Here is a 54,409-nt window from a genome sequence, read left to right as displayed (position 1 = left end):
TCGTTTCACAATATGACATCTGTAACTGCCTATTCGACTAAACTTCGGAGCATTATTATTGATCGTTGTGCTGTTGCAAATAAATCTGTTTTTGTCACGTTTTGCAAAATTTCCAATTTTTTATGAAAAAAACCCTGAAAAAATGCGGTTTTTTTCATGTCATTCGAAATTTCTTGAAATTTTACATCTCTAAACCCAAAGCTCTACCGTGGGCAGCGCAGAAGACACGAGGCTGGCAGCATTTCATAATATCTCCGATGAGAGCGCGATAATCGGGTCGGATTCGAGCGCACAGTGCTGGCTGTCTTATATTTTTGAATATTTTGAAGAGTTGATTTTGCCGATTAAAAGTGCTACGTTAAGGTTACCACGTAGGAAGCGGCTGGTTCGGACCTTTTACATGGCGGTCGACAACAATCCAATTCACTCCTGAGCCTTGAAAACCGTAGTGCTATGTCAGGAGCCACGGAGCCGGCATCCCGTTTCCATCTTCGCTCATCAGGCGTATTGTAAACGCAGTGATCGCGATGTGTGCCGATAGAGCCGGCGCGTCGCGCGCCTAAATCGCGGGGCGCCTAAATCGTTTCCTGTCTTAGCAAACGGTGCGCGCGCAGAAGCTCGACCTGCGCGTTTCCGGCGGCATGCAGGCCTTTGCAGCAAGCGCCGGCATTCCTTAGGCTCAGAACACTTACATGTACCTTCGCATGTCAACTCTGTTAAGATGAAAATGAGAGAGAGCACGAGTTTGACATCTCCGTCCAAATATGGTTTTAAAAGTAGCCGAATGTAAAAAAAAATAAACAATGAGAGCGTGACGAGTCTCAGCCATTTCCAAACTGCTTCTTTCGTAACAGCCCTCTATCTTGGTTTCCGCTTCTAATTAACCATTTTGTTAAGGACCTCGTAGTCTCCTTCCCTAAACGGCCACGTGTCACAGCACGAGCGTAGGAAGACGCAATTTTAAGGCGTTCCTCGTGCCGCTCTGATTGCTTTATCCCGATGGCCGGCCATTATGCCTCATCGTTCTCCTTCACTGATTATGGTGATCATCCGACGTACTCAGCGGGCTTTGAACCTGAGTGGCATATAATAAAGCATTAAGTTATCTCGAGTAATTTTTAAAGTAGACGTAACAAAAAAATACTAGGCGGCAACACACTCAGTTAATTTCAATTTGGATGCAGGTTTCGCTATGTTATATACGATGATCCATTTCATCTGGGTCAACCTGAATGTTCGCTATGAAGCTAAGGCGGACGCCACTAGTGCCTGCAGTAATTAACGTTCAGGGATGTCGTACCAGAGCAGAGTGGCTCCTGTTTAAGGCTGTGTTCAGTCGTCGAAACACTCACTACAACGATGCGAATGTATTGGCCACCTAGAGATGCGCCTGCGCAGAGTTGCTTCACGACTCCAGGAAGAAGCCTGCATATAATGGTGTTGACTCAGAAGCCATTATCAGGAATTGGCACAGCTCTTAGCTAATGCCACTGAGACTTTCGGCCCAAGGCGCTTCAGTTCAAGAAGCCCAATTTTTTTTTGCATACGACATTGATTTGGTTTGAAACCACCCCTGTATTGGCAGCGAGCAAAGTCAGTATGAAATTTTTGGAGCATCATGTGGGTGTATCAGAAAAATCTGCTGAAAAGTTATTCTCGACATCGTTCTTTGCTTGCAGGCTATTCTCTACAATAATATTCAATTTACCTTGTAAGAACTCGGATGATTTATTTTATTTTTCATACCACAAAATACCACCAACAACATACATTTGCTGATAAACATTGAAGAACGAGAAAAGGACAGGACGAGCGGTACACCGCTCGTCCTGTCCTCTTTTCGTTTTTAAAGTTTATCCCCGCAGTATCTTTCATGGACACAGCATTACAAGCAAGTAGGTATGAGTGACCACTGACAAAAGAAGTAGTTATGTACAACATATTTATTTGTACGTATTCTCTGCGAGGTACCAGGCCAGATGGGCGGCTCCTTCAGTACATTTCATCGAGATGTTGCTTGATTTGAAGATTTCTGAAATAAAACAAAGAAAGGTAAGACGACAAACAAAACATTTCACCCTGCTATAAAAATTGTGGTAATATAGCAATAAATACAAAATTAACTCCAAAATTGCGTCACTAAGATTGATTCTAGGCTTAAAAGAATATTTTGTATATTTTTGCCAGCGCAGGACAGGAAGATTCGGAAACCTTTATATAAATAAGAGCATTTCCCTTAGGGCATAATAATCCTAAATAGCCACATGAAATTTGTTGCCTTAATGGACCTAGGAGCTGCATTTCGAAGTTCTGCTGAACTGCAACGATATTCTACTTGGCACCTCTGTTCAGAGCCATTTATAAGTGAAAACTCCGATACTTACACTTCTTCTTGCGGAGAAGAGCACCGTAGTGGAAGGGAGAGCCGAGGCCGTAACCGTAGTTCAGGCCGTAGCCGAGGAGACCATGGCCGAAACCATAGTGGCCAGCGCCATAGCCGAGGGTGTTAACGCCGTAGCCGTAGACTGGGGCGGCGTGGTAGGCAGCGACAGCTGGGGCAGCGTGGGCAACGGTGGCAACAGCTGGGGCGTGGTGGACGGCAGCGAAAGCTGGGGCAGCGGCGTAGGTGGCGACTGGAGCCGCGTGAGCGACGGTGGCAACAGCTGGGGCAGCAGCGTAGGTGGTGGCAACCCTGGTCACAGCTGGAGCAGCGGCAACAACTGGAGCAGCAGCGTAGCTGGCGACAGCTGGGGCAGCGTGGTAGGCGGCAACGCGAGTCACAGCTGGGGCGACGGCGTAGCTAGCGACGGCTGGGGCAGCGTGAGCAACAGTGGTGACGGCTGGAGCAGCGGCGTAGGTGGTGGCAACCTTAGTCACGGCTGGAGCAGCGGCGTAGGTGGCGACAGCTGGGGCAGCGTGGTAGGCGGCAACGCGACTCACAGCTGGGGCGACAGCGTAGCTAGCGACGGCTGGGGCAGCGTGGGCGATGGTGGCGACAGCTGGGGCAGCATGGGCAACGGTCGCGACGCCTGGGGCGTAGCCGGCGTAGCCAAGGCCGTAACCAAGGCCACCGTAGCCAAGACCATAACCGTAGCCTCCGTAGCCGAGACCGTAGCCTAGGCCAGTGTATCCGATGCCATGGCCAAGGCCGAAGCCGGTGTAACCAGCAAAAGCACTGGTGGCGAGAGCCAGGAGGACGCAGGCACGGATCTGAAAACAAAAATATCCTGATTGTAATGTGTAGCCTCTACCGGTATGCAATAAATTCTGAGAGCGCGGGAGTTTGCAGTCAGATTGTTGAAAATAAAGCGGCTTTCTTCGGTAATGTAGTTAGCCGAAGAACTAAAAGAATAGAAGTGTTCTATAGGAAGCACTTCTTTTGTCAGAACAGCGGAGGTGGTTGGCATGCGTATCAATACAACTCACTAGGAAATTAAGTAAAACTAAATCGGCGTCTTTGGTTTCATCGTGGTGACAAGTACGAAACATGAGTTAGGGTAATTTTGATCATTCTTCTCGGTGCGTCGCATTTTAAAACAAGTGCCTTAAATCGTGCCTCCTCCAGAAGAAGAAAAAAAACGGGTAATCTGAATCGATTCTCTGTCTCGCGTTTGAAGTTTTTGCTCGGCGCTGTTGCATCCAATCGGCGGATCGAGGAGGCGTCTTGTGCAAAGTGGGGCTGAATGTTGAGCGAGCGCCGTTAAAAGAAACGATGTGTGTGAAACGCTTGAGTAACGGGTTCTTTATATTAAGTGTATATGAGAGCTGTTCTGACGGTTAGAAAAGTTTACCTATTAATAAATGGTTGATGAGTGGTCGGACATCGGCTTAGAAGAAGAGCTAAATTTACCATAGACTCTAAGAAAGTATTCTGAAAGTCTGACGTGTGCTCGTTAAATCTGTGGCACATGTACACGAGAATCGTATGCGAGTGGTTATAGCGCCTTTGAGTTTTTCAAGATAAGAAGCTTGAAATGACAGTTACTAGCCTGATGTGCAGCTTTGTCGTGCCAAAACTATCTCTAATGTCAGGCCTCCTGAGCTCGTGACTAAGCAAAAACAGTCTCGTAAGTTCTGGGCAAAGCTACATTACACCCATGTCCCCTGTTCAGACAAGCTCAACATAGCAGCTTTAATTTTTAGAAGCAAACAGAGAGCTCCCACTCTCTTTTGCTGTTGTAAGGAATGGCAAGGCATTCGGAGAAGTTTTCAATCCATATATACAGAAGCGAGTGTCTTGACACATTGATGTCTGCTTGTTAAGTCTATAATTTGCGACCTTCTATTTAATATATTCTTATTCTAAAATAGCATAAAGAGTTAGATCTAGGATGTTACGATATCTAGTTACTTTCGGAGATCTGTGGATGAACACAGTGTGGAAAAGTCCTTTTCAAGCTTTTTGCCGAACCAGGTTGAGCACAATTTGCTCACCCGTGAAGGAGGTTGAAGGTATTGTTCATCAGTCTCAAAGAAAAGCATGTTAAAGCGAACATCTCTAGTATTTAACACTTTCTGTCACTCATCCGCTTGAGCTGCGTTTTCCTAAACGCTTATTGCAAAAGATTCTTCGCATTACTGTGCTAACCTAGAGGCGGTTGCGCTTCAAGATTCTGAACTCATCACAGAATGAAGTGCTCTGCTTCTGCACCGCTTAATTCACAAAAGTCACCACTTATGCCTGACGACACAAATAGTTACCGCTGTTCAGAAGGCAAACCTATTAGAGCGACGGAAAGTTGCGAAGTTTTCTGTTTAAAAACTTTCGAGCACTGGTGTGGCAATTGCAACTTGCACAGAAGGGACGGGCATGGTGAATATGTTGCTAACGCTTGTTACGCGTTTACTTTTGTCTTGGGCTGTTGTTTTGGCGACTAATATTGCGACGCTGGGCACTAGAACTGCCAGATTATCACGCAGAGAATGAAGAGAAACAGGGCGCTGATTTTCTTACTGCAGCTTAGCTTCAGTTTCGGTGCAAGCAAAATCTCCGAAAACAACTACCTCATTTCTAAGTGGTCCAATATCAATAATTTCCCAAATGATGCGCTCCAGCTAGTTCGAATTGTTTTCTTAGAAGTCTCTTTAGGAGCACGTCTGAAGACAAAAAAACATCGTCTTACCATGGTTGCTTTTCAAGGGATGATGAGCCAACTGCTGGTCGGTGCAGTGTTTCGACGCTTTTTATACTCCGTGGTGTCTACCCTTTCCCATAGACGGCGAAAAAATGTAGAGTTTCTCTGTGACGACCTTCAATGCTTTTTCTTGCGCCGACGTATGAAGATGGCACCACGATACCGGGTGTCAAAGATATGTTGTCTAAGAAGATTAAGTGAACAGCGCCCTCAAGCATGCAAGGTCGTGTAAGACGTAAGCTTGCAGTGTGGTTGCCGTTATGGCAGCGATGACACGTGGGTCCCTGCAGGATGAGATGAAGAAGATAATGAATTCTCTAGGGTGCTTCGCAAAGACAGCTTTTCCCATTTGTTTTTTCATTCTCAACAGAACGTGACCGCTGTGAAGAGGCAGTGCAAAGCAGTGACCGTTTAAGCTGCAGAGAAACACTGGCTGGTGTTTCACCTGCTTGGGAATGTCACCGGTGAGGCCGAGTAGGAAAATGGGGTGCCGTCGTGCCGTGCATTTAGAGTTTGTGTAGAAACGAAGAAGCTTGGCTGTGGCGCAGGCGAGTTCAGTACAATGTCGTGTTATCACTACACAATGGTGGGAACACTGAAACAACCCTTTTCCTGTTGGTTTTAAAACGGTGAAAATAAACACGTTTGTTACCAGTGATAAGAATCAGGAAACGAAGCACTATTTCGGGAGCGTGTTTCATGGAAAGATTAATAAAATGATTGTGAATGCCAACACGTAACAAAGGATGTAAAACTTCACAGATTTTCTCATGTGTAAGCAGCATTACCAAGGGAAAATAGCAATTTCATTATGTGAGCACTTCCGGGCACCATGTTCTGCAAGCATGAGGTGATGCGGGAGTTCACGTGAGGAAGAGGCATTGACTGAGAGAGAGAGACAAATTTCAAAGTAAACGTTTGCTACATTTATCAAAGTCTCTGCTCAAAAGAAATTTTACTTTGGTACAGCACACTGTGTGACGCTATTTTTCTGTGTAGTGAAGACAGTACTCTATGGCACGCGGATCTAAATCATCTTTCGTTTAGATGTCAAGAACATGTGACATTATAGGCTGGAGACAGCAAGTGCTGAAGGCAGATGTACTGTATCATAAACGCAAAAATGCGCTGAGTTTCTTTGAATATTCCACCTAATAGCGCTTTGGATGACCTCATTTGAAGTTGTAGCACATCGGGACGAGTAACGGTTAATGACAAACAAACAGCCCTGTTGATTACAACCGAGGAAAAGTGGGCACTTTGTTTACCTTTCAAAGGATACGAAGTATCCAGCACTTAGCGTTTCTAGTTAGATTGGAAGGATTAAATTAATAAATTTAGGGGAATAATCGCAGGTGTATAACCCAACCTCAACTACACAGATACCAATAAATTTCTTTTTGTGGCATAGATTTTAGAGAGGAACACCGAGAGGCTTGAAATTATTAGTTCACAACTATTCGCTCGCGCATAGACTTGCGCATGATGTTATTTTGGGCTCTCGTTATTTTGATTTTATTTTGGGCTCTCGGGCGCGCGCGCGCGCGTGTGTGTGCGCGTGCGCGTGTCAGAATCAAACAGAATCTGCAGCCGAATAGCATAACCAGTAAGCCACCGCGGTAGCTAAATAATTCTATTACTAATCCCCTTCGTAAACGTCTTATAGTTGACTAACTAGCTGATTTGTCCAATTTTTCAAGCTCCAAGGCGTCCCTTTTTCTTAATAATTGATATTCAGGTTCTGGTTGCACTGAAGGTCATGAAGAATTCCGTAAGCAGGGTAAACAATTTCGTAGCACAATTTTCAACCGGCCTTGACCGGATCTGCAGTTACCTTCTCCTTGCCATCCTCTGTCCTCTTTGCACTGCATGTAAGGCTTTCTCTACTTCCCGTTACGTTACTAGCTGGATGTCCCATTCCTTGTCAACTCTGGCTCCGTCAGTGGCGTCCTGATTATTCAGGCTACTCAAGAAATCTATCTAGAATTCCTCGGCTGCTTTAACCGTGTTATCTATATCAGCTACCATATTTCACTCTGTACACCCGATTTTCCTGTCTCCGTAAATTGCATTCCGCCTTAATAAGTGACATGGCATTCCGTACATCTGATTCGGTTATGAAGCCGAAAACTGTTTGGCGTAAACGTCGGCACCGATGTGAAACCTGCAGGACCAGCCGTGGTTGGTGGCTGTAGTGAGATTTCCCTCTCTCCACTTTCAACCTGTTAACAGTCCTCTCCCTCTCTACTTGTAAGGCAAATGAGAGAGACACAGGACAAAGAATGGCTCTCCTAAAATGAAAATGGTTGACTTAGTAAAAATGAGAAAAAGAGTGATTACAAATAAAAATATAACAAAAATAAGTTCAGAATAGAACCAGAAATGGAACAATATCATTAATGAAATACAATCACAATTGAAAAAATTGCTCTCACTTTAGCTCCGCATCAGTCCAATTGATCGTCCTTACTTTCTTTTATTATAGCTAGTTTCCTCCTCACCACTTTTAGGTTGCATTAATTGTTTAGAACGTGTTCGATTCTCTCTATAGTGTGCTCCATACGTCGGTTACCTACTATTATTGATTAGCTTTGACAGTTTTGTTAGTCCATATATATCTCCGCTAGAGGTTTCACACAGGGATTTTTTTTTTGGCTCTTTTCTGAGAATTCGCATTTTTAATCTCCAAATCGCCTAGCCATCACTTTTATTGAGCATTCCGTAATGATATCTGAAAGATTATCATTCATCGCTCCGGTTAGCCTGGCGAAGGCATCTTTATTTAATCAGGAGCATCGGTAGTCGCATTGAAGGTGCGGGAGCCTGCACTCACAACCCATTCTGCCTTGCCGCCCTCATTTTTAATGCGTGTTGCCGAGCTACATTGTTCATCGTCAACACAACACCCCACAAAACTGCTAGAGACCCTCCATAGTGAACTCCATACGTGGCTTCGTGCAATCATTGGACGACCACGAAATAAGCGAACCACAGAACTCCATCAGTGCGCTGGCCTGCCGCCCCTGAAGGGATTCATCGAGGCATGTAGTGGGGAAAACGACGTGCGAGGAGGGAACTCAGTGACAGCTTATAGATTGCTCTACATACAAAATACAGGTCCCCGATCTGAAGGAGAACATCGTAACACTCTAATGAACTATTAATCCCACGGCCGTAGAAGTCCTGGACGCTCGTACTGGTGAACCTCCCGAAATCGGTGATTCGCTTATGCAATACGCTAGACAGTCGCCACCAACAGAACTGGCGGCGTCCCGCAGCGACCGCAGATCTTGTGTGGATTGATCTTGTGTGGATTGGGAACTTTTTGAGTGCCATGAAAATGAAGAGACCCAACCGCTTTCGAAGGGGTAGCGTTAGCGCGGTCCTCTAAATATGGATGCCCGCGAAATTTAAACAAAATACTTCCTAACAGCGTGCACCGTGCTCACCAGAATGAGAGACAGTTGAAACTTTAATCAAATGAAGGAAAAAAAAACATTTGTCGTTCCGGATGGACCCCTCTTTACAAAAGACCAGCGCTGGCTGTTTTTCCCACGCACAGCGGGCCAGCAAAAGCTGGAGGTTGCACAAAGTGGGGACAGCCAGTGGTGGTCCAGGGACTCCATTCAGGAATGCACCGCAATTACAGCGCTCTCAACTGCGACTTGCTAAAGCGCTGCCAGCCTCACGCCTTCAGCGCTGTCCACGACACGGATAAGTCATTGCTGTTGGTTCCCAGATAAGCACCAGTGGTTGCTGGCGGGGCGCCGCAAAAGCTCACCGTGAGCAGCCTCTGGCGTTTATCACTCTAACAACAGCAACCCGAATAGAGATGTGAAGGCCTGAAAAAAACACTGCAATTTTGGAAAAAAAAACGTTTTTTTCGTTTCTTTCAGACGAGGTTTTAAAAATGGAAAAAAACATCGAAAATTTCACAATGAAATTTCAAGGTTTTATGATTGCTTGCTTTTAGTGTAGGTTTTTGTTTTTGCTTTTAAAACCATTACAGCGTGCATCGTTGAACGATTGGAGAAGTCGGCATCGCCGGTTCCAGGTAGTGCTTTTTAAAATGTTCATGCTGCGAGTACGCGGGTTGAAGGCCAGGTCACATATCAGAACCAGGCTTGACTTAAAAACACACTAATACTTGAACTCACAGCTGAAGTAGAACAAAATGGCTGCAAATTCTACAGCACTACACACATGGCACATACAGCCTATGTGCACATACGTGCACATAGGCTGCTGTGCACGTACGCGGTTTTAGCCAAATACAAGCCTAGCTTCTAGATTTCCATCGTTGCAGAGTAAAGGACATCCGCAGGAATTTGGTCCAGGACAAGGATCTTCAGCGAAGCACGTGGCCCCATCTACCTGGTGGCAAGGCCTTTGCACCAACCAGCCGCGAACTCTTGCCGACTGCTGCAGATACCACCATCATCCCCCAGCTGCGAACGAAACTGGTCACGTTTCGGAAACGTCCATATAAGGATTCGCAACAGGCTTTCAGTGGAACGCGTTCGAAAGCTTGTGTATGTGCAGTCGAACCTAGCTGTGGACACGGCTTCAATACATGCTGCTGCGCGTAGTGCCGCATCCAGCGACAGTGACTCTGAGTCCGATATGGAGTGACTTATATATCAGTTTTCATGTTCCCTTTCTCGATGCAATGAAACAAGAAGTTTGTTCCACAAAATGATATTTATATCTCAATATTCGCCGAAGTGCAAATAATTATTTATCTTCTCGGTGCAGTAGAACAAGAAGTTCGTTTCAATATATGACATCTGTAACTGCCTATTCGAATAAACTTCGGAGCATTATTATTGATCGTTGTGCTGTTGCAAATAAATCTGTTTTTGTCACGTTTTGCAAAATTTCCAATTTTTCATGAAAAAAAAACCTGAAAAAAGCGGTTTTTTTCATGCCATTCAAAATTTCTTGAAATTTTACATCTTAAACCCAAAGCTCTACCGTGGGCAGCGCAGAAGACACGAGGCTGGCAGCATTTCATAATATCTCCGATGAGAGCGCGATAATCGGGTCGGATTCGAGCGCACAGTGCTGGCTGTCTTATATTTTTGAATATTTTGAAGAGTTGATTTTGCCGATTAAAAGTGCTACGTTAAGGTTACCACGTAGGAAGCGGCTGGTTCGTACCTTTTTCATGGCGGTCGACAACAATCCAATTCACTCCTGAGCCTTGAAAACCGTAGTGCTATGTCAGGAGCCTACGGAGCCGGCATCCCGTTTCCATCTTCGCTCATCAGGCGTATTGTAAACGCAGTGATCGCGAGGTGTGCCGAAAGAGCCGGCGCGTCGCGCGCTTTGGGCACTATCCGAAGCTTTTCCTCGAATGGGGCCTTGGCATGGTCACGGAATACTGAAGGAAAATATTCCGTGGTTCTCACGAAGACGGTTAAAAATGGGCTCGCAATTAATATTAACTACTTTTAAAACACCCTTGCACCTCGGGCAGGCGCTGATTTTTTTTTTTTTTTGCCATTGTTAAGGAAAAAATCTAAAGCTGACGCGGGGCGCCTAAATCGTTTCCTGTCTTAGCAAACGGTTCGCGCGAAGAAGCTCGACCTGCGCGTTTCCGGCGGCATGCAGGCCTTTGCAGCAAGCGCCGGCATTCCTTAGGCTCAGAACACTTACATGTACCTTCCCATGTCAACTCTGTTAAGATGAAAATGAGAGAGAGCACGAGTTTGACATCTCCGTCTAAATATGGTTTTAAAAGAAGCCGAATGTAAAAAAAAAAATAAAAAATGAGAGCGTGACGAGTCTCAGCCATTTCCAAACTGTTTCTTTCGTAACAGCCCTCTGTCTTGGTTTCCGCTTCTAATTAACCATTTTGTTAAGGACCTCGTAGTAAACTTCCCTAAACGGCCACGTGTCACAGCACGAGCGTAGGAAGACGCAATTTTAAGGCGCTCCTCGTGCCGCTCTGATTGCTTGATGCTGATGGCCGGCCATTATGCCTCATCGTTCTCCTTCACTGATTATGGTGATCATCCGACGTACTCAGCGGGCTTTGAACCTAAGTGGCATATAATAAAGCATTAAGTTATCTCGAGTAATTTTTAAAGTAGACGTAACAAAAAAATACTAGGCGGCAACACACTCAGTTAATTTCAATTTGGATGCAGGTTTCGCTATGTTATATACGATGATCCATTTCATCTGGGTCAACCTGAATGTTCGCTATGAAGCTAAGGCGGACGCCACTAGTGCCTGCAGCAATTAACGTTCAGGGATGTCGTACCAGAGCAGAGTGGCTCCTGTTTAAGGCTGTGTTCAGTCGTCGAAACACTCACTACAACGATGCGAATGTATTGGCCACCTAGAGATGCACCTGCGCAGAGTTTCTTCACGACTCCAGGAAGAAGCCTGCATATAATAGTGTTGACTCAGAAGCCATTATCAGGAATTGGCACAGCTCTTAGCTAATGCCACTGAGACTTTCGGCCCAAGGCGCTTCAGTTCTAGAAGTCCAATTTTTTTTTGCATACGACATTGATTTGGTTTGAAACCACCCCTGTATTGGCAGCGAGAAAAGTCAGTATGAAATTTTTGGAGCATGATGTGGGTGTATCAGAAAAATCTGCTGAAATTTTATTCTCGACATCGTTCTTTGCTTGCAGGCTATTCTCTACAATAATATTCAATTTATCTTGTAAGAACTCGGATGATTTCTTTTATTTTTCATACCACAAAATACCACACACAACATACATTTGGTGATAAACATTGAAGAACGAGAAAAGGACAGGACGAGCGGTATACCGCTCGTCCTGTCCTCTTTTCGTTTTTAAAGTTTATCCCCGCTGTATCTTTCATGGACACAGCATTACAAGCAAGTAGGTATGAGTGACCACTGACAAAAGAAGTAGTTAAGTACAACATATTTATTTGTACGTATTCTCTGCGAGGTACCAGGCCAGATGGGCGGCTCCTTCAGTACATTTCATCGAGATGTAGCTTGATTTGAAGATTTCTGAAATAAAACAAAGAAAGGTAAGACGACAAACAAAACATTTCACCCTGCTATAAAAATTGTTTTAGTATTGCAATTAATACAAAAGTAACTCCAAAATTGCGTCACTAAGATAGATTCTAGGCTTAAAAGAATATTTTGTCTATTTTTGCCAGCGTAGCACAGGAAGATTCGGGAACCTTTATATAAATAAGAGCATTTCCCTTAGGGCATAATAATCCTAAATAGCCACATGAAATTTGTTGCGTTAATGGACCTAGGAGCTGCATTTCGAAGTTCTGCTGAACTGCAACGATATTCTACTTGGCACCTCTGTTCAGAGCCATTTATAAGTGAAAACACCGATACTTACACTTCTTCTTGCGGAGAAGAGCACCGTAGTGGAAGGGAGAGCCGAGGCCGTAACCGTAGTTCAGGCCGTAGCCGAGGAGACCATGGCCGAAACCATAGTGGCCAGCGCCATAGCCGAGGGTGTTAATGCCGTAGCCGTAGACTGGGGCGGCGTGGTAGGCAGCGACAGCTGGGGCAGCGTGGGCAACGGTGGCAACAGCTGGGGCGTGGTGGACGGCAGCGAAAGCTGGGGCAGCGGCGTAGGTGGCGACTGGAGCCGCGTGAGCGACGGTGGCAACAGCTGGAGCAGCAGCGTAGGTGGTGGCAACCCTGGTCACAGCTGGAGCAGCGGCAACAACTGGAGCAGCAGCGTAGCTGGCGACAGCTGGGGCAGCGTGGTAGGCGGCAACGCGAGTCACAGCTGGGGCGACGGCGTAGCTAGCGACGGCTGGGGCAGCGTGAGCAACAGTGGTGACGGCTGGAGCAGCGGCGTAGGTGGTGGCAACCTTAGTCACGGCTGGAGCAGCGGCGTAGGTGGCGACAGCTGGGGCAGCGTGGTAGGCGGCAACGCGACTCACAGCTGGGGCGACAGCGTAGCTAGCGACGGCTGGGGCAGCGTGGGCGACGGTGGCGACAGCTGGGGCAGCATGGACAACGGTCGCGACGCCTGGGGCGTAGCCGGCGTAGCCAAGGCCGTAACCAAGGCCACCGTAGCCAAGACCATAACCGTAGCCTCCGTAGCCGAGGCCGTAGCCTAGGCCAGTGTATCCGATGCCATGGCCAAGGCCGAAGCCGGTGTAACCAGCAAAAGCACTGGTGGCGAGAGCCAGGAGGACGCAGGCACGGATCTGAAAACAAAAATATCCTGATTGTAATATGTAGCCTCTACCGGTATGCAATAAATTCTGAGAGCGCGGGAGTTTGCAGTCAGATTGTTGAAAATAAAGCGGCTTTCTTCGATAATGTAGTTAGCCAAAGAACTAAAAGAATAGAAGTGTTCTCTAGGAAGCACTTCTTTTGTCAGAACAGCGGAGGTGGTTGGCATGCGTATCAATACAACTCACTAGGAAATTAAGTAAAACTAAATCGGCGTCTTTGGTTTCATCGTGGTGACAAGTACGAAACATGCGTAAGGGTAATTTTGATCATTCTTTTCGGTGCGTCGCATTTTAAAACAAGTGCCTTAAATCGTGCCTCCTCCAGAAGAAAAAAAAAACGGGTAATTTGAATCGATTCTCTGTCTCGCGTTTGAAGTTTTTGCTCGGCGCTGTTGCATCCAATCGGCGGATCGAGGAGGCGTCTTGTGCAAAGTGGGGCTGAATGTTGAGCGAGCGCCGTTAAAAGAACCGATGTGTGTGAAACGCTTGAGTAACGGGTTCTTTATATTAAGTGTATATGAGAGCTGTTCTGACGGTTAGAAAAGTTTACCTATTAACAAATGGTTGATGAGTAGTCGGACATCGGCTTAGAACAAGAGCTAAATTTACCATAGACTCTATAGAAAGTATTCTGAATGTCTGACGTGTGCTCGTTAAATCTGTGGCACATGTACACGAGAATCGTATGCGAGTGGTTATAGCGCCTTTGAGTATTTCAAGATAAGAAGCTTGAAATGACAGTTACTAGCCTGATGTGCAGCTTTGTCGTGCCAGTCTCAGCCATTTCCAAACTGCTTCTTTCGTAACAGCCCTCTATCTTGGTTTCCGCTTCTAATTAACCATTTTGTTAAGGACCTCGTAGTCTACTTCCCTAAACGGCCACGTGTCACAGCACGAGCGTAGGAAGACGCAATTTTAAGGCGTTCCTCGTGCCGCTCTGATTGCTTTATGCCGATGGCCGGCCATTATGCCTCATCGTTCTCCTTCACTGATTATGGTGATCATCGGACGTACTCAGCGGGCTTTGAACCTGAGTGGCATATAATAAAGCATTAAGTTATCTCGAGTAATTTTTAAAGTAGACGTAACAAAAAAATACTAGGTGGCAACACACTCAGTTAATTTCAATTTGGATGCAGGTTTCGCTATGTTATATACGATGATCCATTTCATCTGGGTCAACCTGAATGTTCGCTATGAAGCTAAGGCGGACGCCACTAGTGCCTGCAGTAATTAACGTCCAGGGATGTCGTACCAGAGCAGAGTGGCTCCTGTTTAAGGCTGTGTTCAGTCGTCGAAACACTCACTACAACGATGCGAATGTATTGGCCACCTAGAGATGCGCCTGCGCAGAGTTGCTTCACGACTCCAGGAAGAAGCCTGCATATAATGGTGTTGACTCAGAAGCCATTATCAGGAATTGGCACAGCTCTTAGCTAATGCCACTGAGACTTTCGGCCCAAGGCCCTTCAGTTCTAGAAGTCCAATTTTTTTTTGCTTACGACATTGATTTGGTTTGAAACCACCCCTGTATTGGCAGCGAGCAAAGTCAGTATGAAATTTTTGGAGCATGATGTGGGTGTATCAGAAAAATCTGCTGAAAAGTTATTCTCGACATCGTTCTTTGCTTGCAGGCTATTCTCTACAATAATATTCAATTTATCTTGTAAGAACTCGGATGATTTCTTTTATTTTTCGTACCACAAAATACCACCAACAACATACATTTGCTGATAAACATTGAAGAACGAGAAAAGGACAGGACGAGCGGTATACCGCTCGTCCTGTCCTCTTTTCGTTTTTAAAGTTTATCCCCGCTGTATCTTTCATGGACACAGCATTACAAGCAAGTAGGTATGAGTGACCACTGACAAAAGAAGTAGTTAAGTACAACATATTTATTTGTACGTATTCTCTGCGAGGTACCAGGCCAGATGGGCGGCTCCTTCAGTACATTTCATCGAGATGTAGCTTGATTTGAAGATTTCTGAAATAAAACAAAGAAAGGTAAGACGACCAACAAAACATTTCACCCTGATATAAAAATTGTGGTAATATTGCAATAAATACAAAATTAACTCCAAAATTGCGTCACTAAGATTGATTCTAGGCTTAAAAGAATATTTTGTATATTTTTGTCAGCGTAGCACAGGAAGATTCGGGAACCTTTATATAAATAAGAGCATTTCCCTTAGGGCATAATAATCCTAAATAGCCACATGAAATTTGTTGCCTTAATGGACCTAGGAGCTGCATTTCGAAGTTCTGCTGAACTGCAACGATATTCTACTTGGCACCTCTGTTCAGAGCCATTTATAAGTGAAAACACCGATACTTACACTTCTTCTTGCGGAGAAGAGCACCGTAGTGGAAGGGAGAGCCGAGGCCGTAACCGTAGTTCAGGCCGTAGCCGAGGAGACCATGGCCGAAACCATAGTGGCCAGCGCCATAGCCGAGGGTGTTAACGCCGTAGCCGTAGACTGGGGCGGCGTGGTAGGCAGCGACAGCTGGGGCAGCGTGGGCAACGGTGGCAACAGCTGGGGCGTGGTGGACGGCAGCGAAAGCTGGGGCAGCGGCGTAGGTGGCGACTGGAGCCGCGTGAGCGACGGTGGCAACAGCTGGAGCAGCAGCGTAGGTGGTGGCAACCCTGGTCACAGCTGGAGCAGCGGCAACAACTGGAGCAGCAGCGTAGCTGGCGACAGCTGGGGCAGCGTGGTAGGCGGCAACGCGAGTCACAGCTGGGGCGACGGCGTAGCTAGCGACGGCTGGGGCAGCGTGAGCAACAGTGGTGACTGCTGGAGCAGCGGCGTAGGTGGTGGCAACCTTAGTCACGGCTGGAGCAGCGGCGTAGGTGGCGACAGCTGGGGCAGCGTGGTAGGCGGCAAAGCGACTCACAGCTGGGGCGACAGCGTAGCTAGCGACGGCTGGGGCAGCGTGGGCGACGGTGGCGACAGCTGGGGCAGCATGGGCAACGGTCGCGACGCCTGGGGCGTAGCCGGCGTAGCCAAGGCCGTAACCAAGGCCACCGTAGCCAAGACCATAACCGTAGCCTCCGTAGCCGAGGCCGTAGCCTAGGCCAGTGTATCCGATGCCATGGCCAAGGCCGAAGCCGGTGTAACCAGCAAAAGCACTGGTGGCGAGAGCCAGGAGGACGCAGGCACGGATCTGAAAACAAAAATATCCTGATTGTAATGTGTAGCTTCTACCGGTGTGCAATAAATTCTGAGAGCGCGAGAGTTTGCAGTCAGATTGTTGAAAATAAAGCGGCTTTCTTCGGTAATGTAGTTAGCCGAAGAACTAAAAGAATAGAAGTGTTCTATAGGAAGCACTTCTTTTGTCAGAACAGCGGAGGTGGTTGGCATGCGTATCAATACAACTCACTAGGAAATTAAGTAAAACTAAATCGGCGTCTTTGGTTTCATCGTGGTGACAAGTACGAAACATGCGTAAGGGTAATTTTGATCATTCTTCTCGGTGCGTCGCATTTTAAAACAAGTGCCTTAAATCGTGCCTCCTCCAGAAGAAGAAAAAAAACGGGTAATCTGAATCGATTCTCTGTCTCGCGTTTGAAGTTTTTGCTCGGCGCTGTTGCATCCAATCGGCGGATCGAGGAGGCGTCTTGTGCAAAGTGGGGCTGAATGTTGAGCGAGCGCCGTTAAAAGAATCGATGTGTGTGAAACGCTTGAGTAACGGGTTCTTTATATTAAGTGTATATCAGAGCTGTTCTGACGGTTAGAAAAGTTTACCTATTAACAAATGGTTGATGAGTGGTCGGACATCGGCTTAGAACAAGAGCTAAATTTACCATAGACTCTATAGAAAGTATTCTCAAAGTCTGACGTGTGCTCGTTAAATCTGTGGCACATGTACACGAGAATCGTATGCGAGTGGTTATAGCGCCTTTGAGTATTTCAAGATAAGAAGGTTGAAATGACAGTTACTAGCCTGATGTGCAGCTTTGTCGTGCCAAAACTATCTATAATGTCAGGCCTCCTGAGCTCGTGACGAAGCAAAAACAGTCTCGTAAGTTCAGGGCAACGCTACATTACACCCATGTCCCCTGTTCAGACAAGCTCAACATAGCAGCTTTAAACTTTAGAAGCAAACAGAGAGCTCCCACTCTCTTTTGCTGTTGTAAGGAATGACAAGGCATTCGGAGAAGTTTTCAATCCATATATACAGAAGCGAGTGTCTTGACACATTGATGTCTGCTTGTTAAGTCTATAATTTGCGACCTTCTATTTAATATATTCTTATTCTAAAATAGCATAAAGAGTTAGATCTAGGATGTTACGATTTCTAATTACTTTCGGAGATCTGTGGATGAACACAGTGTGGAAAAGTTCTTTTCAAGCTTTTTGCCGAACCAGGTTGAGCACAATTTGCTCACCTGTGAAGGAGGTTGAAGGTATTGTTCATCAATCTCAAAGAAAAGCATGTTAAAGCAAACATCCCTAGTATTTAACACTTTCTGTCACTCATCCGCTTGAGCTGCGTTTTTCTAAACACTTATTGCAAAAGATACTTCGCATTACTGTGCTACCCTAGAGGCGGTTGCGCTTCAAGATTCTGAACTCATCACAGAATGAAGTGCTCTGCTTCTGCACCGCTTAATTCACAAAAGTCACCACTTATGCCTCACGACACAAATAGTTACCGCTGTTCAGAAGGCAAACCTATTAGAGCGACGGAAAGTTGCGAAGTTTTCTGTTTAAAAACTTTCGAGCACTGGTGTGGCAATTGCAACTTGCACAGAAGGGACGGGCATGGTGAATATGTTGCTAACGCTTGTTACGCGTTTACTTTTGTCTTGGGCTGTTGTTGTGGCGACTAATATTGCGACGCTGGGCACTAGAACTGCCAGATTATCACGCAGAGAATGAAGATAAACAGGGCGCTGATTTTCTTACTGCAGCTTAGCTTCAGTTTCGGTGCAAGCAAAATCTCCGAAAACAACTACCTCATTTCTAAGTGGTCCAATATCAATAATTTCCCAAATGATGCGCTCCAGCTAGTTCGAATTGTTTTCTTAGAAGTCTCTTTAGGAGCACGTCTGAAGACAAAAAACATCGTCTTACCATGGTTGCTTTTCAAGGGATGATGAGCCAACTGCTGGTCGGTGCAGTGTTTCGACGCTTTTTATACTCCGTGGTGTCTACCCTTTCCCATAGACGGCGAAAAAATGTAGAGTTTCTCTGTGACGACCTTCAATGCTTTTTCTTGCGCCGACGTATGAAGATGGCACCACGATACCAGGTGTCAAAGACATGTTGTCTAAGAAGATTAAGTGAACCGCGCCCTCAAGCATGCAAGGTCGTGTAAGACGTAAGCTTGCAGTGTGGTTGCCGTTATGGCAGCGATGACACGTGGGTCCCTGCAGGATGAGATGAAGAAGATAATGAATTCTCTAGGGTGCTTCGCAAAGACAGCTTTTCGCATTTGTTTTTTCATTCTCAACAGAACGTGACCGCTGTGAAGAGGCAGTGCAAAGCAGTGACCGTTTAAGCTGCAGAGAAACACTGGCTGGTGTTTCACCTGCTTGGGAATGTCACCGGTGAGGCCGAGTAGGAAAATGGGGTGCCGTCGTGCCGTGCATTTAGAGTTTGTGTAGAAACGAAGAATCTTGGCTGTGGCGCAGGCGAGTTCAGTACAATGTCGTGTTATCACTACACAATGGTGGGAACACTGAAACAACTCTTTTCCTGTTGGTTTTAAAATGGTGAAAATAAACACGTTTGTTACCAGTGATAAGAATCAGGAAACGAAGCACTATTTCGGGAGCGTGTTTCATGGAAAGATTAATAAAATGATTGTGAATGCCAACACGTAACATAGGAGGTAAAACTTCACAGATTTTCTCATGTGTAAGCAGCATTACCAAGGGAAAACAGTAATTTCATTATGTGAGCACTTCCGGGCACCATGTTCTGCAAGCATGAGGTGATGCGGGAGTTCACGTGAGAAAGAGGCTTTGACTGAGAGAGAGACAAATTTCAAAGTAAACATTCGCTACATTTATCAAAGTCTCTGCTCAAAAGAAATTTTTACTTTGGTACAGCACACTGTGTGACGCTATTTTTCTGTGTAGTGAAGACAGTACTCTACGGCACGCGGATCTAAAACATCTTTCGTTTAGATGTCAAGAACATGTGACATAGGCTGGAGACAGCAAGTGCTGAAGGCAGATGTACTATATCATAAACGCAAAAATGCACTGAGTTTCTTTGAATATTCCACCTAATAGCGCTTTGGAGGACCTCATTTGAAGTTGTAGCAAATCGGGACCAGTAACGGTTAATGACAAACAAACAGCCCTATTGATTACAACCGAGGAAAAGTGTGCAGTTTGTTTACCTTTCAAATGATACGAAGTATCCAGCACTTAGCGTTTCTAGTTAGATTGGAAGGATTAAATTAATAAATTTAGGGGAATAATCGCAGGTGTACCTCCCAACCTCAACTACACAGATACCAATAAATTTCTTTTTGTGGCATAGATTTTAGAGAGGAACACCGAGAGGCTTGAAATTATTAGTTCACAACTATTCGCTCGCGCATACACTTGCGCATGATGTTATTTTGGGCTCTCGTTCAAACAGGATTATGCAGGAAAAAAATTCGCGTGAAAGTGCTTTTTTTTCTTGAGTTAAATTTTCTTAGGCCAAATGATTTCGAATGTAATCAGCGGATTTATAGGTGAACCGGCTTTACCAAAGAGGAGAGTTTTCCCTGACACCACCTCTAAATTCAACCTTTAACCTCTGATCGTGACATCCTTGCGGCCTTTCAGTTATCAGAAGAAGGCTGTTAAAAAAAATATGGTTACAAAAAAAATCATTCTGCGGCCGCCGTTTTTAGTTTGCACTGCCTCGTTATCAGCGTGTACAATAAGGAAACAAGTGTTAGTACTACTATAATCACTCTCTAGAGCGCTAGTTGTCGTCAGGTTACTCCTAAAAAAAATATTTAGGAGAAAGCTATTTTACACTATTGGAGGATGTCGAAAAAATCTTTGACTCCAAGTGGATCGGAGAGAGCCAGAGACTCGGTCGTAAACTACGCATTGCGGTTGATATATTTACCATGCCGGTATTTATGACTCGTTCCGTGTCAAGGAACGCTGCATCCTAGGAATATAATATGGTGACACGATTATGGTGAAAAAATAAAAAAAATGCCGGAAATATCCCAGGCCAAGCGAGTAGGTGTCAGAGATTGATAATGATTCATCTTTCGTCGAAGAAGAAGTCATCGATGCCGAGGGCACAAAGAGAATAGAATGGGAAAGTTGTGATCCTGCAGGTAATCTCGGTGCCAATATCTATAATGAGATGTGCGACGACGACGCAGAACCAAACGGGAATGTAAATGCGCAGAAAGGTAAAAGCCATCCTAAAAGCTACTACCACATTCCAAAATTTGTTTGTTTGCAGAATGACAAAGTTGTAGAAACGAAAAACTTATCACAAAAATACGAACTTTCACCGAAACTTCATCATACAGATCCCTAAACAAAATGGATGACAAATCACTCTATGCTAAGATCGCTTTCGAAATATGGTGAACATTTTTAAAATGACTTCATGACTGATAGTGTGGAGACCCCTGGCCTTAATCATCATCATAATAATCGATCCCCTTTCAGAAATTCCCAGATTATGCAGCGCCTCGCACAATGTGCGGGGTCAGCCCGAGCAGAAAGGGCTTGCCGATTGGAAAGCCAACAAGATTTTCAAGTCTGCAACGCAGACAGGGTTTTCTGTTGCAGCGCAGATGCGCTCGACCATAGTCTTCTATGTTATCTATGAATGGTCATCGGCGCTGTCATAAAAGGCAACCGACCATCGTGCAAGGTCGCGGCACTCGTCGCGATGGCGCGATGCTATTTTTCTACGCTTGGTTGCGCGCCAAAATACCAGCTGCTGTGGGGTTCGCACGCTCTTCCAGGACTGGAATAATAGCTTACGGTGCCAGAGAGCCGGAGTACTCGAAATATTTCGAGGTAAATGTAAAAAAACATGTTTCCCCGCGAAGTGGTGTTTTGAGATGTGTGAAAGGCTGGAAGTTGTATAATATCTACGCGGCTGCGGTCAAAGAAGCGCATGTTAGAACCATGCTAAGTGAAGATGAAAAACAATCGCTCGACCAAAGACAAGTACAGAGTGAGTGACATTTTTAACGTTCAGGTCGATTCAGATAAAAGCAGGGACCGGTGACGACGATATATTTGCTCGCGGGTTGGAAGGGGCGTTCTTCAATTAACGGATCGAGAGGGAGCAGCACAACGTGGGAGCGCTTTGCCACACATTTTGTTCCCATCTTAGGGTCTGCGCTTGCACTGATCCGAAAAGTAAGCAATTGAGCCACGACGTTCTGAAAGCTCTTCTGCACCTAACCAATAGACGATGGATGGATGGATGGATGGATGGATAGGAGCGCCCCCTTTGAAACGGGGTGGTGGCAATTGCCACCATGCTCAGCTTTTCTTTATTTATTACTTTTTTTTTGTTTACTGTGTTGGCAATTCTCATTAAGATTCTCCATCAACTTTTCCTACGGTTTCCTACTATTCTAACCTTATGCCACATCTCTGCTTTTCAGCCACCAATCCTCCAATCGCTTTTTGCTGACTTCCACTGCAGATTTATTTACATGACCATTGTTATCTTTAAACCCTAGGGCCTCAGAAAGAGTGACTGTGCCTGCATCGACATCCGGATGGATACCATCACATTTGATTATGAGGTGTTCAATTGTTTCCACAGATCTACCACACACTGCACATGTGTCATCTTCTTCGTTAAATTTCTTTTTGTAGCTGCGCGTTCTAAGACAACCTGATCTAGCTTCAAAAAGTAGGGCACTGCCTCTTGAGTTATCATAGAAAAATTCTTTCCTGATCTGCTTTTTCCAGAATCGATATAGTTCTACACTATGTTTCTTTTCCATTGAATTCATCCAATTTTTAACTTCCGCGTTTTTAACCTGTCGTTTAATGCTCTTTCTTTCTCCGTCCTCATGACCGGCATACTTACTGGTTAGTTTTCTAGTTCTTTTCCGCCACTGTGAGTCAACGTTCTTTCTGTATAAATATTTAAATACCTTAGCTGCCCATCTGTTATCGTCCAATTTCCTCAGGCGTTCTTCATATAGTATTTTACTCTTAGCTTCCCGTGCCTCGAACGATGCCCAGCCCATATCCCCTTGTACTGCCTCGTTTGTGGTTTTGCCGTGGGCACCTAGTGCTAATCTTCCAACAGCTCTCTGATTTACGTCTAATCTCGACTGAACTTCTGCCCTTAAGCACAGAACCGCATTGCCGAAAGTAAGTCCCGGCACCATTATTCCTTTCCAAATACCTCTTAGTACTTCATATTTGTTGTACCCCCATAATGCCCTATGTTTCATTATCCCGGCGTCTCTTCGTCCTTTTGCCCTAAGAGCCTGTTCATGCTTTTCCGTGTATATCTGCCCTTCGTTTAGCCATATCCCAAGGTATTTGTATTCGGCCACTTTGGGTATTTCGTGGCCTTGTATTGTAAGCACCTGATCAGTTGTATCGTTAAAAATCATCACACCTGATTTAGTTGCGCTAAAACTGAATCCTAGAGCGTCTCCTTCGTCTCCACAGCAATTAACCAAAGTTTGTAAATCTTCCTGGCTATCTGCTAACAGTACAATATCGTCCGCATACATTAAACCCGGGAGTCGCTGCTCAACTACATTTCCGCCTAATCTGTACGATAGATTATAACCCAGATTACTTTCTTCTAGCCTTCTTTCCATATTTATCACGTAAAGCATGAACAACAGCGGTGATAGAGGGCAACCTTGCCTTAATCCTTTGTGCACCCCTACAGTTGTGGTACTTTTTTTGTGGTACTTACAGTTGTGGTATGCGAAATGCGCAGCGCCATCTCTCGACGATCCGAGAACTAAGTCCTCCATGTTGGCACGGTACAGAAAACGAAACCGCTGCCCAGCGTTGGGTTAAAACGGCTGCGCTTCGTTTGAAAAGTAAAATGCCGATGCAGTGTTGCGCTACCCTCTCCACTGTGAAAAGACACTACGATGCGTGCCAGAACTAGGTGCGTTCCAGCTTTTCGCTTTTCTATTTTTTTTACTCCGTCCCAACGTTTTAGTAACACAAAACGCCGTGCGAGGTATCGTGTCAGCACGCGGATCAGTGCGCAGCTTTCGCTTTCTGCGCTGATTTTTGACAAATCTCTCGAGGTGATTTGCGTTTAAATTAAGATAAGGACTACAGCCTTTGTTGTCTCTGATCAAAATTAGAAGCCGATTTCGTGCATTTATCAACTCCCCGGTCGGGCGTGAATATATATAGACGCATACTTGAACAACGTAATAGAGAAGGTAATTTTTTGAGCGGGCCAATCGCTCGTGCCGTGGCGAAATAAGTTCACTCGAAGAACCATATCCCGATTACTGCTTAGTTTGCTACTTGTTCAGTTAAGTTTTTCCCGCGTTCAATTAGTTTTAGAAGGGCGAGCAAACTCTCTGGACCATACGCATATGTTATGCGCGTTAAGGAGCTAGTCTTTGTGAAGCAATACACCCTACGTATAAAAACTGAGGTGCGAATGCTTTATTTCTTGAGGATTCCTATACCTTCCATATCTGCGGCGACGAAAATCTAAAAAAAAGAAGCGAATAATATAGCTACTTTATTATGAAGAAGGGACGCATTTCTAAGCTAGAAAGTTCGTGCAACTGTGTTCTGAAAACGCTTCAGGCCATCAGATTTTATTATCGTTGTGGCAAGCTTCAACAGCTTGCTTCGCAACAAAGCCATTTCTCCAAGTTTGGGAGTAAGCTAATTAAGATTCGGAAGCAACCGAACATGCTAATTTCGCCCCTGCACACACAACTTGACCAGCATATCGAGTCCGTGCAGGCACCTACAGCTGTACGCTCTTTCTCTAATCAAGCCGCCGGGGTAGCTCAGTGCCTATCTGAAAAAAAAAAAAACCTGCGTCTTTCCTTACATTTTGAATTATATATGACCACTTTCCTCTTGGTAATATCGATCGACAACATCGCAATACTCGCTTCAACTGCGTCTAAAGCAAGACGCGGTTTCAACGAATTGCGGCGAAAATCAACCGACGCCGGGCTCTGAAACGGTGACGTTGAAAACCGCAGATGCGCATTGCACATTACAGTAAAGGAATCGAATTACGCAGCTGGTCGAGGGTCTTGTGTGATTATACTGCAATGCACGAAGCTCCTGGCATCGGCGCGAACGAAAGTTCGCACTATCAGAGAAGTTTGTCAACACACGTGCGCACTCACCGCAAAATAACCGCTCGCTACCCTACCAGATGAATTCACGTCCACCTGGGAATAAAATAGCCATGATAATGCGTGATGCTTGAACTGGTGCTTTAATGCGAGCATTAAAACGACAACAGCACACGGTCACGGTTCGACTTTCCAACTCACTTTCGAGTGCCGATTATTGCGATCATCAGCGTCAGACTTCAAGCGAAGCTGAGGACGCGGTAGGAGTAAGCTGGCGGTTATTGAAAGCACCTACATTTAGTCAAAGATCAGCTGTGAAAACAACGCAGCAGCTGAAGCTTGCCTGTTGAAATTCCACTCGCAAGAAGAAAGTACGCATAGCAAACGATGCACCAGCTCGACGAGCTCGACCGCGCCAAGATGGAAATCGGAAGTAGTGGGCGCGGTGTTGCCAGACCGCCAAGCAATTTCGCATATCGTCTATTCGAGGTAACCGATATAATCGCCGAGTAAAACTGGTTTTAAAGGACCTCCTGTGACAAGGAGAGGCAATTTTTAGCTTACAAAAGCTGAAATTATGATACACGCAGCACAGCGGAAGTCAGCAGGAAATTACTTATTCGTTCACTGCACCGGGCCGATCGATAGAAATGCGAACGGAGCGGAGCGTAGTCTCTCCGCTGTTCACAATTCTGTTCATCATGCTTTTACTTTGGTGGTAACAAAATAACGCTAGAGTCGTCCATGGTGCATTCTCGAACGACTTTAACGTCTCTTTCTTACAACCCAGCCAAAAGTGCGATGAAAACAAAATATAACAGCGGAGAGCGTAGGCCCTCTGTTGTTACCGTTTCTTTCCCTCGTACAATTGCTTGAGAGGTTTTCGGGACAGCGGCTTCGTAATAAGAATCTTGGCAACGCCGTTCTCTTCTGCTATCTGCATTACAAAAGTAGCCAATATGGTTACGGGACAGAAGAGAACAACCTGAAGATACTCTGCGTGAAGCAACTGTTCCAAAATGTGCTCAAACTATGAACACTGAAAAACAAACGAAAAATAGCTTTTTTGCTCTTTGTGTATGCAACACCGCACCTATCATAACTTTTACATTTAAATTATAATCAATACTCTTAAAGATTTCTAATGTCGTTCAACCTCACACTGATTTGACCAAATATAGCAAGCCTGCTATTCTGTGAGTGTTTCTTCTCTAGGGGGCTCCAAAGTACATTAAGATTTCTCTACCCCGAATGCTTTGCTTTTGGGACCAGTGCATGATAGCCCTAAATATGGCGACAAGGCATCGGTAAGCTCACTCAAGCAGCCGCCGCGGTGGCTCAGTGGCTATGGTGCTCGGCTGCTGTCCCGAAAGACGCGGGTTCGATCCCGGCCGCGGCGGTTGAATTTCTTTGGAGGAGAAAATCGAGGCCCGTGTACTTTGCGATGTCAGTGCACGTTAAAGAACCCCAGGTGGTCGAAATTTCTGGAGCCCTCCACTACGGCGTCTCTCATAGCCTTAGTCGCTTTGGGACGTTAAACCCCATAAATCAATCAATCAAAGCTCACTCAACTGCTACCTCTCGCAACGCTACGGGCAAAAATAAAGGTCACCACCCAGACTTGTATCGAAATTCATGTTTGATATCGCGTAGAACATGTGTTAGGTTTGGTTGGGTTTATGGGGTTTAACGTCCCAAAGCAAGTGAGGCTTTGAGAGACGCCGTAGTGGAGGGCTCCGGAAATTTTGACCACCTGAGGTTCTTTAACGTGCAGTGACATCGCACAGTACACCGTCCTCTAGAATTTCTCCTCCAAAGAAATTCTGCCGCCGCGGCCGGGATCGAACCCGCGTCTTTTGGGTCAGCAGCCGAGCACCATAACCGCTGAGCCATCGCGGCGGCCGAGAACATGTGTTAGGAAGACCCACTCGGGCCAATGTGTTCCCCTGTAAGCGATTGTTGTTCGCGTCCAATAGGGCTTCTTGATTCTTCCCGTACGCCCTGATTGATGTCGCAACCGCGGATGTTATCGAGGTCCCAGTATTTTACTAGTTTTTTATTGCTGTATACTAGCGAAATGCGCGAATATAGATTGGCGCGTTTTGTCTTCCAGTTACCTGCACTGCCTTGTGTCACACGCCCGAGCAGAGCTTTAGCAATTCGAGTGAAGTATCGCGCTGGAAACGATCCTGGAATGCGAGTGGCCCTCGCGGATGAGGTGCACGGTATTCCCCTAGGAGAGGACGCTGAACGAACAGGCTGAAACGCACGAGAGGATATGTAAAATATAGGTTGCTATGGCACGTCTGATAAGAAACGTCCGCTTCGTGTGGCCGCACTTGAAATAAAATCGTCTTTATTTTCATCCTCACTAGGGACATGCGGGGATGAGAAAAAATGCTGCCAGTTGTGGTAAGCAGCTTGACGGGTTCCCATCATGGCTCATTGGGTACAAGGATTTGATCGGTGTTGCAGGTCAAAAAATAGTATACACAAAAGCATTATTTAAATTATGCTACAGATTTTCTTTCTATCTTTCAGGTGTACGTAAATTATCATTCTCAGAAAACTACATAACACTGCTAAATAACTTAAACAGCCAGTATAGCCATTTCAAAAATCAAGAAACAAGAAAGCAGGAAACAAAATAGAAAATAAGAAATACAGCTTTTACAAGAGCTGCGCAAGTCGTGCTGCTGGCACCAATGAATGTTATGCAAATTTTTTTTGTGCGAAAGCTTTTTTGAAGCTCGGACAAAGCCCCGATGGCCGGTGGAGAACACATAACTTCACCTACTCTGAAATAATCCTCTCCACATCGCTCAGAAGCGGCAGCGTCTGGTAGGAGGACAGTTAAGGAAGCTTTTGTTTTGTTTTCCTTCGAAAGAGAAAAATACTTTGTTCTTTATATAAAATGCCTCGTCGCTTGACTGATGGCGACGCCCATCTCAGTGGGAAGGTTATAGTGTTTTTATAGTTTGTGTGTGCACGCCTGCCTTGGGGCCAAATACCTAACCGATGCGATTCGTCCATAAAGGGCGTTTAGCGCCGAGGGCTAGCCGTTATTTGACTTTGAAGAAGCGCCAGCGTAAGAAACGTGGGATTGAATACAACTGACGCCCAGCCAGGGAACCAGCGAAGGAACTCGCGCCAGTATTCGGTGCGCCCACCCCGTGATCCGCCAGTCGTTGGAATGCCATAGTCTCCTGTGAACAATTTCTGTTTCTTCCGTTTGCCTCTGCCCTGCATTTGTGCACTCTTGGTGCAAAATGTGACTTAGTATTGTAGCCTCTCTCTGTTCTGGCTTGCATGCGTTGCAGTGCCTTTGAGTTCTTATGGGTTATTTATAACTCCGCTGTATTGTCTCTTGGGTGTATAAAGTTTATTAAACAGTGGACATTTCACTGCGTTCCATTGTCTGACTCACGACCCGCGGAAGCTAAACGCCAGTCACCACCCACTGTGTAACTTGGTAGCTGGATACTGGCTGAACTTACCACTGTAACTATAGAGCATCTCCAACTGCACCAAGAACTGCACCCAACCCCCCACCCCCCGCTTTAAGGGTGTTAGGCACACATCCTACCAGTGTGTGCACCTGACGACACCCTGTGTGCCAGTGTTTGTATGCGGGGAGCCCGCGAGGAAAGTGGGAATGCAACTTACTAGTGACCATCAATTAAACGTTTTCAGGCCATTATTGTCAAAAATAAAAGCTAGAAACTTAGCCCTATATGCAGGCACATGAGGGGTTTTATCGGCCGTGGCCGAGCCCCAGCAGTCAGGTGACGCCCACTTTCACCTGCCCAGAAAGAAGAAAATAGCTTCAACAGGGCTTCGGGTTCCGAATGCACTCCGCATAATGTCGAGCTTTCCTTTAAGTGTTTTTTTTGTTTTCATTTTCTTTCATTCAGTGAGTATCGCATTTGACACAGCCGGCGTTTGGAAGATGCAGTCCACGTGAACCTACAGTTCCGCCTCGCCAGCACCGAATCTGAGAGTTCCATAGTGTTTGGTTTGGTTTGGTTTATAGGGTTTAACGTCCCAAAGCGACTAAGGCTATGAGAGACGCCGTAGTGGAGGGCTCCGGAAATGTCGGCCACCTGGGGTTCTTTAACGTGCACTGACATCGCACAGTACACGGGCCTCTAGAATTTCTCCTCCAAAGAAATTCTGGCCGCCGCAGCCGGGATCGAACCGCGTCTTTTGCGTCAGCAGCCGAGCACCATAACCGCTGAGCCACCGCGGCGGCGCAGTTCCATAGTGTGGAGCTCTACATTTGAGATGTATGAGCCACTCTGGAGGTTCCTGGTAATCGGGCTACATAACCGGCCTGTTCTGTTCCTCTTCAGATTTTCAACGGACAGGTTCTGTTAAAAGTACGTCAGACGCACTATTAGCGAAAAATTAAGGTTCTCTGCACCTGTTTCATGCATCCTTGAACGAATATATGAAGCCTAATTGTGATGGTACGAATTACACAACGCACCAATGAGTCTCCGCCATTACACTTTAGATTCAAAGAGATTAATTAATTTTTTTTCGACAGAGCCACCTTTGATTCACTTTTCACGGCGGGTGTACAGTGGCGATCAGTGAACGTTTAGGTGGATTGGTGAGCAATGCGTCAGCAAGCCATCAGTTTGCCTATCTAAAAAAGAGGCCAAACACCTGCGCGGCCATGTAAGCAGAAGACGATAGATTATCTTTCGAAGGATTGCCTGTTCTTCAGGATAACTATGCGGTTTTTCAAATCATTTCTTCAGTTGTCAGTGCAGCATCGTACTCGTATGTATGTTTCTTCAACGTCCTTGTTCAATTTCTGCTGCTCAATTATACGATTATGCGATCAGTGACCCCGCGAAGATGCAAGCGCGTTGCTATCTTCGGCGGTGATCACCACTGAGCGCTCTAACGCTATCCCCTTCGTTTTGTCTGGTCTATTTTTGTTTTTTTCACTCTCCCTTTAACCAGAAAAACGCCACCTTTTAAATCGCTATTAAAATCGGAAAGAAAACACACCTTTTCATTTTAGATCTAGCGCTGTATGCATATCCGACAGCTTGAGCGAAAGAGGAACTGCTTCACTCGCCGATACAACGTGTATTACCCTGCGAACTCGCGCGTCTGAAGTTGGCTGCGGGCCACGTATAAATCGTGGCCTGCAACGAATGCACGTTCCCAGCGCAGTCTTGTAATTCGACTTGGCGCGTTGCTGAACATCTGCTTTTGCTTAGTTTCCGTCCTTAACAAACCTCCATCCTCTATGAAAAGTACATATCTGCCGCTTCAGATCCCAGACCTAAAAACGTAGTTTTGCGTAGTCTTCCCCCAAAGCGCCCATTTAACGTCCTATGCTTGTCCTAATATCCACGCATTCTGCGGCTCTGGAATTCACGAAGGTTTGTTACGAGATTTTTCAAATGTACCGATTCAAATATACTGACATATATTGGGTGCAGAAAGCCGCCGTCGTTATGACTGAACGGTTGCAAAGTATGCGCATTATAACATTTAATATCGAGCAATCCGGGGGGGGGGGGGGGGGGGTATTATGCCTTATTGCGCACATTTCTATGCCAGTCTGCGCTTGAAGCACTTTCTCTGGTGGCTACGTTATTCTGGTCAGTGCTTGTCAGTCTTAACTTTCCTCGATCTTCAACAAAACACGACGCCGGTTCTAGACGGCAGATAACAAAAACCAACGTTGACTAGCTGCACTCTCACAAAACATTAACACAAGAATGTATGCCGCAGAAATTCACAAACATACTGCTTTGTGACAACATTCAGCAACTTCTCAAGCGATTTAAAAAAGAGATTCACACAGCGCAACAGAACGAGGACAAGAAGGAACACGAAACACAGGATGGGTACTGAAACACAGGACAAAGCACAGGACAGAGGCCGTCCTGTGTTTCGTGTTCCTTCTTGTCATCGTTCTGTTTCGTTCTGAGAATCTGTTTCTTAAAGGATGAACCAACTACCCCACACCAGAATCCTCAAGCGAGTAGGAACTTCTCAACAAAAGTGCCTAGATTTCGCTAGGGTGAGAAATAAGTTGCAACAACATAGCCATTGGTGTAAGAGGCATTCTTCAGCACAGGACATGTGAGCGAAAATTGAGCAAGCTTTACAAAAAAAAAGAACAAAGCGTTCTTCTGAATTCAAATTAGGTGAAAGTTTTGTCGAATTATATGCACAGTACCGGAGAGTATTTTTTCGTTGTGCTTAGATTAAAATAGTCAACAATAATGAATTACTTTTTTTTTAAATATTGACTTTGTGTAGATTGGGAACTGGTTGCGTGCCAAGAAAATGGAGAGACCGTAAGCTTCCGAAGGGGTAGCTTAACGCGGTCCTTTTCGTTCGACAAGAATGCATGCCCGCGATATTTAAACACAATACTGAATTACAGAGTGCACCGTGCGTATGAGAAAGAAAGTCAGATTAAACCTTAATCAAATGAAGGGAAAAAAATCTCTGCCTTTCCCGGAATCGAGAGTAGACTAAGCATGAAATGTTTACGGGCGTAACACATTGGTTGTAGTTGGTACTAGTCAAAATCTTGAAATGGGTCTAGTGTTCAACACACCACACTCTTGTTGCGTCGAAGCGATTGCCTGCTATAGAGCAGGCTTAGGTAGGCAGCCGAGAACCGTGGCGGCCTTGTCGCTTTCGGGAGCGGCCGCATAATCATGGCGTTGTCGGCAGGGGCGAGCAGTCTTCTGCTGTGGCGTATCACTCCCAAAGCGATCGCTTTTCGCAAGACGCTTCCTAACTCTCCTTTCATCAGGCTCCGTGGTTAAGCAGCTGTGATGGTGGCGGAATTGAAATACAGGACGATGCACAAGCGTGCGCGGACACGACGAGACGCAGGCCTGACAAGAATGTATATGCAGAGCGTTGGAATACTCCGCGAGCGTGTATACATCTGCCTGCCAAAGGGGGAAACTTCATGAGCTGAAGGCCCAGCGGCCGGTCTTTTACATGCGTTCGTGTGGGACCGCAACGCCACCCTTGGGGACGGCGCGGAAGCGCGGCCCTCTCTCTTAGAGAGTCTCGTTAAATATCGTACGTTGCCCAGATGTTCTCGTTTCAACGACCGGATGAGTGTAATTCAGTGCCCGGATGTTGGCTTTCGGTCTCGGCGTGACGTCACCACACTGCTGACAACGGGAGCTAAAAGCATTTCGTGCTTAAAAAAGCATTTCAAGCTTAAAAACGTATGTCGTCGTTGTTGGACACGGCTTTAAAGAGCCCAGCGCTGGCTGTTTTTCCTACGCACAGCGGACCAGCAGAAGCTGGAGGTTGCACAAGTAGGGGACAGCCAGTGGTACCGCGACGGCATTCAGGAATGACCTCGATTACAGCGCTGCCAGCTTCGCGCCTACTGCGCTGCCCGCGACAGAGATTGTCATTGCTTTTGGTTCCCAGATAAGCCCCAGCGGTTGCTGGCGGGGCGCCGCAAAAGCTCACTATCAGCAGCCTCTGTCGTTTATCACTGTACCAACAGCAACCCGAAGCACTGTCGTGGGTAGCGCAGACGACACGAAGCTGGCAGAATTTCATAATGTCGCATATGTGAGCGCGATAATCGAGCAGCATTCGAGTGCATAGAGCAGGCTTTCTCAAGTATTTTAATGTTTTGACGACTTGATTTTGCCGATTAAAAAGTGCTACGTTAAGGTTACCAGGTAGGAAGCGGCTGGTTCGGACCAATTTCGTGGGGGTCGACAACTTTCCAAATCAGTCCTGAGCATTGAAAACCGTAGTGCTATATCAGGAGCCTACGGCGCCGGCAGCTCGTTCCCCTCTTCAGTCATCAGACGCATTGTAAACGCAGTGATTTGTGTCGCGAGGTGTGCCGACAGAGCCAGCGCGGCGCGCGCTTCGGGCCCTGTCCGAAGCTCTTCTCCGAACTGGGCCTTGGCATGGTCGTGGACTACTGAAGGTGAATATTCGGTGGTTCTCGAGAAGATGGTTAAGAATGTGCTCGCAATTAAAATTAACTACTTTTAAAACACCCTTGTTCCTCGGCAGGCGCTGTTTTTTCTTTCTGCCATGGTTAAGGGGAGAAAGTAAGGCTTACGCGGGGCGCCTCAATCAGTTCCTGTCTTAGCAAACGGTGCACGTGAAGAAGCGCGACATGCCCGTTTCTGGCGGTATGCTGTCCTTTGCAGCAAGCTCCGGCATCCCTTAGGCTCTGGACACCTACAAGTACCTTCCGATGTCGACTGTATTAGGATGAAAATGGGCGCGAGCACGAATTTGACATCTGCGTCCAAATACGGTTTTAAAAGAAGCCGAATGCAAGAAAGAAAGCAGAGCGCGCCGAGTCTCAGTCATTTCCAGACTGCCTCTTTCGTAACAGCCCTATATCTTGGTTTCCGTTTCTAATCAACCATTTTGACAAGCACCTCGTGTTGTCCACTTCGCTAAACGGCTAGCGGCCCACCCACATGTTCTGAGAATACTGAACAAATAAACATGTTTTTAACCAAATCACAGCACGGGCGTACGAAAACGCAATTTTTAAGGCATTCTTCGTGCCCCTCTGATTGCTTTATGCCGATGACCGGCCATTATGCCTCATCGTTCTCCTTCACCGATTATGGTGATCATCCGACGTACTCACCGGCCTTTGAAACTAAGTGATATATAAGAAAGCAATAAATTATGTCGAGTAATTTTTCATGTAGACGTAAAAAAAGAAATACTAGGCAGCACAACACTCAGTTAATTTCATATTAGAAGAAGGCTTCGGTATGTTATATACGATGATCCATTTCACCTGGGTCAACCTGAATGTTCGCTGTGAAGCTAAGGCGGACGCCACTAGTGTCTGCAGGAATTAACTTTCAGGGATTTCCCACCAGAGAAAAGTTGCGCCTGTTTAAGGTGCTGGGTTCAGTTACCGACACACTCACTACAACACTGCGAAAGTATCGGCCACCTAAAGATGCGCCCGCGCAGAGTTGCTTCACGACTCTAGGAAGAAGCCTGCATGTAATGGTCTTGACTCAGAAGCCATTATCAGGCATGGGCACAGGCGTTAGCTAATGCCACTAAGACTTGCGGCCCAAGGTGCTTCAGTTCTAGAAGTCGATTTTTTTTTTTGCGTACGACATTGACTTTCTTTGAAATCACCCCTGTATTGGCAGCGCGTAATGTCAATATGAAGTTTTTGGAGCATGATGTGATTGTCTCGCAAAATTCTGCGGAAATGTTATTCCCGACATCGTGCTTTGCTTGCAGGCTATTCTCAACAATGATGTTCAATTTATCTTGTGAGATCTCGGATGAATTCCTTTAGTTTGTCCATGTGCTTCCTTTAATTCTCCTTTGGCCGTGTGCTTCGATATCAACAAAGGATTTTTGTTTCTTTTCTTATTGTCTAACTGTTTGTTTCATGTGTATGTACGGTTTACAGACCTGCTTCATTCCCCATATTTTTCAATGTGAATTTTGATGAGCGCACTTTCTTTTGTTAGTCTACGTCGACTGCGATCTTGTAAGGTGGCTCCTGGACCTTTGTCAAGCTGCTCTGTACAACTTTCAGTCCAGAGGACCATTCAGAGTTTTTGCTTGTACCGCTCTGAAAGATAAATGAATTAAATTGAATTGAATTTTTCATAACACAAAATGCCACCAATAATATAGACCTGCGTCATTCCCCATATTTTTCAATGTGAATTTTGATGAGCGCACTTTCTTTTGTTAGTCTACGTCGACTGCGATCTTGTAAGGTGGCTCCTGGACCTTTGTCAAGCTGCTCTGTACAACTTTCAGTCCAGAGGACCATTCAGAGTTTTTGCTTGTACCGCTCTGGAAGATAAATGAATTAAATTGAATTGATTTTTTCATAACACAAAATGCCACCAATCATATATATTTGGTGATAAACATAAAGTTTATCGCCGCTGCATCTTTCACGGACAGACTATTACAAGCAAGTAGGTATGAGTGACCACTGACAAAAGAAGAAGTGAAGTACAAAATATTTATTTGTACATATTCTCTGCGAGGTACCAGGCGAGATGGGTGGCTTCTTGAGTACGTTTCATCGAGATGTAGCTTGATTTGAAGATTTCTGAAATAAAACAAAAAAGGTAAGACGACAAACAAAAATTTTCACCCTGCTATAAAAATTGTGATATTATAGTAATAAATAAAAAAATAACGCCAAACTAGTATCGTTAAGCTTGAGTCTAGGTTTAACCCAAGAATGTTTTGTACATTTTTGCCAGCTGAGCACGGGAAGCTTCGGGCACATTTATATAAATCAGAGCATTTCCCTAAGGGCATTATAATTCTAAATAGCCACATGAAATTTGTTGCCTTAATGGACCTGGGAGCTGATTTTGGAAGTTCTGCTGAACTGCAACGATATTGTACTTGGCATCTTTTCTCAAAACCAATTATAGCGTGGAAACGCCGATACTTACACTTCTTCTTGCGGAGAAGGGCACCGTAGTGGAAGGGAGAGCCGAGGCCGTAGCCGTAGTTCAGACCGTAGCCGAGGAGACCATGGCCGAAACCGTAGTGGCCAGCGCCATAGCCGAGGGTGCTAACGCCGTAGCCGTAGACTGGGGCGGCGTGGTAGGCAGCGACAGCTGGGGCAGCGTGGGCAACGGTGGCAACAGCTGGGGCGTGGTGGACGGCAGCGAAAGCTGGAGCAGCGGCGTATGTGGCGACTGGAGCAGCGTGAGCGACGGTGGCAACAGCTGGAGCAGCAGCGTAGGTGGTGGCAACCTTGGTCACAGCTGGAGCAGCGGCAACAACTGGGGCAGCGGCGTAGGTAGCGACAGCCGGGGCAGCGTGGTAGGCGGCAACGCGAGTCACAGCTGGGGCGACAGCGTAGCTAGCGACGGCTGGGGCAGCGTGAGCAACAGTGGTGACGGCTGGAGCAGCGGCGTAGGTGGTGGCAACCCTAGTCACGGCTGGAGCAGCGGCGTAGGTAGCGACAGCTGGGGCAGCGTGGTAGGCGGCTACGCGACTCACAGCTGGGGCGACGGCGTAGCTGGCGACGGCTGGGGCAGCGTGGGCAACGGTGGCGACAGCTGGGGCAGCATGGGCAACGGTCGCGACGCTTGGGGCGTAGCCGGCGTAGCCAAGGCCGTAACCAAGGCCACCGTAGCCAAGACCATAACCATAGCCTCCGTAGCCGAGGCCGTAGCCTAGGCCAGCGTATCCGATGCCGTGGCCAAGGCCGAAGCCGGTGTAACCAGCAAAAGCACTGGTGGCGAGAGCCAGGAGGACGCAGGCACGGATCTGAAAAAGAATATCCTGACTGTAATGTGTAGCTTCTACCGTTATGTAATAAACCCTTAGAGCGCGGAACTTTGTAGTCGGATTGTTGAAAATAAAGAGGCTTTCTTGCCTGACGACACAAGTAGTATTTACCGCTGTTCAGACGGCAAACATAATAGAGCGAAGGAAAGATGCGCAGTATTCTGTTTAAAAACTCTCGAGCACTGATGCGGCAATCACAACTAGCACCGAAGGGACCGGCATGATGAATATGTTGCTAATGCTTGTTACGCGTTCACTTTTGTCTTGAGCTGTTGTTGTGGCGACTAATATTGCGACGCGTGACAGTAGAAGTGCCAGATTATCACGCAGGGAATGAGGAGAAACATGGCACTAATTTTCTTTCTGCCGCCTAGCTTCTGTTTCGGTGCAAGGAAAATCTCCGAAAACAATTACCTCCTTTCTAAGAGGTTCAATATCAATAATTTCCTCAATGACGCGGTCTAGTTAGTTCGAATTGTTTTCTTACAAGTCTGTTTAGGAGCGCGTCGGAGCACAAAAAACGTCGTCTTACCATGGTTGCTTTTCAAGGGATGATGAGCCAACTGCTGGTCGGTGGAGTGTTTCGACGCTTTTTATACTCCTTCTTGTCAACCCTTTCCAACAGGCGGAGTAGATATGTACAGTTTCTCTCTTACGACCTTCAATGTTTTTTCGTGCGCCGACGTATGAAGATGGCGCCACGATACAGGGTGCCAAAGACATGTGGTCTAAGAAGATTAAGTGGACCGCACCCTCAAGCACGCAAGGTCGTGTAAGACGTAAGCTTGCAGTATGGTTGCCGTTATGGGAGCGATGACACGTGGCGCCTGCAGGATGAGATGAGGAAGATAATGAATTGTCCAGGATGCTCTGCAATGCCACCTTTTCGCATTTGTTTTTTGTTTTTCAACAGAACGTGACCGTTGTGAAGATCCAGTGCTAAGCAGTGACCGTTTAAGCTGCAAAGAAACACTGGCTGGTGTTTCACCTGCTTGGGAATGTCTCCGGTGAGGCCGAGTAGGAAAATGGGGTTCCTTCGTGCCATGCATTCAGAGTTTGTGTTGAAGCGAAGCTGCTTGGCTGTATCACAGGCGAATTCAGTTCAATGTGGCGCTATCAGTACACAAAGTTGGGAACACTGAAACCACTCTTTTCCTGCTGGTTTTAAAACAGTGAAAATAAACGATTTTGTTATCAATGATAAGAAGCAGGAAATGAAGGAGTATTCCTGGTGTCTGTTTCGTGTAAAGATTAATAACAACAATGCGAACGCCGAGACGTAACGACGGAGGTGAAATTTCGAAAAGATTTTCTCGTGTGTAAGCAGCATTACCAAGGGAAATTAGCTATTTCATTATGTGGACGGTTCCGGGAACCACGCTTCTTTAAGCATGAACTGGTGCGGGAGTGGCTTGTGGCAAAATAAAAAAATCTCCTTCCGTCCACGCGAGAGTGAGGCTTTGACTGAGAGGGAGAGACAAATTTCAAAGTAATACATTCTCTACATTTCTTAAATTCTCTGCTCAACCAAAATTTTTGCTTTGATGCAGCCCACTGTGTGACGCTAGTTTTCTGTGTAGTCAAGATAACACTCTAGGGCACGCGGATCTAAATCATATTTAGTTTTGGTTCCGTGAACATGGGACATTATAGGCTGGAGACACCAAGCGCTGAAGGCATACGTACTGTGTCACAAACGTAAAAATGCGCTGAGTTTCTTTGAAGATTTCGCTTAAAAGCGCTTTCGAGAACATTTGCTACAACTTGAAGTTGTCGCAAATCGGGACTACTGACGGTTAATGACAAACAGCCCTCTTGATTATAACCGAGGAAAAGTGCGCAGTTCGCTTACCTTTAAAATCATACGAAGTACCCAGCACTTAGCGAGTCTAGTTAGATTTGAAGGATTAATTTATTGCCTTTAATGGATTATTCGCATGTGAGCAACCCAGCCTCAACTACAAAGATAAAAACATTTTTTTGTGGCATAGGCTTCAGAGAGGAACACCGAGAGGCTTAAAATTATTAGTTCATAACTATCCTCTAGGGTCATAGACTTCCGTATGATATTATGTGGCGCTTTCGTTCGAACAGGAATATAAAGGAAATACGTGCGAAAGTGATTTTTTCTTGAGTTTAATCTTTTTAGGCCAAACGATTCCGATTCCAATCAGCAGATTTACAGCTGTAGCGGCTGTACCAAAGAGCACAATTTTCCCTGTCGTCTTTAAATTCAATCTTTAGCCACTGATCTTCACATCCTAGCGCTCTTTCACTTATCAGACGTAGGCTGTTAAACAAAATAGTGTTAGAAAAATAAATTCATTATGCTGCCGCCGTCGTTAGTTTGCACTGCCTCGCTTTCAGCGTGTACAGTACAGAAGCATGTATTAATGTTACTATAATCACTCACTAGAGCACAATTAGTCGTCAGGCTACTCTAGAAAAAAAAAACAATTATTTTGTAGAAAGCCATTTTACACCATATCAGGTTGTCGTAAAAAACTTTGATTCTTAGTGGGATCACAGAAAGCCAGAGACTCGATCGTAAACTTCGCATCGGGGTTGATACAATTATCATGCCCGTATTTCTCACTTGTTGTGTGTCAAGGTGCGTTACATCAAAGAGATATATATTGCTGACATGATTTTGGTGGAAAAATAAAAAAGGCCGAAAATAGCTCACGCCAAGCGAGCAGGTGTCAGAGATTGATAATGATCCATCTTTCGGCAAAGAAGTAGTCATCGCTGCAGAGGGCACAAAGAGAACAGAATGCGAAAGTTGTTATCCTGCAGGTAATCTCGGTGCCAATATCCATAATCAGATGTGCGGCGACGACGCAGGACCAAACGGGAATGTAAATGCGCAGAAAGGTGAAAGCCATCCCAAAAAGCTACCACCACATTCCAAAATTTGTTTGTTTGCAGCATGACAAACTCGTAGAAACGAAAATCTTGACACAAAAGTACGAATTTTCCCCGAAACTTCATCATACAGATCCCTAAACAACGTGGGTTACAAATCACTCTATTCTAAGATCGCTTTCAAAATTGTTAAAATTTTTAAAATGACTTCGTGACTCATAGTTTGGAGACCCTTGCCTTAATCATCATCATAATCATCGATTCCCTTTTATGAATTCCCAGATTATGCAGCGCCTCGCACAGTGTGCGGAGTCAGTCGGAGTAGAAAGGGCTTGCCGATTGCAAAGCCAAAAAGATTTTCAAGTCTGCAACGCAAGCAGGGTTTTGTGTTGCAGCGCAGATGCGCTCGACCACAGTCTTCTACGTTATCTATAAATGGTTACCGGCGCTGACATAAAAGGAAACCGACCATCGCGCAACGTCGCGGCACTCGTCGCGATGGCGCGATGCTCTTTTTCTACGCTTGGTTGCGCGCCAAAATACCAGCTGCTCTGGGGTTCGCACGCTCTTCCAGGGCTGGAATAATAGCTTACGGTGCCAGCGAGCCGGAGTACTCGAATTTCTTCGAGGTAAATGTAAAAAAACATGTTTCGCCGCGACATGGTGTTTTGAGATGTGTGAAAGGCTGGAAGCTGTATAATATCTACGCTGCTGCGATCGAATAAGCCCATGTTAAAACCATGCTAAGTGAAGCCGAAAAACAATCGCGCGTCCAAAGACAAGTACAGAGTGAATGTGACATTTTTAACGTAAAGGCCGATTCAGATAAAAGCAGGGGCCGGTGACGAGGATTCATTTGCTCGCGAATCGGAAGGGGCGTTCTTCAATTAACGGCTCTAGAGGGAGCAGCACAACGTGGGAGCGCTTTGCCATACATTTTGTTCCCATCTTAGGGTCTGCGCTTGCACTGATCCGAAAAGGAAAGCAACTGAGCCACGACGTTCTGAAAGCCCTTCTGCACCTACCCAATTCGGGGTAACCGATATAATGGCCGAGTAAAACTGGTCTTAAATTACCTCCTGTGACAAGGAGAGGCAATTTTTAGCTTACAAAAGCTGAAATTATGACAGACACAGCAAAGCGGAAGTCAGCAGGAAATTACTTATTCTTTCATTGCACCGGGCCGATCGATAGAAATGCGAACGCAGCGGAGCGTTGTCTCTCCGCTGTTCACAATTCTCTTCATCGCGCTTTTACTTTGGTGGTAACAAAATGACGCTAGAGTCGTCCATGGTGCATTCTCGAACGACTTTAACGTCTCTTTCTCACAACCCAGCCAAAACTGCGATGAAAACGAAATATAACAGCGGAGCGCGTAGGCGCTCGGTTGTTACCGTTTCTTTCCCTTGTACAATTGCTTGAAAGGTTTTCGGGACAGCTGCTTCGTAATAAGAATCTTGGCAAAGTCGTTGTTTTCTGCCATCTCCATTACAAAAGTAGCCAATATGGTTACGGGACAGAAAAGAACAACCTAAAGATATTCTGCGTGAAGCAACTGTTCCAAAATGTGCTCAAACTATGAAAATTGAAAAACACATGAAAAATATCTTTTTTGCTCTTTGTGTATGCAACACCGCTACTATCATAACTTTTACACTTAAATTATAATCAATACTCTTAAAGATTTCTAAGGTCGTTCAACTTCACACTGATTTGACAAAATATAGCAAGCCTGCTATTCTGTCAGTGTTTCTTCTCTAGGGGACTCCAAAGTACATTGAGATTTCTCTGCCCCGAATGCTTTGCTCTGGGGAACAATGCATGATATCCCTGAAAATGGCGACAAGGTATTCAGTAAGCTAAATAAAGTTTTACGAAAAAAAAATAAAGTTTTACGACCACCATTCGGTAAGCTCACTCAACTGCTACCTCTCGCAACGCTCCGGGCAAAAATCAAGGTCACCAGCCAGACTTATATCGAAATTCATGTTTGATATCGTTTAGAACATGTGCTAGGAAGACCACTGTAAGCGATTGTGGTTCGCGTCCAATAGGTCTTCTTGATTCTTCCCGTACGCCCTGATGAGTGTCGCTTCCGCGGATGTTATCGAGGTCCCAGTATTTTACTAGTTTTTTATTGCTGTATACTAGCGAAATGCGAGAATATAGATTGGCGCGTTTTGTCTTCCAGTTACCTGCACTGCACTGTGTCACATGCCCGGGCGAAGCATTTGGAATTCGACGAAGCATCGCGCCGGAAACGATCCTGGAATGCGAGTGGCCCTCGCGGGTGAGGTGCACGGTGTTCCTCTACGAGAGGACGCTGAACGGACTGGCCGAAGCGCATGAGAGGATATGTAAAATATAGATTGCTATGGCACGTCTGATAAGAAACGTCCGCTTTGTGCGGCCCGACTTGAAATAAAATCGTCTTTACTTTCATCCTCACTAGGGACATGCGGGGAGGAGAAAAAATGCTGCCAGTTGTTATATGCAGCTTGACGGGTTCCCATCATGGCTCATTGGGTACAAGGATTTCAGCGGGATGCGGATCATAAAATAGTATTCACAAAAGCATTATTTAAATTATGCTATAGATTTTCATTCTTTCAGCTGTACAGAGGGCAAAACGCATGTCTAGAACACGCTCTGAGTGGGTTTCGGGCGTAACACGCGATAACTAGCGATAAGATTTGGTTAAAAAGGGTCTGGATCTAAACATCTGCTTTTAAACTCATAGAATTTCATCGCCATTTTTTGCCTTCTTTGTCGCAGCGGCTTTGGGAGCTCCGGAACACAGATCTTGGTTGTTCTAGGCATGCGTTTTGCCCTCTGTACGTAAAGTATCATTCTCAGAAAACCACAAAACACTGATAAAAAACTTCAACAATCAATTATAGCCATTTAAAAATACAAGAAACAAGAAAGCAGAAAAAAAAAACATAAAATATGAAATACAGCTTTTACAAGAGCTGCTCAAGTCATGCTGCTAGCACAAATCAATTTCATGAAACTCTGTTTGGTGCAAAAGCTTTTTTGAAGCTCGGACAAAACCCCGATGGCCGGCGCGTAGAACACGTAACTTTACCCACTCTCAAATAATCCTCTCCAAATCGCTCGGAAGCGGCAGCGTCTGGTAGGAGGACCGTTAAGGAAGCTTTTGTTTTCCTTCGGAAGAAAAAAATGCCTTGTTCTTCTTTGGAGAATACCTCGTCGCTTGACTGATGGCGACGCGCATCTCAGTGGGAAGGTTATAGTGTTTGTAAAGTTTGTGTATGTGGACACCTGCCTTAGCGGCAAATACCTAACCGATGCGATTCATCCATAAAGGGCGTTTTAGAGCCGGCGGCTAGCCGTAGTTTGGCTTTGAAGAAGCGCCACCGTAAGAAACCCGGGATTCAATACCACTGACGCCCAGCCAGGGAACCAGCGAAGGAACTCGCGCTAGTATTCGGTGCTCCCACCTCATGATCCGCCAGTCGTCGGAATGTCGTCTCCTGAGAACAATTTCTGTTTCTTCCGTTTGCCTCTGTCCTGCATTTGTGCACTCTTGCTGTAAAATGTCGCTTAGTATTGTAGCCTCTCGCTTTTCTACCTTGCATGCGTTGCACTGCTTTTTAGTTCTCGTGAGTTATTTATAACTCCGCAGTATTTACTCTTGGGTGTATAAAGTTTATTAAAAAGGGGGCATTTGACTGCGTTCCATTGTCTGGCTCAAGACCGGCGGAAGCTAAACGCCAATCACCACACGCTATGTCCCATGGTAGCTGGATACTGGCTGAGCTGCCACTCTATGTCTAGAGCACCTCCAACTGCACCAACAACTGCATCCCCCCCCCCCCCCCCCCCGCTTTAATGGTGTCAGGCACACACAACACAAGTGTGTGTATGCCCGGAGCCAGCGAGGAAAGTGGGAGTGCAACGAGGGACCATCAATTAAAAGTTTTCAGCTATTATGTCAAAAATAAAAGGTAGAAACTCGGCCCTATATGCAGGCACGTGGTGGGTTTTATCGGCCATGGCCGAGCCCCAGCTTTGACCTACCCAGAAAGAAGAAAATAGCTTCAAGAAGGCTTGGATTGCGCGTGCACTCCGCATAATGTCGAGCTTTCCTTTGAGTCTTCTTTTGTTTTCATTTTATTAATTCAGTGAGTCTGGTATTCGACACAGCCGGCGTCTGAAAGATGCAGTCCACGTGAACCTACAGTTCCGCCTCGCCAGCACCGAATCATAGAGTTCCATAGTGTGGAGCTCTACATTTAAGATGTATGAGAAACTTAGGCGGTTCCAGGTAATCGGGCTACATAACCGGCCTGTTCCTCTTCAGATTTTGAACGGACAGGTTCGGTTAAAAGTAAGTCAGACGCAATATTAGCGAAAAGGTAAGGTTCGGGTTGGTCAAATGTTTAGGGGAATCCCCCAAGGTGGAGTAGATTTGTAATAAGGGAGTAATTACTCATTGGCATCCACCCGAGCGCAGCCATACGGCTACAAAGGAAAGCTATACAGCTTTCTCAGAAACTTCGTAGTTAAAGAAAAATTCGTCCTGGTCCGGGGTTCGAACCCAGGACCACCGCTTCACCGGAGCAGTCGCTCTACCAATTGAGCTAACCAGGACGGCAAGCTTATGGTAGGGCGAGAGCGAATTGATCAATAACTCGAAGTGGGAACTGTGTTGGTCAAATGTTTAGGGGAATCCCCCAAGGTGGAGTAGATTTGTAATAAGGGAGTAATTACTCATTGGCATCCACCCGAGCGCAGCCATACGGCTACAAAGGAAAGCTATACAGCTTTCTCAGAAACTTCGTAGTTAAAGAAAAATTCGTCCTGGTCCGGGGTTCGAACCCAGGACCACCGCTTCACCGGAGCAGTCGCTCTACCAATTGAGCTAACCAGGACGGCAAGCTTATGGTAGGGCGAGAGCGAATTGATCAATAACTCGAAGTGGGAACTGTGTTGGTCAAATGTTTAGGGGAATCCCCCAAGGTGGAGTAGATTTGTAATAAGGGAGTAATTACTCATTGGCATCCACCCGAGCGCAGCCATACGGCTACAAAGGAAAGCTATACAGCTTTCTCAGAAACTTCGTAGTTAAAGAAAAATTCGTCCTGGTCCGGGGTTCGAACCCAGGACCACCGCTTCACCGGAGCAGTCGCTCTACCAATTGAGCTAACCAGGACGGCAAGCTTATGGTAGGGCGAGAGCGAATTGATCAATAACTCGAAGTGGGAACTGTGTTGGTCAAATGTTTAGGGGAATCCCCCAAGGTGGAGTAGATTTGTAATAAGGGAGTAATTACTCATTGGCATCCACCCGAGCGCAGCCATACGGCTACAAAGGAAAGCTATACAGCTTTCTCAGAAACTTCGTAGTTAAAGAAAAATTCGTCCTGGTCCGGGGTTCGAACCCAGGACCACCGCTTCACCGGAGCAGTCGCTCTACCAATTGAGCTAACCAGGACGGCAAGCTTATGGTAGGGCGAGAGCGAATTGATCAATAACTCGAAGTGGGAACTGTGTTGGTCAAATGTTTAGGGGAATCCCCCAAGGTGGAGTAGATTTGTAATAAGGGAGTAATTACTCATTGGCATCCACCCGAGCGCAGCCATACGGCTACAAAGGAAAGCTATACAGCTTTCTCAGAAACTTCGTAGTTAAAGAAAAATTCGTCCTGGTCCGGGGTTCGAACCCAGGACCACCGCTTCACCGGAGCAGTCGCTCTACCAATTGAGCTAACCAGGACGGCAAGCTTATGGTAGGGCGAGAGCGAATTGATCAATAACTCGAAGTGGGAACTGTGTTGGTCAAATGTTTAGGGGAATCCCCCAAGGTGGAGTAGATTTGTAATAAGGGAGTAATTACTCATTGGCATCCACCCGAGCGCAGCCATACGGCTACAAAGGAAAGCTATACAGCTTTCTCAGAAACTTCGTAGTTAAAGAAAAATTCGTCCTGGTCCGGGGTTCGAACCCAGGACCACCGCTTCACCGGAGCAGTCGCTCTACCAATTGAGCTAACCAGGACGGCAAGCTTATGGTAGGGCGAGAGCGAATTGATCAATAACTCGAAGTGGGAACTGTGTTGGTCAAATGTTTAGGGGAATCCCCCAAGGTGGAGTAGATTTGTAATAAGGGAGTAATTACTCATTGGCATCCACCCGAGCGCAGCCATACGGCTACAAAGGAAAGCTATACAGCTTTCTCAGAAACTTCGTAGTTAAAGAAAAATTCGTCCTGGTCCGGGGTTCGAACCCAGGACCACCGCTTCACCGGAGCAGTCGCTCTACCAATTGAGCTAACCAGGACGGCAAGCTTATGGTAGGGCGAGAGCGAATTGATCAATAACTCGAAGTGGGAACTGTGTTGGTCAAATGTTTAGGGGAATCCCCCAAGGTGGAGTAGATTTGTAATAAGGGAGTAATTACTCATTGGCATCCACCCGAGCGCAGCCATACGGCTACAAAGGAAAGCTATACAGCTTTCTCAGAAACTTCGTAGTTAAAGAAAAATTCGTCCTGGTCCGGGGTTCGAACCCAGGACCACCGCTTCACCGGAGCAGTCGCTCTACCAATTGAGCTAACCAGGACGGCAAGCTTATGGTAGGGCGAGAGCGAATTGATCAATAACTCGAAGTGGGAACTGTGTTGGTCAAATGTTTAGGGGAATCCCCCAAGGTGGAGTAGATTTGTAATAAGGGAGTAATTACTCATTGGCATCCACCCGAGCGCAGCCATACGGCTACAAAGGAAAGCTATACAGCTTTCTCAGAAACTTCGTAGTTAAAGAAAAATTCGTCCTGGTCCGGGGTTCGAACCCAGGACCACCGCTTCACCGGAGCAGTCGCTCTACCAATTGAGCTAACCAGGACGGCAAGCTTATGGTAGGGCGAGAGCGAATTGATCAATAACTCGAAGTGGGAACTGTGTTGGTCAAATGTTTAGGGGAATCCCCCAAGGTGGAGTAGATTTGTAATAAGGGAGTAATTACTCATTGGCATCCACCCGAGCGCAGCCATACGGCTACAAAGGAAAGCTATACAGCTTTCTCAGAAACTTCGTAGTTAAAGAAAAATTCGTCCTGGTCCGGGGTTCGAACCCAGGACCACCGCTTCACCGGAGCAGTCGCTCTACCAATTGAGCTAACCAGGACGGCAAGCTTATGGTAGGGCGAGAGCGAATTGATCAATAACTCGAAGTGGGAACTGTGTTGGTCAAATGTTTAGGGGAATCCCCCAAGGTGGAGTAGATTTGTAATAAGGGAGTAATTACTCATTGGCATCCACCCGAGCGCAGCCATACGGCTACAAAGGAAAGCTATACAGCTTTCTCAGAAACTTCGTAGTTAAAGAAAAATTCGTCCTGGTCCGGGGTTCGAACCCAGGACCACCGCTTCACCGGAGCAGTCGCTCTACCAATTGAGCTAACCAGGACGGCAAGCTTATGGTAGGGCGAGAGCGAATTGATCAATAACTCGAAGTGGGAACTGTGTTGGTCAAATGTTTAGGGGAATCCCCCAAGGTGGAGTAGATTTGTAATAAGGGAGTAATTACTCATTGGCATCCACCCGAGCGCAGCCATACGGCTACAAAGGAAAGCTATACAGCTTTCTCAGAAACTTCGTAGTTAAAGAAAAATTCGTCCTGGTCCGGGGTTCGAACCCAGGACCACCGCTTCACCGGAGCAGTCGCTCTACCAATTGAGCTAACCAGGACGGCAAGCTTATGGTAGGGCGAGAGCGAATTGATCAATAACTCGAAGTGGGAACTGTGTTGGTCAAATGTTTAGGGGAATCCCCCAAGGTGGAGTAGATTTGTAATAAGGGAGTAATTACTCATTGGCATCCACCCGAGCGCAGCCATACGGCTACAAAGGAAAGCTATACAGCTTTCTCAGAAACTTCGTAGTTAAAGAAAAATTCGTCCTGGTCCGGGGTTCGAACCCAGGACCACCGCTTCACCGGAGCAGTCGCTCTACCAATTGAGCTAACCAGGACGGCAAGCTTATGGTAGGGCGAGAGCGAATTGATCAATAACTCGAAGTGGGAACTGTGTTGGTCAAATGTTTAGGGGAATCCCCCAAGGTGGAGTAGATTTGTAATAAGGGAGTAATTACTCATTGGCATCCACCCGAGCGCAGCCATACGGCTACAAAGGAAAGCTATACAGCTTTCTCAGAAACTTCGTAGTTAAAGAAAAATTCGTCCTGGTCCGGGGTTCGAACCCAGGACCACCGCTTCACCGGAGCAGTCGCTCTACCAATTGAGCTAACCAGGACGGCAAGCTTATGGTAGGGCGAGAGCGAATTGATCAATAACTCGAAGTGGGAACTGTGTTGGTCAAATGTTTAGGGGAATCCCCCAAGGTGGAGTAGATTTGTAATAAGGGAGTAATTACTCATTGGCATCCACCCGAGCGCAGCCATACGGCTACAAAGGAAAGCTATACAGCTTTCTCAGAAACTTCGTAGTTAAAGAAAAATTCGTCCTGGTCCGGGGTTCGAACCCAGGACCACCGCTTCACCGGAGCAGTCGCTCTACCAATTGAGCTAACCAGGACGGCAAGCTTATGGTAGGGCGAGAGCGAATTGATCAATAACTCGAAGTGGGAACTGTGTTGGTCAAATGTTTAGGGGAATCCCCCAAGGTGGAGTAGATTTGTAATAAGGGAGTAATTACTCATTGGCATCCACCCGAGCGCAGCCATACGGCTACAAAGGAAAGCTATACAGCTTTCTCAGAAACTTCGTAGTTAAAGAAAAATTCGTCCTGGTCCGGGGTTCGAACCCAGGACCACCGCTTCACCGGAGCAGTCGCTCTACCAATTGAGCTAACCAGGACGGCAAGCTTATGGTAGGGCGAGAGCGAATTGATCAATAACTCGAAGTGGGAACTGTGTTGGTCAAATGTTTAGGGGAATCCCCCAAGGTGGAGTAGATTTGTAATAAGGGAGTAATTACTCATTGGCATCCACCCGAGCGCAGCCATACGGCTACAAAGGAAAGCTATACAGCTTTCTCAGAAACTTCGTAGTTAAAGAAAAATTCGTCCTGGTCCGGGGTTCGAACCCAGGACCACCGCTTCACCGGAGCAGTCGCTCTACCAATTGAGCTAACCAGGACGGCAAGCTTATGGTAGGGCGAGAGCGAATTGATCAATAACTCGAAGTGGGAACTGTGTTGGTCAAATGTTTAGGGGAATCCCCCAAGGTGGAGTAGATTTGTAATAATAATGATCAATTCGCTCTCGCCCTACCATAAGCTTGCCGTCCTGGTTAGCTCAATTGGTAGAGCGACTGCTCCGGTGAAGCGGTGGTCCTGGGTTCGAACCCCGGACCAGGACGAATTTTTCTTTAACTACGAAGTTTCTGAGAAAGCTGTATAGCTTTCCTTTGTAGCCGTATGGCTGCGCTCGGGTGGATGCCAATGAGTAATTACTCCCTTATTATAAAGGTAAGGTTCACGGCCCCTATTTTGTGTATCCTTGAACAAATAAATGCAGCCTAATTGTGATGGTGCGAATTACACAGCGCACCAATAAATCTCCGCCATTACAGTTTGGATTCAAAGAGATTAATTTTTTTTTTCGACAGAGCCGCCTTTGATTTACTTTTGACGGCGGTGTAGAGTGGCGATCAGTGAACGTTATGGTGGATTGGTGAGCAATGCATCAGCAAGCCACCAGTTTGCCTATCGAAAAAAGAGGTCAAGTACCTGCACGGCCATGTGAGCAGAAGATGGTAGACAACTTTCGAAGGCATGCCTGTTCTTCGGGATAACTATACGGTTTTTAAAAAAAATTCTTCAGTTGTCAGTGCACCATCGTCCTCGTATGTATGTTTCTTGAACGTCCTTGTTCACTTTCTGCTGCTCAATTATACGATTATGCGATCAGTGACTCCGCGAAGACGCAAGCGATTTGCTTTCTTCGGCGGTGATCACCTCTGAGCGCTCTAACGAGTTTTCCCTTCGTTTTGTCTGGTCTATTTTTTTTTCACTCTCCCTTTAACCAGAAAAACGCCACCTTTTAAACTGCTATTAACATCGGAAAGAAAACACACCTTTTCATTTTAGATCCAGAGCTGTATGCATATCTGACAGCTGGAGAGAAAGAACAACTGCTTCACTCGCCGATACAATGTTTATTACCCTGCGAACTCGCGAAAGCTGGTTGCCGACCACGTATCAGTCGTAGCCTGCAACGAATGCACGTGCCCAGCGCAGTTTTGTAATTCCACTTAGTGCGTTGCTGAAGATCTCCTGCTTTTTCTTAGTTTCCTTCCTTAACAAAGCTCCGTCCTGTATCAAAACTACATATCTGCCGGTTCAGATCCCACACCTAAGGACGTAGTTTTGCGCAGTCTTTCCCTTCAGCGCTCATTAAACACCCTATGATTGTCCTAATATCCACGCATTCCGCGGCTCTGGAGTTCACAAAGGTTTGTTAAGAGATTTTTCAAATATACTGACATATATTGGTGCAGAATGCCGCCGTCGTTATGACTGAACCGTTACAAAGTATGCGCATTATAACATTTCATATCGAGCAATCCGTGGGGGGAGGGGGGGGGGAGGGGGTTATGTTATATTACGCATATTTCTATGCCAGTCTGCGCTTGAAGCACTTTCTCTGGTGGCTACGTTATTCTGGTCAGTGCTTGTCAGTCTTAACTTTCCTCGACCTTCAACAAAACACGACGCCGGTTGTAGGCGGCAGATAACAAAAACCAATGCCGACTAAGTGCACTCTCAAAAAACATTAACACAAGCATATATGAACGCACAAATTCACAAACATACTGCTTTGTGACATTCAGCAACTTCTCAAGCGATTTCAGAAACAGATTCACACAGCGCAACGGAACGAGGGCAAGAAGGAATACGAAACACAGGACGGGCGCTGAGACACAGGACAGGACGAAGCACAGGACAGAGCCCGTCCTGTGTTTCGTGTTCTCTCTTCTCCTCGTTCTGTTTCGTTGTGAGAATCTGTTTGTTAAAGCATGAACCAACTACCCCACACCAGAATCCTCAAGCGAGTAGGAACTTCTGAACAAAAGTGCCTAGATTTCGCTAGGGGGAGAAATAAGTTACAGCAACATAGCCATTGGTGTTAGAGGCATTATGCAGTACTGGGCATGTAACCGAAAATTGAGCAAGCTTTACAAAAAAAAAGAACAAAGCCTTCTTCTGAATTCAAATGAGGTAAAAGTCTCGTCGAATTATATGCACAGCACCGGAGGGTATTTTTTCGTTGTGCTTAGATTAAAATAGTCAACAATAATGAATTACTTTTTTTTAATATTGGCTTTGTGTAGATTGGGAACTTGTTGCGTGCCATGAAAATGGAGAGACCGTACCGCTTCCGAAGGGGTAGCTTAACGCAGTCCTTTTCGTTCGACAAGAATGCATGCCCGCGAAATTTAAACACAATACTGCCTTACAGAGTGCACCGTGCGTATGAGAAAGTCAGATTAAACCTTAATCAAATGAAGGGGAAAAAATCTCTGCCTCTCCCATAACCGAGAGTACACTAAGGGTGAAATGTTTACGGACGTAACACATTGGTTGTAGATGGTACTAGTCAAAATCTTGAAATGGGTCTAGTGTTCAACACACCACACTCTTCTTGTTGCGTCGAAGCGATTGCCTGCTATAGTGCGGGTTTAGGTAGGCAGCCGCGAACCGTGGCGGCCTTGTCGTTTTCGGGAGCGGCCGCATAATCATGGCGTTGTCGGCAGGGACGAGCAGTCTTCTGCTGTGGCGTATCACTCGCAATGCGATCGCTTTCCGCAAGACGCTTCCTAACTCTCCTTTCATCAGGCTTCATTGCTGGTTAAGCAGCTGTGACGGTCAACGTTTTTAGATCCCTTTCAGTTTGAAAGCTGCGGTGCGCGGATTGTCGCCTTTCCGTTTCCTTCCGTGCGGTGGCGCTCGCCACGCTGTTTGCCCGACCAGCGTGGCCCTTCGCGTCTACGCCATGTTCACCGCCGCCTGATTTGGAGCAGCCAGCAGATATCAGCATGGAAGATATCAGCTGTCCTGTGCCAGTTGTTGGCAGTGACGCTTATCTTACAGTATACAAAAGCTTCAAGCAAGGGTGCTTAAAGCATCCCACCAAAAAGATGCTAGAGTTTACCAACATTGTAAACAAAGCAATCCCGATTTCTTTGAAGGAAGGTCCTGTTTTTGAAAGGGACGTTTCTTGGGAGCTGCTAGACGAGCTTGAATTGCAAAACCTTGTTCGGCTTGGATGTGCAGAGCATATGGCCACTTTTACATGCCAAGTGCTGCATTTTGTCATAGTGACACGCATCCACTTCTAGGCGAGAGAAGTGAACCGTCGGCTAGAGAACAGAGAAATATTGTCATTGCAAATAAAAAAGCTCGCCTTCAAGTAGCCATTCCCTCCGTGCTTCCGACTTAGTGTGTCTGCATTTAATGCTTGTCTGTGTTCAATGAAATTAACATTCTAAAAATGAAAGTGCAGTACGCTGCTCCTGTCTGTGCTATCATTGCAAATAAAAAGCTCTTCTATAGTTATTCCCTCCCTGCATCCAGCTAAGTGTGTCTGCATTTATACTTGTGTTCTCTGAAATTGGAATTCTAAAGAACGTGCAAAATGCTGCTCGCATGTGCGGTGCTTCGTTGATAATATAGCGCGGAATTTCGTGACTGATCTAGAAGCGGAACATCGCTAGTTTTATCCTTTCATTAATGTTTCGTGCATTCTCCCGAAGAAATATTGATAGCTCTACTCCAACATACGCATATCATCAGCGCTAAACGTCGCAAACGTGATGCGATAAAGCGCAATGCAAACGATTGGTTTTTTGCGAACTGGCATCAGCCTGCTCTTTATCTCACCCTTACTAGCCAGGTGAAACATTTCTTTAACCTTGAGGCTGAAGTTTCAACGTGACAGCTCCAAAAGTACAGCAAATTTGAGTTCGACGTGTTCGCTCCCAATGTTATCGCGGATGAGAACAGGCTGTCACAGCAACTGCCAAGCGCGAGCGCTCCGGCGCCTCCGGGCCGACAGCGACAGCAGCGCCGCGTGGTGAGTGGAAGCGGACGGGGGCCGCTTTCTCGGGCGCGGCGCGGGGGAGCTTGCAAACTGAAAGGGATCTAAAAACGTTGGTGACGGTGTCGGCATTGAAATACAGGACGATGCAGAAGCGTACGCGGACACGACGTTACGCAGGCCTGACAAGAATGGATATGCAGCGCGTTCGAATACTCCGCGAGCGTGTATACATCTGCCTGCCAAAGGGGGAAACTTCATGACCTGAAGGCCCAGCGGCCGGTCTTTTACATGCGTGTGTGTGGGACCGCAGCGCCATCCTTTGGGACGGCGCGGAAGCGCGGCCCTCTCTCTTAGAGAGTCTTGTTAAATATCGTACGTTGCCCGGATGGTCTCGTTTCAGTGCCCGGATGAGTGGAATTCAGTGCCCGGATGTTGACTCTCGGTCTCGGCGTGACGTCACCACAGTGCTCACAACGGGAGCTAAAAGCATTTCATGCTTAAAAAAGCATTTCATGCTTAAAAACGTATGTCGTCGTGGTTGGACACGTCTTTAGAAGCTGGCTGTTTTTGCCACGCACAGCGGACCAGCAGAATCTGGAGGTTGCACAAGGAGGGGAAAGCCAATGGTACCGCGACGGCATTTAAGAATGACCACGATTACAGCGCTGCCAGCTTCGCGCCTACTGCGCTGCCCGCGACAGAGATTGTCATTGCTTTTGGTTCCAAGATAAGCCCCAGCGGTTGCTGGCGGGGCGCCGCAAAAGCTCAGTGTCAGCAGCCTCTGGCGTTTATCACTGTACCAACAGCAACCCAAAGCACTGTCGTGGGTAGCGCAGACGACACGAAGCTGGCAGCATTTCATAATGTCGCATATGTGAGCGCGATAATCGAGCAGCATTCGAGTGCGTAGAGCAGGCTGTCTCAAGTATTTTAATGTTTTGGCAACTTGATTTTGCCGATTAAAAAGTGCTGCGTTAAGGTTACCAGGTAGGAAGCGGCTGGTTCGGACCAATTTTACGGCGGTCGACAACTTCCCATTGAGCCATTAGCCTTGAAAACCACACTTCTATGTCAGGAGCATACGGCGCCGGCAGCTCGTTTTCCTCTTCAGTCATCAGACGCATTGTAAACGCAGTGCTGGGCGGTGGTGGTGGTGAAAACTTTTATTTCATGAAATAGAATTTGGGAGCCACAGAGTGGCCCCGCTGCATGGTCGGCGTCCCTAGTCCGGGACACCGCATGACGAGGCCCCGTCTCTCGCAAGTTCCGCCAGAGCCCTTTGGGACTCAAGCGAGGAGCTGTGGAGGAGGGCAGTCTCCCATGCCTCTCGGGAAGGGGTTGGGAAAGGAGGGAGGTGGGGATTTTGAGTACATGCCCACACCATGTGGAAAATATGACAGGTCTCCCCACAGTGCGGGCACCGCCCATCCGTGTTAGGATTGTAATGTTTTATGATTGCAGGACAGAGTAGAGTACCTGTCTGCAGGCGCCTTAAAGTTCGCTCTTCCGTTCCGTCTTACTCAGCCCCTTTGCTGGGATCCGGGAAAAGGCGGTGGTTGTCGCTATAATGCGTTATTATTGCTAGAATCGCAGCAGCGGCTGGTTAGTCTCCGAGCCAGAAGAGCTGGGATGAGGAGTCCGGTGAATAAGCGCACGGGCAGTCGCTTCAGGGGCCTCATTACCTCGTAAGCCCTGGTGGCCAGGAGCCCAAATTATTCTTTTCGGTGTTGGACCAGTGGCAGTCCGTCTGTCGCGAGGTGTGCCGACAGAGCCGGCGCGTCGCGCGCTTTGGGCACTTGGGCGCGCTTTGGGCGCGCTTTGGGCAATGTCCGAAGCTTTTCTTCGAACCGGGCCTTGGCATGGTCGTGGACTACTGAATGTGAATATTCGGTGGTTCTCGAGAACATGGTTAAGAATGTGCTCGCCATTAAAATTAACTGCTTTTAAAACAGCCTTGCTCCTCGGCAGGCGCTGTTTTTTCTTTCTGCCGTGGTTAAGGGGAGAAAGTAAGGCTGACACGGGTCGCCTCAATCAGTTCCTGTCTTAACAAAGGGTGCACGCGAAGAAGCGCGACCTGCCCGTTTCTGGCGGTATGTTGTCCTTTGCAGTAAGCTCCGGCATCCCTTAGGCTCTGGACACCTACAGGTACCTTCCGATGTCGACTGTATTAAGATGAAAATGGGCGCGAGCACGAATTTGACATCTCCGACCAAATACGGTTTTAAATGAAGCCGAATCCAAAAAAGAAAGGAGAGCGCACCGAGTCTCGGGCATTTCCAAACTGCCTCTTTCGTAACAGCCCTCTCTCTTGGTTTCCGTTTCTAATGAACCATTTTGTTTAGCACCTCGTGTTATCTACTTCCCTAAACGGCCATGTGTCACAGCACGGGCGTACGAAGACGCAATTTTTAAGGCATTCTTCGTGCCGCTCTGACTGCTTTATGCCGATGGCTGTCCATTATGCCTCATCGTTCTCCTTCACCGATTATGGTGATCATCCGACGTACCCACCGGCCTTGGAAACTAAGTGATATTTAAGAAAGCAATAAATTATGTCGAGTAATTTTAAAGTAGATGTAAAAAAGAAATACTAGGCAGCAAAACACTCAGTTAATTTCAATTTGGA

At 46.4% G+C, this 54,409-nt stretch overlaps 2 protein-coding genes across 2 annotated transcripts; both read right to left on the bottom strand.

The window, feature by feature from the left end:
* Positions 1 to 2,358: 2,358 nt before the first annotated feature.
* LOC149363362 (uncharacterized) lies at positions 2,359 to 14,127 on the bottom strand. The gene is made up of 4 exons (XM_089568483.1): positions 14,089 to 14,127; positions 12,484 to 13,313; positions 4,352 to 4,361; positions 2,359 to 3,210 (listed from the first exon to the last, which is right to left on the bottom strand). Exons 1-4 carry the CDS (start codon positions 14,125 to 14,127, stop codon positions 2,359 to 2,361), a joined length of 1,731 nt encoding a protein of 576 aa, XP_089424609.1.
* A 576-nt stretch (positions 14,128 to 14,703) lies between these two features.
* LOC149363361 (uncharacterized) lies at positions 14,704 to 36,945 on the bottom strand. The gene is made up of 4 exons (XM_089568482.1): positions 36,889 to 36,945; positions 35,210 to 35,894; positions 15,683 to 16,309; positions 14,704 to 14,723 (listed from the first exon to the last, which is right to left on the bottom strand). The coding sequence occupies exons 1-4, from the start codon at positions 36,943 to 36,945 to the stop codon at positions 14,704 to 14,706; spliced, it is 1,389 nt and encodes a 462-aa protein (XP_089424608.1).
* Positions 36,946 to 54,409: the final 17,464 nt, after the last annotated feature.

This window comes from Amblyomma mixtum, chromosome 2, assembly GCF_055824585.1.
Source record: "Amblyomma mixtum isolate Tamu chromosome 2, ASM5582458v1, whole genome shotgun sequence".
NCBI lineage: Eukaryota > Metazoa > Arthropoda > Arachnida > Ixodida > Ixodidae > Amblyomma > Amblyomma mixtum.
Note: the sequence above shows the minus strand (reverse complement) of the source record. Positions and strands in the feature narration are given on the sequence as shown.

Coding starts and splice junctions, on each gene's coding strand:
- LOC149363362 (XM_089568483.1), bottom strand. CDS start 14,127: ATGGCTGAGACTGGCACGACAAAGCTGCACATCAGGCTA. Junction 13,314..14,088: donor CAAAGCTGCACATCAGGCTA/GTAACTGTCATT, acceptor TTTTGTTTTCAG/ATCCGTGCCTGCGTCCTCCT.
- LOC149363361 (XM_089568482.1), bottom strand. CDS start 36,945: ATGGCACGAAGGAACCCCATTTTCCTACTCGGCCTCACCGGAGACATT. Junction 35,895..36,888: donor CCGGAGACATTCCCAAGCAG/GTGAAACACCAG, acceptor CATTACAGTCAG/GATATTCTTTTTCAGATCCG. Junction 16,310..35,209: donor TGCCCCAGCTGTCGCTGCCT/ACCACGCCGCCC, acceptor CGACCGTTGCCC/ATGCTGCCCCAGCTGTCGCC.